The following is a 72,089-nucleotide window of genomic DNA, read 5'->3' on the forward strand; positions in this document are numbered from 1 at the left end:
ATTTTAAGATTTTATTAAAATGATATATTTTAATAGATGATCAATTGTAACTAGCCAAAAAGATTGGTGACGAATTCATTATTTTTTATTTTATTTTTAAATTCGTCGGACGGACATAAAATCGTTACGACAGCAACTCATGAACTACTCAAAGCTTATGGTTTAGTTTTATATCTTTTTTGGTATTATTCTGTTTCTTTGTTAAATTTTTTTGTTAATTAAATTAACGCCGAAGCTGTAGATCAAATCTTGTTGATTTAATGTACAGTTTTTGATTCTCATTTAATTTAAATTTTGTTTAAATATAATATGTTGATTTATTGGATGTTATTTTGATTTGTTTATTGAATATTTTCTTGATGTATATTAATATATATTAAAAACTGTTTGATTATGCTTATAAAATTTTTAATCACACTTTTTTTATTAAATTTTTAAAATATATTTTTTCAGTGTAAACTTTTTTTCAACCGAAATAACAATGTTAAATTAACTCTTAGTGTGGTAACTTGAAAAAGAAGGCTATAATTTGTTTCATAATTACCAATATTGCTTGTCATGCCTATATATCTCTACACTTATTATATAATTAATTAATTAATTAATTAAAATTTTATGTTACGAAGGTTCATAAAATATTATGTGAAGCCCGCAATTTAAGTGATGAACCTTTAAAAAAAATTTGTTTTGATTGATTAATTATAAAATTATAATAAAAATTTGTATGTGAATAGGGATAGATCTACATAGAAACATGTAGGGGTGATAATGATTCGGTTTGGTTTGATTTTTTAGTATATTATATAATATTATGAAAATTTAAAATTTGATTAGAATTTGAACAAAACTTTCATTCGATCTGAATCGAACTAAATCAAATCAAATTTTACAAGTTTAATTCGGTTTATCGGTTTTTTATTTGTAAATTTTTTTTATTTTTAAATATTATTTTAATATAAAATTTTAATATATTTAAATAAAATTTATTATAAATTTATTTTTTTTATTTTATAAAATTTTTAATATGTTTAAAAATAAAAATATATATAATTCGATTCGGATTATTTTTTTTATTTTTCATTTTTTGATCCAAAATTTAATCGAAATCTAATATATATATTTAATATCCAAATTTGATTTGAACGAAATAAGAAAAAAATTGATCCAAACTAAAATGAATACTACAATTTTGAATCGATTTTTAAAATTTTTTATTTTTTTATGGGGCAATTGCCCCCTATACTTCCTAAATTTCTTTTGGGTTTATGATAAAATATCTCAAAAGTTTTGAAAATTCAAAGCTTTGCCCAATTGAAAATTTTTTTATCACATTTGCCCACACTAAATTAAAGCTCATACAAGAAAATTTGTTATTACTTATCTAGTAATTGAAAATTAAAACTTGGAGTTTTAAGAAATTGCATTTTAATATATATACATATATCTATTTGTCAGTTTGTAAAAACTAAAGTAAATTACTTTTAGAGAGTTGAAATGGTTAAACTTCTAATTCCTCTTAATAATTTGTTTAGATTGATTTAAAGTGATATTGCAAAGATAGTGAAATTTAAGAACTTGTGCTACCTAAATGGTTTAACTACTTTTTAAAATAAAAAAAAATATATAATATAAAATATAAAGTAATAAAAATAAAAATAACTAATCATCTTTAACTAATAAATATTTTTGTCTCTTCATTCTTCGTTTCATTTTATGTAAAAAGAGATATTTTTATTCTTCAAATTATAATAAATAAGAAATGAAATATATTTGTTTATTAAAAATAAATGATAAAACCAAATATATTAAGAGCAAATAATAGAATTAGATATATTTATTTATTTCATTTTTTTACATATCATATCTATTTTTAAAAATTTTGTAAGTAAAATTTTATTAAATTTTTTTCTATACAAAAAAATGTTATATGTGTAAATTTTATTTGTAATTTTTAAAATTAAATTGTATTTTAATAAAAAAAATTAAATTAACTTAAATATAAATTCTGACTTAATCCCTGCACGTGAAATGCTTTTCCTTTTTAAAACATTTTTAATCAATAATAAATTAATTTTGAAAAATGATTTTTTTTTAGTCCAATTCAATCTTTTAGGTATCCGAGATTCTACTTTCAATTAGAAGTTAATTTTTTATTTAATTTAAAAAGAAAGGTAATTTAATTAATTATTAATTGCATATGTTTAACTTAAATATTGGTTTTGATTGTGAGGTAATGGATCTCGTTTGCAATTCTATATTTTAATACTAATAGTTTAAACTTTGGAAGATTGGAATTTATCGTATCTAAGTCACGTATTCCTCTATCAAAAATTTGAATTCGAATAAATATATATACTTGAATCTTTAATTATTAATAAAATCTTTCATTTCAAAATTTATTTATTTTTATTTATTTTATGTTAAATGCAATAATATTTTCAATATATAGATTTAAACGAAATTGAAGGAAGAAACTAGCGATAATTATGAATGGTATTAATATACATTGGCATACCTTAATCTCTCAAAGATTAAAATGCAATAACTTTTATCATCTATTTTTTTAATATGGATAAAAACAAAAAAAAAAGTTACATTCTAATTAAAAAAAAAAAAAACAAGATTAAATTGAATCCTGAAATGAAATTTTTGATACACGCATTGAACCAATCAAAAGTGCATATTAATTCATATCATTTTTCTTCTCTGAGATAGAAGAAGGTCTAGCGAAGACCACCACACTAGGCGCCCCAAAGGCAAAACCCTTATATTGAGGATTTATAATTTGATTTTAATTGATTTAATTGATCAAATTAATTTTATTAAATTAATTTTGATAGATTAATAAAGATAATTTTTAAAAAAATTATTTTTGATTAATTCGATTTAAAAATTAAATTAATTAAAATTTTAATTGAAATATAAAATTCAAATATAAAATAAAAATACATAAAATAGATTATTTAATTTAATAAGTTGTTAAAGTTTCTAATATAATATTTTAAATTTTAAATATTTTGTAAGATAATTTTATTTAATTTATTTAAAATATGAGAAATAAAAATTTTAAAATATTATTTAATTTAAATACATTTATTATTCGATTAATTAAAAAAAATTCAAATCCCTCGAATTTAATTCAATTAATTAATTTTTAAAATTTATAAATTCAATTCAATCAATAAAAATAAAATAAAATAATTTAATTAATTTAATTTTAAATAATTCAACTAAAAATTAATTGAAGCACCGAACATCTATACTTAATTCGGATACAACCAGTTAGATCTAGAGGCACGACCCCACAGGTCATCTCAGAGGTGCACTTAACAGTGATCATCATCATTATTATCATTATTATTATTATTATTATTATTATTATTATTATTAGATGACAGTAATAAACCCAGTGTCAGTCCAAACCGTCCATTGCTACACAATATTTTTCTACTATAATAGTACTAAATTTTTAAATTCTAGTACTCCAATCCAAACCTATATAGTTTCTAAATTGTTTCTAAATTTGGGGTGTGATTGCCTAGATTCCAAAAGGACGGAATTCAATTTCTTTTTTTTTTTTCTTTAATAATTCTTCTAGGCTATCTTAAAATTTTATTTGCATTTAATTTTTTAAATGATTTTAAAGATGTATCTTCTCACATTAAGATGATACATTTTAGATTTTATTTTTGAAATATTTTTCATAAAAATCAATAATTGATCATTTTTTTTTTACTAACTACGCTAAAGTCTTTAGATTCAATTTCCTCTCTCTTAACTAGAAGGCTAGAACTAATTTTATTGTTTTGTTCCCCCAATTAATGAGAGGGTCCAATGGAGGGCCTCAGAAGCCAAAACCCATTGAGTATTAAATTTTACACCTAACAAGTTAATGCTAACAATTTGCAAGGTTTACTGTCAATGTCAAACCCCGGTTGATTGTTTCTCCTCCATTTGCCTTGTTGTTTTCTGATTCCTACTTGTTTGGACACGACCCAACATTTTGGACAATAACTCCTTTCATTATGATCTTTCCCGTTTTAAAAGGGTTAGTTCAAGTTTTTCATCGACTCCCCACTTCACAGCCAAAGCCTGAATCAATGCAATCATTTTCATGATTTTGAAATGGTGCTTACCATTTTTGCAAATTTTATTTCCTTCTTGTAGCTGAAAGAAGTCCCCATCACGATGCAAAAGGGTTACTGATTTAAGAAAATGTTTGTTGCTGAGAGACTTAAGTAGAAGATGTTCATTGTTCAAGATTTAAAACCATAATGATTTTAATGAATGGGGAGGAATCTGCCTTAATAGAAAATTAAATAAAAAAAGATTTATATTTTCATATTTTACTTAAATCTAGTTTTTTCTAAATGATATTTGCTTTTTTAATATAAGATGCTTTTAAAATTTTATCACTAGAAATTTTCTCACAAAAATCAAGTCTTAATTGATAAAAAAGATGAATTTTTTCTTTATTAATTTTTTTAAATACACCAATTCAATATGGGTATATGTATCCTTAAAATCTCTTAAAGAAAAAAAAAAATTAAAGCGAAATAAAATTTGAGAATATCTTTAGCAGTATAGAAAAAAAAAAAAAGCTAAATTAAACAAAATGAATATTTCTGTACTTTTCTTTAATAGTTGGTTTCATGTGTCTTTCGTTATTTTCCTTTTTTGCTCTAAAAGGCTTTTCTTTGAATGAAAAGTCTCATTTAAGGGTGTAATCGAGTTGAGTCGAATTAATATAGTGAGAAGTTTAAATTTGAGTTCAGCTCATAACTCGCGGTTTGATACTAGGTTTGAACTCGATCGAGTTTTATTTTTCAAACTCAAGCTAAATTCGTGATCGAATTCTAACTATTCAAGCTCGTTCGATTAAGCTCGATTAATATGTAAAAATAAGCTCGATTCATAACTCGATAAAAGTTCGATTATTTATGCTCGAGTTTGAATTCGAATTCAAAATATTTTATTAATTAAAATAATAAAAATATATTTAAATATAAAAATTTGATTAAGCTCGTAAGCTACTCGAACTGGATATAAGAATACTCGAATTCGATTTGATTGATAAGTCGAGCTACTCGAGCTCGAACTCGACTCGATAATAATCGAATCGAATTCAAATTTTTATTTTTTTCGAATCGAACTCGAATAACTTACGAGTATTAATGTATCATTTATACTTTTAATCTCGTTAATTGACCACTAAAACGATTGAGCGGAGATTTTAATGGACACAGGCCGAACCTAATTGACATGGAAAACCACATTGATAAAATTGAACCTATAATTTCAGCTTAAATTTGGTCTCCAACCTTTTCAGGGTAGTTAGCCATTGTTGTTTAGAGGCAATTGGGCATGGTCACCCTCGTCTACAAGTTTCCAATAAACCTTAATAATTAACAGCTTTCGTTTAAAGAAAAGATTTTAATTTTAAGAGTCCTTATTTGTTAAAATCTTGGATACTATATTTGGTAAGAGAAAAAGAAAAATGGAAAAAAATGTGAAAAGAAAGTAATGATTTTTTTTTTTGTAAGAGAGAAATAAGAGAACGGAAATAAAATGGATGAATTTTTTTCTTTTCATATTGAATCTTTTTAAATTAAAAAAATAGCTTTTACTTGAATGAAATATTTTATTTACAAATTTATCTCTAATTTTTTTTCTCTATTTTATATCTTTCTGACCAATTACAAGAAAAGAATGGCAACTTTCTTTTATTTTATTTTTTCTCTTTTTACTATGCATATTGTTAATGTTAAGGATCAAGAATTATAAGGTTGCTTGGGAGGTGAAAAAAAATTATTGAAAAATTGTTAATGGTTCCTATAAAAACAATTATGTAAGTCCATAAAATGAGGCACCCACAGGTTGAGAAATGCCCACTCGTAAAATGTTTTTAAAACCAAAGCTTGGGATTTTTTTATTTATAGGCTATTGCCATACAAATCTGAGGTTCCCATGAATTGAGCCTCCCCTGCTTCCCCTTCAGCTTTAGGCCCTTTACCTAGCTACTACATCTATAAACCATGGCTAAAAAAACCTAATACTTGCATCAAAATGTTTCTCTTTGCTTTTCCTTCCATTTTGCAAGACACTTTTTCATGCTGTAGTCTATAAATGTAATTACATTTTCTACCACTTGGGAACCTTTTATATTTATGTTTTTCTTTATTTGAGTTTCTACCACTTGGGTTTGGCTCCTGTATAATCCTTCAAATTAGGAGCACCGATTAAATATTAAAACCTAAGTCCTTAAATAAAATTATTAATATTTGGATTATAATTTTTCCTTGTCACATTTGATCTTCATCTCTTGATTTTATTAGAAGGTAAATTGAAATTGTAAAAAGATTACGATGCTATCAACCAAAAATAAAATTTTTAAATTTTACAAGCAAAATTAAATGATCATTTATTCATTTGATAATTAATTTGTTAATTAATTTTCATCAATATATCCTGAAGATGACACGTGAATCCATTAATATCTTTGTAGAATATAAAATCTCAACCTGGATGTATAACATAAATTTTCAATTTAAAAGAAAGAAAGAAATTCTCGCCCAATCTCACAGCCCTTCTTTTGTTTAATCATCTCAACACTCTCTTTGTAGTTCTTGCATGAAGAGGGCCTAAACTTGGCGTTAAAATCTTTCTAAAGGCTGTAAGCCTGTATTCGATATATTCAGGCACAACCCAAATTATAAGCCCAAAATTAATATTAATTTGTTGGGCTTGTCCAGTTGAGCCAAGTCACGTTGGCCCAATTTCATTTGTTTCTTTTACTAAAATCGCAACATACTTTTAAAATAAAACAATTTGATTTGGGGATAATGATGAAAAAGAATCAACAAGATTATAAATAATCCAACCACCAGAGAGATACCAGGAACTTTAAAATTGAAAACTTATCTTCAAATCCTCTTTTAAAATTACTGAATTTTTTTTATCGGTTCACAGACTCTTCAAACTTCAATTGTTTGACTCATTAAGCTATTTTGTCAAATTAAAGAACATTTTGAGTATGAGAATTGCAATAGCCATTTGTATTTTCATGGTTTGCGTGATGGCAAAACCCCAAGTGTCACCTTCATTGGCCCCATCATTGAGTTGTTCAACTATCATATATGATATGGCTGATTGTCTGACCTTTTTCAGTAATGGCAGCACGGAAGAGAAGCCTACTCCTGCATGTTGCTCTGGCTTTAAAGTAGTGTTGAAATCTAATGCCGAATGTATTTGTGAAGCCCTAAAAAGTAGTGCTGAATTGGGTGTCGATGTGAATTTTACAAAGGCTGCCATTCTGCCTTCTGCTTGTGAGGTTTCTGTTCCTTCTATCAGCAAATGTGATGGTAAATACTAAATAATTCGTTGTTTATTTAAAAGTTTTCGTCGTGTTTCTTCTACTTATTTGACAAAACTGTTGTCAATGCAGTTTCTTCTTCGCCTGTTACAACTCCTGGTACATGCTTTCTCTTCTACATGCGAATATGCAATATATATAAATTGCTTTTAATAACTTAATCGATCAGTTTTACTTTTCATTTAGACTAAAAAATTGGTATTGTTGACAAGTTTATTTGAATAAAATATTTTTATCAAAGAAGGTGATCTAATACAATGAAAGCTACAGTAAAGTTAAACGTATGAACTTCTTATCTGTTGACCCTATATTAAAATAAATTACGTGAATATGAATTTATAAATTTATTTCTTTTTGGTACTTAAAATTAGTAGGATTAAATCTGCTCAATGAATTATGAATCTAGCATTTTATCAATATCTTGACGCATAATCAACTTTAATTAAGATTGATTGCATCAAAATATAGTATTAAGGTTTCAGACATTAAAAAAAATATATATTTTCTTTGCTATATTGCTGCAGTTAACCCTCCATCTACTTTAAAACCTATCATGCCAGGACCATCAAATTCCCCAGCACCATCAAGTGCTGTAGAAGAAGTTGCTAAACATGCTCCAGAGCCGACTCTATCAGGAACCAACTCTCTATCAGTTCATTTCTTTGTGCTAATTAATATGGTAGTGATTCATTCTCTTATATTTTATAAGCTAGCTAATTAGTTAGCTATATTTAGTATGATGATATCATTAGGCTCATTGTTAAGTATGATATTATTTTTTTGGCATAGAAAGTTTCCTTTGTTTTCATATATTTCATTTTGCTTTTAACATTAATTTAAGTTTTATTTGAGAATAACAGTAGTGATTCTTTATTTGTTGGGGTAGAAAATATTTTCAGTTTTCATTATTAGTTACACGAAAGTGAAAGTTTTACTTGCAAGATAAAAAAATCTTATCCTTCAAGCCTTTTTCACTTTGTGCTTTGACGATTGACCAATTAAGTGATAAACAGTTAAAATTTGGCCTTGATTTGAATTTCTAAATTATATATATATATATATATATATATATATATATACATAACTTATCATCCAACCAAAATATAAGCTATTAATTATATTTTTAATTTTAATTTTTAATTATTTATTTTTAATAAAAAAATTCACAAACTTCACTATAAAAATTTCATATAAATCTTTTCCATCACATTGTTGGTTTGGAAAGTATCCCTCCCACAATTCTTTCATTCCTCCTTTTAAAATTTATTCACAAACATTTGAATGACTAAAAATTGTCTATTATGAGTAAATTTCAAGTGTTTAATATCATGTTTTGTTTATATTTTTTTTAATGCATTTCAAACTTCAAAAGACTTAATCTACTAGCTTTGAAGCAAGTCCTATATTTCTATTTTGAAAGAATCCATGCCCCATGGCAACAAAACTTCAAACTCAATACACGCAAATTCAATAACGTGTTATATAAATAATATATATGATAATTGTGATGAACTTGCATTATGAGATCTATTATATTATTAAAAAAAATATGAACTATAAACTTTACTTATATAGTAAATTTATCTTGGTGGTTGGGGGCATGATACACAAAAAAAAAAAAAAAAAAAAAATCCCTAATAATAATACGAGGATCATTGACCATATCACAAATGATTTCCCAATAATATTTCTTTCTCTACTTTCCCAAATCTCACACCATCATTTTCAAGAAAATTTGAATGTAGAAGAAATATCAACAATCACCATTACCCTTTCCTTTCACATATATTAGTTCCATACTCTACATGAGGTTAATCAAGCCAGATTTGACCACTTTTTTCTTCACCTAGGCTTTCATGTCAACTATATTATATAACTATTTCTTCCACTGAATTATTTCAATTGTTCTTCCTAATTATTAAAGCATTAAAATCCTCCGTTTAAGTATCCTTTTTATTTCAATTGTTCATCCTGTTTACGCCATGATTAGTTGAGTCAAACTCAACCATTTTCTTCCATTTACAAAACTTTTTTGAAGCAATTTTCTTCCTTAACTTTGTGAACAAGGAGTGCATGGATATTGGATGGACATAGACCTAACCGCCAACCATAAGCTCCATGCAAAATTAATATCCCTCATCCTCCTTTAATTTTTTTCTCCAGTAATCAAATGCATAATTCTATCTATACAATATTTTATCACATTTGATTAATAATATATATTGACAACAAAAAAGTATTTCACATAATTCATGTATTTGTATCATATAAAATATTAAAATTTATATATTTATATTATATTTTACATAAAAATTATATATCATAATTCGCATCGATATGAAAATAAAAAATATATAATTTTGATTTTATTAAACTAATATATAATTATTATTAAATTTTTAAATCATATAATATTTGTATTTTTTTTTTCGTATCATATTATTATATGTATTTTAAATTGTCAAGTATAATTTCACCACACCTTCAAGATAAAAACAAAATGAAAAAAAAATTCAAAACTTTTCTTGGAATAATTTGTAAGATATGAGTTTGATTCAGGTCAATGGTAAAAAGCTGTTATTCCTCATTTTTTCTTCTTATGCTGTAAAAGTGAAATAGTTTGATAATAAACAATAAGTATTAGCTCATCTAAATCTAAACTCATAAAAAAAGATATAAGGGAAGGGTTGGTCGATAATATTGGGATATAATTCATATGTGAGTAAAAAAATTTATATTATTAAAAAATTTGAATGAGATGTTCTATATATGCATGAAGGACTCAAGAATCTAATAGCTTAAGTTTTTGGGCTCAAGTGGTATCCAACATATATGTATTGGTTTTTTGATGTGCTCTCATGGGTTTCAAGTGTGGTTTATCTTCCCAACAAGTGATATTAGAGCCAAAAGTCACAGGTTCAAAAAGTTACAGGTTCGAGTCCTAGTAGTGTTGCTGGGGGAGAGATTGTTGGCAGATCAAAGATTGGCTGCAAAAATAAAATATCCAAGTGGGCGATGTGTTGAGTCAACATGGAATGTAAGCTTGAGGGAGTATTGAGACAATCGAGGTGGTAAGGTTGAATGCTGTGGCTTTCCCCAAAAACGCACTAGAGATGTGAGATTGCCTTACCCAAAGAAGGTGTTGATAGAACTTACTCGCTCGGGAGAGCCAAGGTGAGACTTAATTATAAGCTAAGCTGAAACTTGATTAGAACTCACAAGTGAACGGAGGAAATTGTTGGGTAATGGTTCATATGTGAGTAAGAAATTTCACATCATTAGAAAATTCGAATGAGATATCTTATATATGCATAAAGGATTCAAGAATCTAATAGCTTAAGCTTTTGGGTTCAAGTGGTGTCCAACATATATGTATGGGCTTTTTGGTGTAGGCTTCCTAGTGTGCTTCCATAGACTTTAAGTGTGGTTTATCTCCCTAACAGACAACACCACCAAATTTTCAATGCACAGTTAAGGCACACAACCTCAAATCTATATATAATGAAAAGATAGGTAACGAAACCTTCAAACATATATATATATATTTTATCCAAAAATATGAGGAATATACAATAAATGTGTATAATGAAAATATAAGTAACGAAACCTTCAAACATATCTATATATAGTAAAGGAATACTTTTTTGTTAACCCCAAAAATATAGGAATAGGTAGCGGAACCTTCAAACATATCTATATATATTTTTATCTTATAGTAAAAAAAACTCTTTTGTTAACCCTAAAAAATGAGGAATATATCCAAAAACCAAAGTAATTGTTGTATTGGTAGGAGAATGGGGTACCAAAAATATGGAGAATATATCAAAAAATCAAATGAATTGTTGTATTGGTAGGAGAATGAGGAGAATGGGGTAGTTGGGAGGGGTAAAGAAAGAGTTTGAGATAAGGTGCATGTATATATTTTTGTCTTATAGTAAAGGAAGACTTTTTTGTTAACACAAAAATATGGGGAATATATCCAAAAATCAGAGGAATTGTTGTATTGGTAGAAGAATGGGGTAGTTGTGAGGGGTAAGTAAGGAGTTTGAGATGGGGTGTGTTGTATGGGTAGGTACCGCGTGTGTTTGTGCTTCAGTCTTAAGCCCAACAATCATGTAGCCTTAGATAGGAAATTGCTGTTTAAGTTTGCCTAAATCAGCCTCTTAACCTAATAGCTTAAGCTTTTGGGTTCAAGTAGTATCTAACATATATGTATGAGCTTTTTGATGTGGTTTTTTTGGTGTGCTCTATGGACTCTAAGTGTGGTTTCTCTCACCACCAGACAACGCCAAATTCCAATCGCACAGTCAAGACACATTACCTCCAATCTGTGTATAATGAAAATATAAGTAATGAAAATTTCAAATATATCTATATATATTTTTATCTTATAGTAAGGGAAGACTTTTTGTTTAACCTTAAAAATACGGGGAATATATCCAAAAACCAAATGTTGTATTGGTAGAAGAATGGAGTAGTAAGGAAGGAGTTTGAGATGGGGTGTGTGGCAAGGGCAGGTACCGCATGTGTTAGCTTTGGTCTTAAACTTAACAATCGTGCGGCTTTAGATAGAAAATTGTTGTTCGAGTATGCCTAAGTCAGTTTTTAACAAAGTTGAGTGAGTGTGCACACTAAAAAAAAACTTAGTGAAAGAATATAAAATCTTTTATTATTGAAAAAATGTGACTTTTATTCAATTTGTGCTTGAATAGCTTAGGTGACTTACAAAATTATTAACTTTTATGTAGTATTTTTATTTATACATGAACTCCCTTGAGCTATGTGATCACTAGGGAGCCACACATTGCATTCTAGAGGGTTCCAAAGCCTCTAGCCAGATACAAAATTGGTTGGATAGTTTCTAGAAGGAAGCAAGTTCTAGGCGCTTTGTGGTGCATTGGGTCTAAAAGGTTCTGGGTTTCCTTGTGCATTTCTAGAGGGTTTTATATCGGCACCATTAGCTTAAATCCTGCTTATCTAGAACTTTCTCAAGTTCAGTGCCCGCACTACCATTCTGGGGCTCTCTAAGCTTCTCCCGCAAGGTCCTTAAGCTCAGCATCAGGCAACTCTAACAGGAACTTGTTCTTGTGACATAGTGCTTGGGCTAGAGTCTGACCTTCTGATGTTGGTGCTCATTCTTTGGCCTTTGATAGTGCTCACGTGGGGTGTAACACGTGCAGGTTGTCATATAAAAGGCCGTTAAAACCTCTTTGAAAAGACCCACATTCCTCTACCCCATACCTTACTCTCTGCTAACGCATAACTGCTGCTATTAAGGATTTTCTAACATTGCTTTGCATGTAAACTCAAACACACATTCAACATTTCTTCTTTGCTTTGTCTTTTTGAACCTCTGTCTCTTCCTTTCTTATGTTCACACTCACCTAGGAGATTGAAGTATGTTTCATACCCATATAGAGACTTTGTTTTGATCCCAACCTTCCTGGATTGAAGTTCTTTTTGTCTGGCTTGTTATTATTTTTGGGTTGTTTACGGAATTGAGTATTGGTTTTCTCTCTCTTTTCTTTTTCTTTTTTTTTTTTGAAGGAAGAAGTGAAATTATAGTTGGGAATTGTGTTATTTTTTTTGGTATTGATTTTGTTATGGTTTGTTTGCGGGTGGGTTTGTAATTTTGTTGATTGAGGTTTCAGTTTAATAAGGATTTGAAAACAATAATTTTGAAAATTTGGAGTGTTTTTAATGAGTAATTTTTTGCTTTCTAAAGTTGTGCTTTCGTTGAAATCAAATGTTTATGTGATCCTGCATTTGGGACGTGTTTGGTTACTGGAACTGGAATTGGAATCGCCAATGAATAAGCTATTACTTTTAGTACTAAAGTCTGATTCTTTTGATACGATGTTCACTAAAATAAGCTAAGAGTGCAAGGAAAAAAATTTGAAGCATTAATCATAATTCATATCAAATTCTGGTGTTTGCAACCAAACAGAGCTTTAGCACAGATACGGTGCATTTTTGCTGCTAGTCCTATAATTATTTTCGGTTGGGGTTCAATTCGAAGGTGTTGCTTGATTAAGCTATTGATTCATTTACATGTTTAAGGAATGACAATTATTTTTAGAGTCTTAATTCAGAATTAGAGTATTAGTCTGCTATTATTCAAACCTTATTGGCTTGAATTTGTTAAAAACAAACCGAATGAGAATAACTTCATTTTATTATTGATTGGTATTAGATTCCTCATCCTGGTTGTTTGATTTCTGGATATGCAGCATGTCAGAGGCCCAAGGAAGGCCAGCTATGGCTGGTGTTGGGCGTGGAAACATTGGGTACATAAATGGGGTATTGCCTATCAGGAGCCCTGCTACCATATGTGAAGTAGATGAATTCTGTTTTGCACTTGGAGGGAAAAAGCCGATTCATAATATTTTAATTGCAAACAATGGAATGGCAGCTGTCAAATTTATACGTAGTATTAGGACGTGGGCTTATGAGACATTTGGCACAGAAAAGGCAATCTTGTTGGTGGCCATGGCTACTCCTGAGGACATGAGAATCAATGCTGAGCATATTAGAATTGCTGATCAGTTTGTGGAAGTTCCTGGGGGGACAAATAATAATAACTATGCCAATGTGCAGCTTATTGTAGAGGTGTGTATGGTAAACCCCTGTAACATTTACTTGCTTCCAAATTGTTCTTTTGTTGATGAATTGCCTTACAAAAAGCTCTTTTAAGTACAAAGGAATTTGACTACTCTTACTACGTCCTTGCTGTAAATAATTGACTTTAGTCCAGATGATTCTGAAACATAATAGCTCACAGAGGCTGATAGCTTAATAAAAGAAGTTTGCATGTAAAGTGGTCTAGAAGCTGTAAGTCACTGCATTTCTGTAGAGTCCCAGGTCATGGAAAGAAAATTTATAAGTAGAATGAGGGTGTTTTCTTATTCTTGCTACTTATGGCTCATTGGAGCTAATTCTGCACATGGCATGGTTAATTATATGAAACGTCCTGCAATTTTATCCTTTTTGACAAATTATATTATGTGTTACTCAGATGGCAGAAATAACACATGTTGATGCGGTTTGGCCTGGCTGGGGTCATGCATCAGAAAACCCTGAGCTCCCAGATGCACTGAATGCAAAGGGAATCATTTTTCTTGGGCCACCATCTGTATCAATGGCAGCATTGGGAGATAAGATTGGTTCATCATTGATTGCTCAAGCAGCAGAAGTGCCCAAGTGGTTCTAATGTAATTATTTTTCTTTTGAATATTAAAAATTGTCCTTTTCCATGACAGTTTCTCATGCACAATGCTGCCTTCCTGTTTTACAGGTGAAACTTCCTGCTGAAAGTTGCCTAGTTGCTATTCCAGATGAAATATACAGTAAAGCATGCGTTTGTACAACAGAGGAAGCAATTGCAAGTTGTCAAGTTGTTGGTTATCCTGCAATGATCAAGGCATCTTGGGGTGGCGGTGGTAAAGGCATAAGAAAGGTTTGATTCATTCATGAGAATATTTTGATTTTCTGACAATAGCAATTTTTACTTATCCAATGGTATAAGCTAATCCCCCTTTAAAGTCACTGTGAATATTTTGGTAAAAGTATGATTGATTTAATTACTTTTCATATTAACCGAATTGGTTTGAACGTTTTGCTTGCCTTGTGCTGTTTGATTTTCTAGGTTCATAGTGACGATGAGATTAGGGCACTATTCAAGCAAGTGCAAGGTGAAGTTCCAGGTTCACCTATATTTATAATGAAAGTTGCTTCACAGGTGAGATTTTCTGCAACAATTGATTTCAGTGAAGTGGAATTATTTTAGATCTCTTTTCTGACAAACCATTTGGCATATTCTTCCCCTAATTAGAGCCGCAATTTAGAGGTCCAGTTACTTTGTGATCAGTATGGAAATGTTGCATAGCCGTGACTGTGGTGTTCAGAGGCGGCACCAGAAGGTAAGTTCATTTCTTAAATGCTATGTTTGAATGTTAGTCTTCTGGAACAAATAGGACCCCAGGCAAAAAGAGATTAATGCTTCAGTTGCATCATATTTGAGAAAAGTTTCTTACAAGATCTGACATCATGGTCCTGTATGTGAAATAGATTATTGAGGAGGGTCCAATCACTGTAGCTCCGTTGGAGACAGTTAAAAAGCTGGAGCAGGCAGCTAGAAGGTTAGCTAAATGTGTCAATTATGTTGGAGCAGCAACTGTTGAATATCTGTACAGTATGGATACTGGCGAGTACTACTTTTTAGAGCTCAACCCTCGGTTACAGGTATGTCATAGTGATTCCATCCTCAGTTCTGGAACATGTCATATGGATTAAGGTGTCACATTATTGCAATCAAATTCATGCTTTCTTTTTCAATTTGTTTTATCCATTTAGTGTGATTGTACAATTTATTAATTGTATCTGCATTTGAAGTGGATGTAAAACACAAATGTTAGCTGGTAGTTCAGAAATAGTATTGGGCTGATATAACCATTTATAAAAGCATTCAGCTTTACAACAGGAAAGTGTCTGTAGATTTAACATTTCTATGACATGGTTGGTGGTTTTCACCTTGTTTCGGTGCAAACATGTTAAGGAGGAATCTTGTGATTTATGTGGCGGACATATTATTTTCCTCATCATATTCCTTTATAATCAATATTTAGAAATTTATTGCAACAGGTGGAGCACCCTGTCACTGAGTGGATTGCTGGAGTAAATCTACCAGCTGCCCAAGCTGCAGTCGGGATGGGTATACCTCTCTGGCAAATTCCTGGTGCGATTTCAACATCCAGTATTTCTCCAAAACCTTTTTTACTTAGTCATGTAATTCATATAAAGGATATGTGTGTTTGTGTGCTTGATTTGATTAGAAATACGGCGATTTTATGGAGTGGAACATGGTGGAGGTTATGATTCTTGGAGAAAAAGGTCTGTTGTTGCCACTTGTTTTGATTTTGACAAGGCAGAGTCAACAAGGCCTAAAGGTCACTGTGTGGCTGTGCGTGTGACAAGTGAGGATCCTGATGATGGTTTTAAACCTACCAGTGGAAAAGTACAGGTTAGACTGACTAGGTTCACAAAAAAATTGTACTTCAAATATTCCATTTCCTTTTTTACTTTGTTTTCTTTTCTTGTCATAAGCTTTTATTGAGTTCTATGACTTTGTACAGGAGTTAAGTTTTAAAAGCAAGCCAAATGTGTGGGCTTACTTCTCTGTTAAGGTAAACTTTTATTTTTGGGAAAAATTATTGGTTGATGGAACCTTAAACTTATAATATAATGATTGCAATAATACTTTTCAGTCAGGAGGAGGCATTCATGAATTTTCAGATTCTCAATTTGGTAAGTATTACAAATAAATTTCTATTCACTATGAATGTTTTTGGACAAGACAGCCTCTATGCATATAAATTGTTTGTTACAAAAATCATTATTTCTGATAAGAGTCAAATGTTACATCAGGACATGTCTTCGCTTTTGGGGAATCCAGAGCTCTAGCTATAGCAAATATGGTTCTTGGGTTGAAAGAAATTCAAATCCGTGGAGAAATTCGTACAAATGTTGATTACACAATTGACCTTTTACATGTAGGTTTATCAAATGAACCATATTCTCTTTTTTAATAGAATTTATGACTTTAGAAGTACCAACTACTAACAGCTAAAATGCTCTACAGGCTTCTGATTACAGAGAAAATAAAATCCACACAGGTTGGTTGGACAGTAGAATTGCTATGCGAGTTAGAGCAGAAAGGCCTCCTTGGTATCTCTCAGTTGTTGGAGGAGCTCTCTACGTAAGTGCTGTATGTATATTAGAATTCATGGTGCTTGTAATAGTTATGGGATATAAGGCTTTTTGTTGTTGTTGTTGTTTTATGGTGCTTGTAATAGAGTAAATGTTTCACACTGTTTGTTTATCTCAGAAAGCATCAGCCGGCAGTGCAGCAATGGTTTCAGATTATGTTGGTTATCTTGAAAAGGGTCAAATTCCTCCCAAGGTACGGTGATCATGTTGCTTCTGTTATGTGGGTCTTTGTTAAGATACTGATGTCTGTTGATCTTGATTTCAGCACATATCACTTGTGCATTCTCATGTGTCTTTGAACATTGAAGGAAGCAAATATTTGGTATGACTTTTTGATAATGTCCCTTTACCACCATTTTAAGGGTTTTGTTTCTAATTCACAAGAACTTCTAGAGATTTTGGGTATCATGTTGATGAATTCTGCATATTAACATTTTGAAAAAAAAAATGTTTCTAGATTGACATGGTTAGGGGGGGAACAGGAAGTTATAGGTTGAGAATGAATGAGTCTGAGATTGAGGCAGAGATACATACATTACGCAATGGTGGTTTATTGATGCAGGCAAGCATTTTCCCCTAAACAATTCAGAAATATCATTTTACTACTTTTGCTTATGTTGCTTATTTATCTTTCAGTTATAGAGCCTCTTATTGCTGGCCTTGTGATTACAACTGTTTTTTTCTGGCTCTTTCTAATGCTAGTTTCAATTATTACAGTTGGATGGAAACAGTCATGTCATTTATGCAGAGGAAGAAGCTGCTGGTACTTGCCTACTAATTGATGGAAGGACTTGCCTTCTACAGGTGCCACCTTTTCCTTTCTTTCATATGCTTTGAATGCTTCCCTCCCCAACTCAAAGGAAAAAATGATCCTGCCATTTTCCTTTGATCAAACTAAATTAAGGTGTAAGGTTATTTATGTGTTTTTTTTTCCTTTATCCAGAATGATCATGACCCCTCAAAATTAGTGGCAGAAACACCATGCAAACTGCTGAGATTTTTGGTTTCTGATGGTAGTCATGTAGATGCTGACACACCATATGCAGACGTTGAGGTTATGAAAATGTGTATGCCTCTTCTTTCACCTGCTTCAGGAATTATTCAAATCAAAATGTCTGAAGGTCAAGCAATGCAGGTAAACCATATCTATATAAGAAATATAAAAGTTAAATTTTTTGTGGAAACTTAGGATGTCATTGTTCTTGCAGGCTGGTGAGCTTATTGCTAGGCTTGATCTGGACGATCCTTTGGCTGTTAGGAAAGCTGAACCATTCGATGGGAACTTCCCTGTACTGGGGCCTCCCACTGCAATTTCTGGCAAAGTTCATCAGAGATGTGCTGCAAGTTTAAATGCAGCCCACATGATTCTTGCTGGTTATGAGCATAATATTGACGAAGTAAGTATTCTCTATCCCTTCGTAATCTCGTGACGGGGATAAAATATGCTGGGAATCAGCAAATCTCTTCTACAGTAGCCTTTGCCTTTGTGAACTTTAAGTGTCTTTAGTTAACTAGCTTTGAAACCGTGGGTTTCAACTTTTAACTCTTTATAGTTTTTTTCAAGCGTTATATATTATATGGCTAATCAAATAAAACCATAGAATTCAAAATTAAAATTTAGATCTCAATAATTGGTATGCTATAATATCTATCAATACATTTTACTCTATAGTTGTACGTAGAGATAATTTTTATACTTTAAAGAATGTATGCAGAAAAGAATAACAAATTTCAATTTAGACTCTAGTTATTTGCTTTCAAAATTTTTTACTAAACATAATAACTATTAAATATTAAAAAAAAATAGCAAAGATTATAAACTGTTGAAGAGTCTTACTGATGTCTTTAGATAGAGAACAAAGAATGAGTTAAACATTCAAGGAAGAGGTAAATACTTGTCCTGGAGAGCATTCTTTTTTCCACATAAAACACATGGGAAAGGCTCAGCTTCTAGGTCTGAGCCCTTCTTAGATATTCTTGAATTTGATTCAAGATATCAATTTGTTTGACATGTGCTACAGGTAGTTCAAAGCCTGCTAAATTGTCTTGACAGTCCTGAGCTGCCTTTCCTTCAATGGCAAGAATGTGTATCTGTTCTGGCAACCAGGCTTCCCAAAAATCTTAAAAATGAGGTAAATATTTATTATCTGGATGTTATCTCTGCTTTGGTTCTCTGGTTAGTGGCTTTAGACTTGTATCTTTTGATCTGATTTACTTTTATTATTGCCATTATATCAGCTGGAATCAAAGTATAAGGGGTTTGAAGTGATTTCAAGCTCCCAGAATATTGACTTTCCTGCCAAGTTATTGAAGGGAGTGTTAGAAGTGAGTTTCCTTATCACACAATACTCATTTTGAAGTTCACTTTTTGTTTCTATTTTTGTTCCTCTGGAAAGTTAAACACTTGATGCATCTACTGGTTGCAGTCCCATCTATCCTCCTGTCCAGAAAAAGAAAGAGGATCCCTAGAAAGGCTTATCGAACCATTGATGAGCCTCGTGGAGTCGTATGAGGGTGGAAGAGAAAGTCATGCCCGTGTTATTGTGCGGTCCCTTTTTGAATGGTATCTAACTGTTGAAGAGTTATTTAGTGACAACATCCAGGTAACTTTTTCGCTAAGGTACACATATTCTTCATAGTTCATAACGATAATATACTAGTGCATATTTCTTTGTCATGATTATTTGTATTAACAAGAGCAATCTGATTTGCCCTTTTTTTAAGTTTTAAGACTTCAATTTGAGATGCATAAATCTTGAACATCATATTTGCAATTCCAAGTCCAGTTACAGTCTTCAAATTTTCGAATGTTTGTTATTTTGTTTGCATGTTTAAATGAGTCTCTTCAATGCAATATCACAGGCTGATGTGATCGAACGTCTTCGGCTTCAGTATAAGAAAGATCTACTGAAGGTTGTGGACATTGTGCTTTCTCATCAGGTATCAAACATGAAACACTGCATTGTTTTTTGTTATTTGTTTTCCTATTGTAAAATATTCCACACTCATACTGTACGAGTCTTTTGGCTTGCAGGGTGTCAAGAGTAAAAATAAACTAATACTCAGACTCTTGGAACAACTGGTTTATCCCAACCCTGCTGCATATAGAGATCAACTAATCCGATTCTCTGCACTAAACCATACTAGTTATTCCGAGGTTCGCTGTTGCACTAAGTTACTCATTTGAGCATCTACTAATGTAATAAGCTTGCATAACAAGTTTTTAATATTGTGTTCTTTGTATTCATCAATTTGGCTCTCCAAACTCAATTCTGCCTTGGAGGAGGATATTTGATGTTTTCTCTTTAAGGCTTATTTTTGAATTTGTGTGTATAGTTGGCACTCAAGGCAAGTCAATTACTGGAACAAACCAAATTGAGTGAACTTCGCTCCACCATTGCTAGAAGCCTTTCCGAATTAGAAATGTTTACTGAGGATGGTGAAAGTATGGACACCCCCAAGAGGAAAAGTGCCATTAATAAAAGAATGGAGGATCTCGTTGGTGCTCCTTTAGCTGTTGAAGATGCTCTTATAGGTCTATTTGATCATAGTGATCACACCCTTCAGAGGCGGGTTGTAGAGACTTATGTTCGGAGGCTATACCAGGTATTAGGGCTTAACTCTCACAACCTTCGGCTTATGTTATCTTGGGACTGTCACATCCTCGTTAAACTGTTTGTATTTGTCATCAGCCCTATCTTGTAAAGGGAAGTATTCGGATGCAGTGGCATATATGGTCTTATTGCTTCCTGGGAGTTCTTGGAAGAGCATATTGAGAGAAAGAATGGGTCTGAAGAACAAATGTCTGATAAAACATTTGTTGAGAAACACAGTGAGAGGAAATGGGGAGCCATGGTTATAATTAAATCTCTCCAATTTTTCCCTGCAATTATCAGTGCTGCATTAAGGGAAACAACTGATAACCTTCATGAAGCAACTCCAAATGGATCTCCAACTACCTTTGGTAATATGATGCATATTGCACTAGTGGGCAGCAACAATCAGATGAGTTTACTTCAAGATAGGTATATGGGGTGGTCTTCTGAATTTTTGCTTGTGTTGAAATCTGTAGCTAAACTGACAATTCTTCTTGTGTTAGTTTGAGATTGCAATGTCAGTTAAAGGATATAAAATTATACAACCTATTAAAATCCGAAGGCAAGTGTATATATGTTTAATTAAATCTGATATTACTTGGATGGGTTGAATTTTGGTTTTATATAAATTAAACAATTGATAATCGTACTTTGGATTATTCCTGTTTTTTTTTTTTCATAAAAGATGCGAAAGACACTAAGCTTCTAACTAAATATTGGGACAAAACCATAGATTTTCTTAATCAGCATTCTACTTTTACTCTTTGCAGTGGTGATGAGGATCAAGCTCAAGAGAGAATTAATAAGTTAGCTAAAATACTTAAAGATAAAGAGGTAGGGTCAAGTCTACGCTCTGCAGGTGTTGGTGTAATTGGCTGTATCATACAGAGAGATGAAGGGCGAACACCTATGAGGCACTCATTTCATTGGTCAGCCGAAAAGCTCTTTTACGAGGAAGAACCCCTTTTGCATCATCTAGAACCTCCTCTGTCCATATACCTTAAATTGGTCTGTTATTTTAACTGCTACTCCTTTGTTTTCCTTCTAAGAAAAAAGATATTACTATGCACCTTTGATCTGATATTTATTAACTCTAAATCCAGGATAAGCTTAAAGGTTATGAGAATATGCAGTATACCCCTTCACGTGACCGTCAATGGCACTTATATACTGTTGTGGACAAGCCAATCCCAATCCAAAGGATGTTCCTGAGAACACTTGTCAGGCAGCCTACATCAGATGATGGGCTTACAGCATATCAGGGACTTGATGTTGACATGATGCGTAGTCAATGGGCTATGTCTTTTACTTCAAGGAGCATTTTGAGGTCCTTAATGGCTGCAATGGAGGAGTTGGAACTTAATGTTCACAATACTACTCTAAAATCTGACCATGCTCATATGTACTTTTGTGTCTTACGAGAGCAACAGATAAATGATTTTGTGCCTTATCCCAAGTAATTAAGCCTATATTCTTATTTTTGTTGTTCTTTTTTTCCTCCTCCCCTTCTGCATGGTCGGTAAACTTTTTCTATATCTTCTTAAATTTGAGATATTTCACCAGGAGAGTTGACCTAGATGCTGGACAAGAAGGAGCTGCAGTAGAGTCAATCTTAGAAGAACTGGCTCAGGAAATTCATGCATTTGCTGGTGTAAGAATGCATAAGTTAAGTGTTTTTCAGTGGGAAGTGAAGCTCTGGATGGCATCTTCTGGACAAACAAATGGTGCTTGGAGAGTTGTGGTGACAAATGTGACTGGTCAGACCTGCACTGTACATGTAAGTTTCAATCCATTAAATAGTAGTGCTTCAAAAATTCTCCACCATGATCCAGCTGTAATGCTTTACTTCGGAAGTGAGAAAAGGGAATTTTTTTTCTCCAACCAGCCATATTTTTGGTTTCTAGAGACATCATACACCATACTGTGCAAATCTTAATGACCACCAAAAATGGTTAAATTGGGAGGAACAGTAGACCACAAGTGTTGCATGTTTATTTATGTAGCACTCTTGCTGATTTAGTTACATATAGAGATATGTAGTTTCTGAAAAATCCATACATCATTTTTTCCATAATTGAATAGCAGAATGCATGGATGTTGCCAAAAGATGCCTAGCTGAATGGTGTGAGAACAATATCTAACTATTGAATTAGAACCAGTCTAAACCTTGAGATCATTGAAAATAGAGTTTTGATGAATATAGGTAAAATAAAATAATGTCTGTGTTATACTTTCAGATATACCGAGAACTAGAAGATACCAGCAAACACAGAGTTGTATACCATTCCCTTTCTGTAAGGGGTCCTCTGCAATGTGTACCAGTTAATGCTCACTATCAGCCTTTGGGTGTTCTTGACCGAAAACGCCTACTAGCAAGGAAAAACCATACCACATATTGCTATGACTTTCAATTGGTAAGACCGTCCATCTTGGCTACGTTGCTTGTTCTTTTCCTTTTTTATGCTCAACAATCCATAACAGTAAAGCTATATCACTGAGAATGATGCTACTTGCAGGCATTTGAGACAGCCTTGGAACAGTTAAGGACATCCCAGTTCCCAGGTATTAAAAAACCCAAAGATAAACTTCTTCATAAGGTCACAGAGGTTATATTTGCTGACCAAAAAGGTAACTGGGGCACTCCTCTTGTTCCTGTCGAGCGCCAGCCTGGACTCAATGATGTTGGCATGGTAGCCTGGTGCATGGAAATGTCTACTTCTGAGTTCACTTCTGGAAGAACAATTTTGATAGTTGCGAATGATGTGACCTTCAAAGCTGGTTCTTTTGGCCCAAGAGAGGATGCTTTCTTTCTTGCTGTAACTGATCTTGCATGCACTAAGAAACTGCCTTTAATTTATTTGGCCGCTAATTCTGGTGCCCGTATTGGAGTAGCCGAGGAAGTCAAAGCCTGCTTTAAAGTTGGTTGGTCTGATGAAACCAGCCCTGAGCGTGGTTTTCAATATGTTTACTTAACTCCTGAGGATTATGCTAGGATTGGATCATCTGTCATTGCACATGAGATGAAACTGGCAAGTGGAGAGAGCAGATGGGTGATAGATTCTATTGTGGGGAAGGAGGATGGTTTGGGGGTTGAGAACTTAACTGGTAGTGGGGCCATTGCTGGTGCATACTCTAGGGCATACAAGGAAACCTTTACCTTAACATATGTGACTGGTAGAACTGTGGGAATTGGTGCTTATCTTGCTCGTCTTGGCATGCGGTGCATACAGAGACTTGATCAACCCATTATTTTGACTGGTTTCTCTGCATTGAACAAACTTCTTGGTCGTGAGGTGTACAGCTCCCACATGCAACTTGGTGGACCTAAAATCATGGCTACAAATGGGGTTGTCCATCTCACTGTCTCAGATGATCTTGAAGGGGTGTCAGCTATTTTGAGCTGGCTAACTTGCATTCCCCCTCATATTGGTGGTCCACTTCCCATTTTAAAGCCATCAGATCCTCCAGAAAGACCTGTAGAGTACTTCCCAGAAAATTCATGTGATCCTCGTGCCGCTATTTGTGGTGCTTTAGGTAGTAGAGGGAATTGGAAGGGAGGTATTTTTGACAGGGATAGCTTTGTGGAGACACTGGAAGGTTGGGCAAGAACAGTTGTGACAGGAAGGGCAAAGCTTGGAGGAATCGCTGTGGGAATAGTTGCTGTTGAGACACAGACGGGGATGCAGGTTATCCCTGCTGATCCAGGACGACTTGATTCCCATGAAAGGGTTGTCCCTCCAGCTGGACAGGTATGGTTTCCAGATTCTGCTACAAAGACGTCTCAAGCAATAATGGATTTCAATAGGGAAGAGCTTCCAATTTTCATCCTTGCCAATTGGAGAGGCTTTTCAGGTGGGCAAAGGGATCTTTTTGAGGGTATCCTTCAGGCTGGATCAACCATCGTTGAGAATCTTAGAACCTACAAACAACCTGTTTTTGTGTACATTCCCATGATGGGTGAGCTTCGTGGTGGGGCATGGGTTGTTGTGGATAGCCGGATCAATTCAGACCATATTGAAATGTATGCTGAGCGCACTGCAAAGGGTAATGTACTTGAGCCTGAAGGAATGATCGAAATCAAGTTTAGGACAAAGGAGCTATTGGAGTGCATGGGCAGGCTCGACCAACATCTTATAAGTTTGAAGGAAAAACTTCAGGAAGCCAAGAGCAGTGGTGCCCATGCAAAGGTGGATAATCTTCAGGAGCAAATAAGATCACGTGAGAAGCAACTGTTGCCAGTATACACCCAGATAGCCACTAAATTTGCTGAACTTCATGATACTTCTTTGAGGATGGCTGCGAAAGGGGTGATAAAAGAAGTTGTTGACTGGAACCGTTCACGCTCTTTCTTCTACAGAAGACTGCACCGGAGAATTGCTGAGTGTTCTCTGGTCAAAATTGTAACAGATGCTGCTGGTGACCAACTGTCACATAAATCTGCAATGGACTTGATCAAGAAATGGTTTTTGGATTCCAATGTTGCAAATGGAAGAGAGGATGCTTGGGTTAATGATGAAGCTTTCTTTTCATGGAAGGATGATCTGAGAAATTATAGTGAGAAGCTACAAGAGCTGCGTGTCCAAAAGGTATTGCTTCAGCTTACAAATATTAGCAATTCAGCTTCAGATATGCAAGCTCTACCTCTAGGTCTTGCTGCCCTTCTAAGCAAGGTAAACCATCCAACTACCTTTTCTTGCTTTTACGGCATTCTTGTCTGTATCTATTGGAACCCTGGATGATTGTTTTAATCCAATGCAGATGGAGCCATCAAGCAGGAAACAACTAGTTAATGAACTTCGTAAGGTTCTCAGTTGATTAGAAGTCCGTACTTCATGCTAATAAGGTCCTACAATTTTCTCACTCTTGTGCTACTTGCGTTAAAATTTTGGTAACTTGATGCATGTTGATCATTGAACCATACCTGACGTGGAACTTCTGCAACAATTCACCTACTAATTACAGTGGTGATTCTGTCAGCTACATGAGTAAGTGGAGGTGGTGGCAGACTCCTCGGCCTAGTCTGTAGCTTTCTTAAGTGTAAATCTGGTCCAAGTCGAAAGAGTATTAGATTTTTGGTGTCCCTAGGAAATCATTAGGCATTTGCAGGTCCAGTTCGATGAGTTTGCTGCAGATCTGATGAAACTTTGCTCATGCTATTAATTTTTGTAATAACCTCTAGGGAAGTATAAATTATTCTAGTTGTAAACGCAAATTCATTATGCTTCCGAAGGCAGTAGGCTGATGGTTGTTCTATATATCATTGCTGATTTGGCTGTGATATTTTGTATCATAGACAATAAGTTTTGCAAGTAAATGTTCCTATTGTTGCCTATGCCACATTCATCCTTCACCATATGATACTGATATATTTTGTTAGTGTAAGGTGGCACGTTAGTAATTCAACTATTTTGCTATTCTTACAGATTCAATGGCAAGTCTGAAACTCAAGCTTCCCAAATGGTTGGCAGACTACATAAATACTTCTGGTGGAAAAGAAAAAGAGAGTGAGAGGAACTATAGTTCCATGGGAAGTTAGAAGGTGATTTGATATGATTTCATAAAATTAGTTTCTTCCATCAACTGCCCTTCTTTTTCTCTTCTTCTTTGTTTCTTTTCCTCTTGCATTTGTTCAAATTTCAATAGCTATGAGCCATTCTTCCATATTCGAATTATCTATAATCTCTTCGCTCATATTCAAATTTATTAAAAAAAAAAGTACTTAACTTGAATAAGAATCATTATCAAATGAGAGATAACCATAATAGTGGAAGATTAACAAGACATTTTTTCCCATTTTGATTTTTTTTTTCTTATAAGACTAAATCAGCTTCATTTTCAAAATGAATATATAAAATGCTCCATATTTATCTAAAAAAAAAATATTGTTGTATGCTAGTAAAGTAAAGAAAAAAAGTTCTAGAAAAAACTGCAGGACTCATGATCATTTTTTTCATCTTGTGACTAGGTTTTTCTTTCTTCTCTCTTTCTTTCCTCTTCAATTCTTGTTTCTTCTTCTCTTTTTCTTCTTTCGTCTTCGTTTCCTCCTTTCCTTCTCTTTTTCTTCCTTTTCTTTTCTCTTCCTTCTTTCCTTCTCATTGGTCCTCTTCTCCTCCTCTTTTCTCTTTCTCCTTCTCCTTCTCCTTCTCCCTTGCTTTCTTTCTCTTTCCTATCTCTTTCAATTCTTCTCTCGTGAGTTCCCTTTTGACGCTGAAGCACATTTCTGGTTGCAAGTTTGTTGCTACTCTTTTCTCGAAGATGATTGAATAAATATAAAAAGTTGCTTAGTGCAGATTTTTGGTTTTTAAAGAGTGGCAAAGCCGTCTAGTTTGTTCGTTTCTAACATTATTGTTCCTATCATAATAATATTAATCACCCATTGCCGTAAAAAGGCCAGCCGTGGCATTGTCTCACCTTTCGACTCCATGCAATTCCTTCGGCTCATGAACAAACATGAATCCAGAAGATGAAAAAAGTGGATTAGCAGAAGTTGGATTAACAAAATCAATGTTTTTCTGATATTGGAAGAAATGAAAAGAATTAATCAGAGAGCCATTGTATAGTTTGAGAAAGTTTTGGCAAAGTGTAAACGATCAATATCCATTCACTGAATATAGATCATAATTCCAACATTTGACTTATCCCTTGGAGGGATAGTTACAACAATCATTTATAGCGTCCTACAACCTTGACTTTGCGAGTTGTAGAGTCTTAGGAATATTGACTGTTTAAGTTATAACTCAATTCGCTTATTGTGTTGTGTGGTGGGCTTTGTCTCAAGTCCAAAACCAAATGGGAATAGTGGATCATAATTGGGATCCCCATGGTTCATTGGAAGCTGATCTGGTCTCTTAAACCATGTACGAGCCAGCTTGCCAGTGAATCCATAGTCACCGAAAAGAACATCAGACACACCTTGGCCTTCACTTCCAGGGAGCCATGCGGCCACCAGGGCGTCCATTGTGTCAAGATATGGTTCAATTACGACGGGACGCCCTGAAATGAGGACAACAACGCATTTGATAGCCTTACAAGCGTTTTGGATTATATTTGGACCTGGATCAGGGATAGTCAAGTTTTGGCTGTCACCCCTTGTCTCTGCATAAGGAACCTCACCAACCACCACAATGGCATAGTCGAAGTTGTTCTTCTTAAAAAAGTTTTTTCCAGGATTCTTCCTGTAGGTCACTTGGGTGCTTTTGTCGACAGTGGCCTTGATTGCGTTGAGGATGGTGGTGCCTGCTCATCAAACAATTGATAAATTTTGTTCAAACGAAGATGCCAAGAACTCAAAAACACTGGAAACAAAAGCATATAATATGCCTATAGTTGTGATCTGGAGTGTTGTCTCCTAATTTCAATGACGAAATCAATCTTTAACTGTATCAAATAAAAAAAAGCATATATAACATAATTAATAGAATTTGGTTAAGAATTACCGGCAGTCCAGTTGTTTCCACTGACTCCTTGCCATTCAATAGTCCATCCACCACACTGATAGCCCAAGTTGTGAGAATGGGTTCCTGCAACAAGAATCTTGTTGGCATTCTTGGGGAGAGGCAAAACAGGTGGCCTTCCAGGCTTGCCATTTTTCAATAATACAAGTGATTTCCTTACAGCTTCCCTTGCCAGTGTTCTATGCTTCTGTTTTGTCAAAAAAATCCAGCAACTTTGTAATCAACAGATGTATCGTTTTACTTCATGGGTCATTTCCAGGCTGGCTTTAAAATAGCAAGAGAAAATGAAAACCAATTTTAATTTTTGCAAGAACTCACCATGCACCCAACCTTATTAATTAGACTATAATCAACAAGGGGATTTTCGAAGAGGCCCGTGGCAAACTTGACACGCAAGATTCTTGTCACGGCGTCATCAATTCGGCTCATTGGAATGACATTCTTCTTAACCAAATCAATCAAACCATTGATGAATTCAGTGTAGTTGTAAGGAATCATAACCTGGAACATGAACAAGCATTATTCCATATCTCAACTTAAACAATGATTCTAACCATATTTCTAGTTTGCTAGGATGACAAATGGAAGAAAAAGGTCAAGTTGTTCCTGAAATACTTCAGGTTTAAGGATCACATTTTAAAGAAACCTGTAAGAAGAAGCTAACACCAAGAAGGCTAGAACTGACCATGTCAACACCGGCCAATATTGAAGCTTGAATTGAGTAAGTGTAGTTTGAATGAGGAGGATAGGTGATCCTGTCTATTCCTTCCCAATCAGAGATGATGAAACCCTGTAAAATAAAATCTGTACTTAGTTCTTATTCAGTAAATTTTCTACCAAATTGTCTTTCTCTTTTTCTGAAAAGCAACTTGCTAACAATTTTCTAGGCAATCTGAAAATATTTACCTTGAAACCAAGTTTTTCCTTAAGGAAGCCGGTAAGCAAGTCGCGATTAGCATGCATCTTAACTCCATTAATACTTGAATAAGATGCCATGATGGTGGCAACACCCTTTGCCAGAGAATTGAGGTAAGCAGGCATGTGGGTGCCAAACAAGCCCGCCTGGTCAACTATGGTGTTGTTTTCATTAATGCCCTTGACAGTACCTCCATCACCAACGTAGTGTTTGGCACAAGCTGCCACCTTTTTTCTATGTCAAAAAACAAGGGATAATCAAATTGTCGATATGAAGGAACAATATGCCATCCAAATGTTACTGAATTCTTAAAATTAGAATGACAAAAGAAAGGACCGAGTTCTTACTTTCCAAGAACATATGGCATGCCCTTCATGTCGGTTTTAACTTCTCCTTGCAGTCCTTCGATGATCTGAGTCATCTCTTGTACAATTACATGGTCCTCACTGTAGCTCTCGTAACATCGGCCCCATCTAGGATCTCTGCATATCTGCAAAGAGGAATGATGACAAATCTGTAAAAAAAAAAAAAAGAAATGTTAATTAACCATATGTTCCATTTGCAAGAATACTTACTGCAATGCATGGTGCAAAAGCGTATGGAATACCGGTTGCTCGAACTTCAAGTGCAGTTGCAGCCCCAATCTTCTTAACGAGTAAAGGATCCCTGGTGGTCATTGAAGAAAATAAGATACATCATATTGATCACGAAATCAAAGCATCAGGTTGATTTAAAATTAGATAAGTTGGAAACTTAGGAAGCTCACCTAGTTACGCCGAGGCCAACGTTATGTGGGAAAATGGTGGCATTGACGACATTGTTATGGCCATGAACAGCATCAATTCCATAAATCATTGGAATCCCAAGACGAGTCAAAAGAGCAGCGTTTTGAAAATTATTCACCATATCCACCCAGTCTTCTACATTAGCATTTTTCTTAGGTGAACTACCTCCACCACTCAAAATGCTGCCAATGAAGTAATTCTTTATGATATCTGCAGTCAGGTTTTGACGTTCAAGCTGCGCCATCTGTCCGACCTTTTCTTCCAGGGTCATTTTCCCCAACAGGTCCTGAATCCTGACATCAATCGGCTGCTTTGGATCTCTATATTTAGCATGGAGCTTAGCACCTTTGGCTTCCACCGTTACTCCTTTCTTTGCTCCTGTGATTGATGCATGGCAGCTTAGAAACAGAAGTCCCACAAGGGACAACAACGTTCTACCCATCTTTGTTTTGGATCACAAACACCAGAGTTGATTCTATGTAAAAACAAAACAAAAAGTTTAGAAAAGTGGGAAACTTTCATTTAATTAGTGTGACAACAGCATCAAACGTTCAAGAAAGTCGTTAAATAGATTATGATCAAGAAATAGTTTTGAAATGAAGCGAGAACCCAGAAATGAAACTCACCAGAAAATCAATATAAGCTTTTTTTTTTAATTAACAAGGTGGTGCACTATGGAAATAGTATAAAACAAGAAAAAAATCAAAAGAAAAAAAAAGAAACGACTCTAAAAGGCTAAAGCCTTGTATGAGGAAAAAAGGGTGAGGTAGGTATGTAGCGAATTTTACTGCTAAATATAGGCTGAAATTGATTTTGATCAATTGAACTATTATTAAGGAGTAAGTACACTCGTGATTACTAAAATTAATAAAATTCAATTCAGAACATAGTCATATTTCAGCTGAAAACTAGTATTTGGACCAAATATTCTCCAAAATCTACGTAATCTATTACCCCATTTATCTTCCAAGAAGTAAGAGAATGACTTATAAGGCTTTAATTATTATTATTATTATTATTCTCTTTGTCTTAATTTATTTGAACGGTATTGATTTTCACAAAATTCAAAAAATATATAATTTTAATATATTTAATTTTAAAATTAAATTTTTTTATAAAATTAAAGTTTTATAATTTTTAATCTCAGAAAGTAAAAAAAAAAATATAAAAATAAAAATTATAGATATTTTAAAAAATAATTTTAAAATATCTATAAAAATAAAAAATAAAACAGAAAAATTATTATTATTATTATTATTATTATTATTATTATTATTATGAAAAAGACTTTTAAATTGGAAATACTACAATTTTTGTTTTTATCTTTTTTGCAGGATAAAACAGATAATCTGTCTACATATCTTTCCAACAAAACTAACATTTCCCTTTTGTGTTGATTAATTGTTTTTTATTTTTTAATATAACTTTAAAAAAGTATATTATGCTGCTAATCTTATGAAGTGAAAAAACTGCAAGGACAATAAATGAGATAATTTCCCATAATCGAGTGACCCTCTCTTAATAAATTTTTAGTTTGTAAAATCATATTGTAGGGAAATGACTTTCACCATGTGTTAAAAAATATCGTAAATTCAACTGTCTGGATGCAGTAAGATATCGTTATACAATTATTACATGTTTAGCCACAATTTTAACAAATTTCGTTGACAGCAGTAAAAGGAATAAACTGGCAGCAAAATTTTGTGCTTTACATGATCTTCTTCACAAAGAACTATTTACCAATACAGAATTTGCCAAAGATGTTGGATAAAATCTCCTCGGAAATGTCTTCTCCGCTTATCTGGCCCACGGCCAAGGCAGCATCCTTTAAATCAATTGTCCAAAAATCAAGAGGTAGTTCCTCCTTTATTGATGATTTCAATCTCACCAGAGCCTCCTTGGCACGCATGAGCTGTTCACATTGTCTCTGAGAAATCAAAAGAAAATATACCACAAGGAGAAATCCGAATCAACATCAGATTATGCTGGTGGAGCAGCTATGGATCACCGACTCTGATAAACGAATATGGACCTACGGTTGCCAAAAGCAAAAAGCTGAATAGTCAGTTTTGAAATGCTAACCTGGTTCACAGTCCATTTGCGTCCCCCAGAGGGAATCTGGTTTAGGCCAACAATCTCTAAGATTGTTTTCTCCAAATCTTGTATCCCTTGACCAGTTATGGCACATGTAAACACATGCTTACTGAAAGACTTGGCTTCCCTATCCACCCAATCAGAGCAAGTAGATGACGCACAGTCTACTTTATTGATAACTAGAATCATTGGGACAGATGATCTCTGAAACCCCAAAACAACAACCAATTACAGTGTATACTTAAAGAAGTTTAATTCATTGGATGAAGTATACTTACAATATGGAAAAAGCAGTAAGATTGGTACATATTAACCACAATACTAATAGCTTACCTTATTGGATTGAATCCTCTCAAGAAGTTTAGCATCTTCCATAGTCCATCCATCAAGAGCACTCACTGTCATGATAATGACATCAGCACCCGTAGCAACAGCTTCAGATCTCTCCACACCTAGAATAAAACAAGAACCATAAAGCATAAAATTAATTTCCAATTGTGAATAAAACTATTAAAATAAAACTTAATCAACTGCTCTGAAGAGACGAAGACTAAATGTTCAAACATTCCCTACTTGCTATCAGAGTGTAAAATTAAATACCCCAAATTTCTTCACGCAATGGAAGGAAAAGGATTAAGGAAACCAAATTGTACTTGCATGGGATTACCAGCAACATTATAATATCATGCTTCATAATCCCCAAGCATAATTGATAAGCCAAAAGGAGCCACCAAGTTTAAATGATACTCTTTATGCAGCACAAAGAAGACATAGAAGAATCAAATCCCATATTTGCTAGTTATTTGGAGGTTTCGTGATAGGAAATGACAAACTACAGAGTATGGCTCAGTCTTTGACACCAAAAGAGAGGCTCATTCATTGAATTTCCAATGTGAAACAGAATAAAATTTCGTCATCTATGGGTTCAAGAGACTGGCAATTGAATAAAAGATATATTTACAGGAGACTAACTTTCTTATGCAAAAAGCATAATCTAGCATAATAATACTTGGCACCGCCCTACTCGAGGCTTGTAAACTAACACTAGCCATTTTTGGAATTACAGTCAGGTAAGGAGAAAAATCTTACCAATCTTCTCCACAACATCATCAGTTTCCCTGATGCCTGCAGTATCAAGAAGTGTTATGGGGACACCAGAAACAGTTATACTGGCTTCCACCACATCCCTAGTGGTTCCTGCAATCTCTGTAACTATTGCCTTCTCACTCTGCACGCTAAAAGTAAAACACGGTGTTGAACAAGATACCATGCCATGCCATTTCTATGTGAAAGAACTCATGAACAAATGAAAGGACTAGGAGTTTATACGTCAAAGAAAAGTTTTTAGATGATGTGAAACAGACATGACCATACCAAAACTCAGTAATGGCCATATAATAAATGATGCAATAGGAAGAAAGGGGAGATAACAACATACTTTGCTCCATGCATTAAGAAGGCTTGACTTCCCAACATTTGGACGGCCAACAATTGCTATCTGCAAGATTTTGAAAATGGAGGTGACTGCATTATTGATAATTAACCTTAAAGATAAGATGCATATACTATCTCCAAACATGAAAAGACCAAAAGGTCCATGTATCTTACTATCAAAGAACAATATATGACTGTTAACTTAGAAACATAAATTTTCCACTCCATACAAATTTAAAGATCTCTGAATCCTTGGAGATTTTACCTGCAATCCTGATTGCAGAAGCTTATCATAATTGGCGGTCTCCAGCGCATGCTCTACATCTTGTGACATAGCATGTATTCTATCCATAATAAGGTTGAAATCTAGTGGTGGCATCTCATCCTCAAAATCTAAACGAGCCTCTATCTCAGTAAGCAACTCAATGCACTGTCCTCGCAATGATCTGACTAAAGAAGAGAAGCCGCCCTATAAAACAGCCAAGCTAATCAGTTTGTTAATCATACTGCCTACCATCGAAGTTAAAAAACAACAGAATTCTAAAAGCCAAACATGCCTGAATTCCTGCCAAAGCTGCATCAGCAGCAGCGACGGACTTGGCTGAAATTAATTTTCCAACATTTTCAGCTTGGGAAAGATCTAAGCGACCATTTAGAAATGCACGAAGGGTAAACTCGCCTAAAATACAGAAGTAAAAAAAAAAAAAAGGGTGAGGAAACGTTTTGACCTCTTAACAGAGGGATCGAAGAAGCCACCTAGAAAAGCATGTTTTCAAGGAAATAGCACTCTAACCATGATAAACTAAACAAGAAATCCATGATGGATATACTTGGTTTTCAATCAAACTAGAATTGACATGTGTCAATTGATTAGTTAAAAAGCCATAAAGAATTTTACACAACAAGCCAAATCCAACCTGGTTCAGCAAGCCTTGCTCCAGCTTCTAAACAAGCCTTCAACACACGACGCAGACACACTTCACTCCCATGGCACTGAAGCTCAACCACATCTTCACGAGTATATGATTTGGGAGCCAGCATTGGCACAGCTAAAACCTAAAAAAAGCACTAATTAAAAACATTAAAATAATAAAAATGACAACTTTACCTTCCATATCCCAAGTTCCAACTGCAATAACAAATACACAAGCAACCAAGTACAGGTTTAACAAAAATAAAGTCATTTTTTATGAAACTACACCTCATCAACTACATTCCCCTGAGAATCCAAGACAACGCCATACTCAACAACATGACTGGTAGGCCCCCAAGTACCCGAACCTGAATGAAACCTCCTCTTCTTCTTTGCCGGAAAAAAGACACGGCCGGCAATGTCGATAGCGGTGGGACCAGACAAACGAACAATGCCAACGGCAGCAGGAGGGCCTCCTAAAGAAGTGACAATGGCTGCAATGGTGCTGGTCGAGCTCTGGGTCTGAATTGGATCGCCCTGGTTCACTGAACCCAAACCCACCACGCGCTCATCGTTGTTGGAGACGAAAGTGGTCTCTGCAAAGGAAAAAAAAAAAAGGCGAATCGATAGTTGTATATAGAAGTCAAAACGAGAAAAAATTGATTCTTGAGGGGGGTTTGAGTGAGATGAAGAACCTTGGCGAGTGACGGCAAGGGGCTTATGGGGTTGGGGTTTAGAAGAGAGAGGGAGGAGAAAAGATAGTTTTTGGGGGAAGAAAAGAGAGGATAAGGATAAAAGTGGAGGCGGTTTTGTTGGCCTGTAAAAGTGAGTGATAATAGCGCGGAGATATGGGAGTAGAGCCATTGTTTTTCAGTCTATTTTTTGTGCCTAAACTTTGACTGGTGACCACCGCATTATCAGGGGAAGCTAGAGCAAGCAAGAGGATGGTGGAGTTTTTCCTCTTTTTCTTTTACTCTGAAACTGTCCATGGGCTAAGATTAAGTGGGCTGGCTCTGGGCCTTACCTATATCCAATCTTGGAAAGCCAGGTTTTAAATCAGAGTCATAAACCTTTTTTTTATTATTAAAATCAAATATTTTTACATTAATTTTTATATTTGAAATAGATTATTACAATTAAAATAATCTCTAAATAAATCCTAAAACTTTAAAAAATAGAAAAGATGGAGGTTAGTTCCATTATGGGTTTTGGAAGGCAACTTGACCCAATAGACAAATCAACTCTCCTCTCTTTCATTTTTATTTACTCTTTTCCATATTTTCCCTCTTTTTATATAAGTATTATTTTTAAAAAATCTGCATGAATTTGCATATTCTGATACTCTTATAAGATGATGCAATCATGAAAGGTTTATTTATAGAGAATTTGTCTCTAATTAAGGGAAAGAAGCTATTTATGCTTGAACCATTTTCACAGAATGACGACTATGTTAAGTACTAGGAAGCAAGAGTATTGAAGGAACGGAGAGGGTGGCATATTTGGTCAGTGTATCTCCTTGGGCTGGGTTGATTCTGAAATTATGGTAATCTCTGGCCTTGATAGTTGATACTTCTCAAACTTTGAATTGGTTCATGCATATGCCCGCAGGATCTTTGGATATCCACCTTTTGGCAGCATTTTTTGAAGAGTAATTGGGATAATGTATAAAATCTAGTTGGATATATAAAAGTATTGACTTTTTTTTCTTAGTCGATTCTGTTTGTACAAAACTTGTTAAAATTATTTTTTTCAAGAGATAATTGGTTCACAAAATCTTAAATTTAAAAAAAAAAAATTTTTAAATGTGAATTTTTTATAGAATGATTCTATATGATATAAGAATATTAATTTTTTATATTTTATTAAGAGAAAGTCAAATTAATTAAAAAAGTCTTTCATAATAATATCTTTTATTATATGTTAAATATATAATTTTTATTAAATATAACGTAATGTTTGATCAATAAAATTTGAATTTAAATATAATTTTTTTATTAAATAAAATAAAAAATATAATGAAATGGTACGTTAATCTAATATAAATGCCGTGATTGTTTAAGAAAAAAACAAATATTACGACGTTTCTAATAATATCCTTCGTTATATGTTAAATACAAATTTTGAAAAAGTACGTTCCCCTCTGAAGGCCATTTATTTTTTCTGATCAACAAACATCTATGGTTCGAGAAAGATTGGTAGCCCTTGATGAAACCGTCCCAAACTTCTAGTTCTAATTCATCAGGTTGAAGTCCTTTTACTATCTTTTGATTTCATTTAGAAATTTCCCTTTTTGGTCCTTTAATCCTATGTCTTTTTTTTTCTTCAATTTGATTTTTCCATTTTAGGTTTCTTCTTGTGGTGTTTTCGATGTTCTTTGCTTCACTTTCACAATTGATCATACTGTTGCTAAGAATAGATTCCAAGTTACTTTGATTTCATCTTCCGATACGGAACCCTACTGTGTGCTAATGGAAGAACCTTATCGGCAGATGTGCCCCAGTGGCGTTTAAAAAACAATACCATGGCGTGCTAGAATCTTTCATCTTTAGTAGGGACAGGACAAGCCATTTATATAAAAATCTTACCGTGGGTTGGGTTCTTAACGAATCTAGCTGCTCTTATGTCTATGTTCATGCCATTGCCAACGATCAGAAGAATGAGTTTTCATATAAAAGTGGGTTTCCGTCAAAAGTCAAAAGTAGTTTTGGTTAATTATTTTAATGAAATGCCACAACCCCCCTATCCAAATAATAAAAAACATTAATTCATGGCCAATGTAGAAACAAGAAAATTGAAGTGAATTAAACACCTTTTTCATTCTTTTTCTTTTCTCGTGGGAAAGTGATAAAAGTGTATAGTAAGATGAGGATAAAATTTATCAAAAGCACAAAACAGGAATTGGATTTCGATGAGTGATTCCCTACCGTTAAGAAACTAACGGAAACATAAACAAAAACAATAAGAAACCGTTGGATCTAGGGACATATCAGCAAATTTAAAACCTAACCTTATCGATAAGCACATTGTACACTTTTGTTTTGTCCTTTTAGAGAATGATCTCAGCCATTCCCACTTACACCACCTTTATAATTGACCCCTTCATCATTAAGCTGCAATTGAGATCCCTGCCTGCCTCTCTTCTCACACTGGACATGTACATTTTTGCTCTCATTTCAGTCATAAACGACACACATTTTTCATTGTTCATACTTCTTCCACCAGTTCTGGGGAACATGATGACACTGCATCAGCAACAGTGAGGAAGATCTTGTCGTTGCCGATTAAATTTGCAAAATTCGACGCGTGAAGCTTGTCAATCACCACTGGTCCAGGATTTGCCAGAATAAGCTGTGCATCAATGCAGGAAACCTCAGGTAACTGGTAAAAGCTATTAGACTGCATTGCTTTTAAGATAGATTATATTTGTCTATTAGTTATAGTCTATAGTTAAAGGTAGATTTTGTCGCATCATATAATTATTTTGAGCCATCATTTATTTAATTACCTGAACATTTTTTTTCTGAAGACTCCTGTATAATTCTTGAAAGGCATGGATGCCACTGGTATCAATGTCAGTTACAGCTGCACATAGAAAAACACAGGATATTAGGAAAAGTGAGCTTGAACTGCAAATAATGGATCCTTAAAACCAGTCTAGAATTCTTACGTGACATCTCAACTATCAAAAACTGGATTGTTGGCTGGCATGCAGCTTTTACTTGCTCTTCTTCATCCCTCAACCATCTCAAAATCCTGCAAAGATATCGCTGACTTTTAGCACCCTGAAATCTAATTGAAACCTGGCTGATTCAGCCAAATCCTAAAACATTGAAACCTATCATAACTCTAATATACTAGTATACTTTAAGGGTCTTGATTTGAAACATTTCACTACACATATTTTGAAACAAGCTCAAATAAATCAAGGAGTACTTAAAAAAATGAATTTGTACCATCCAACACTTTTAGCCTTGTACCTAGTGAATATTGTTAAATTTTACCAAGTGAAAGAAAATCCACTTCCCCTGCTGTCTCTAATAATTATAAGTTTGATTGTTCTCTTGCATGCAACTGCCATTGCTAACTATCTCCCCGCAGGATTTACTGAAAAGTTCTATTCTTTTAGTGAAACTCAGGAATTTATATAACTTTACTAGTTTCATCCAAAACCAGACCTTGAAATCTGGTTCTTGGGAGATTAGGAATTTCCAGGAATTGCCCTAGATATCTATTATGAGTTATAGAATACCTTCCTTTAAATGAAACCTACAGACCATAAAAAGACTAAGAAGGATGTATACCTCTCCTTGACATAATTAGAGTTGGAAAAGTAAATAGCTGAATCAACTCTGACGATCAGAACCCCTGGAACTTTAGCTGCTTCTGGATATTGTAGGATATTTCGGTACACAGTAGTCCTAGGGAGCTTCCCGAGCATAGCAGTTCGAGGCCTAGTAACTTGTAAGAGGATTTTAGCAAAGGATATTGAGACCTGCAATGAAGTCAGTGACAACAGATTTAAATCAAACATATGAAGAGTGTATAGTTCATCTTCAGGAATTTTAGACAGTAGACAACAAAGTTCTTACAGCAATTAAGAGACCTTTCTCAACTGATGAAAAGACTACTCCAAGAAAGGCTCCCAGGCATGCAACAAAATCAAATTTATCAATCTTCCATATCAAAATTGCTGCTGGAACATCGAAAAGCCCAACCACAGCTGATATAATGATGGCAGCGAGAATAGCATTTGGGGTGTACTTGAAAAGAGGTGTTATGAATTCTAAGGTTAGAAATACAACACAGGACATAATGATGTTAGAGACTGCGGTTTGGCAGCCAGCCATGTAATTAACGGCTGATCGAGAAAATGAACCTGCAAGTAATGAAGGAATAACATCATCAGTTATATACCAATAGAATTACGTGACTTCGTGTGTGCATGTCTATGTTTTCAATATGTCTGATTCATATTGACATATAAAAAAAGATCTAATAAGCAAGCTGCAAATGAAACATGTCAGTCAGTTTTTTATATTTTCAATGCATGATTTAACATATAGCTCAAGAAAATGAATTACTGATATTTTTAGTAGATACATATGATTTTTTTATGAATTTTTTTAGTTTCAGTAGTTTGAACTTTGAGTGCAAAAGTGAGTAGGTTGCCATAATAAACATGTTCTAGCTTCTCACCTGTTGCCACATAGCAGGAAGTCATTGACCCAACAACATTCATTGCTCCTAGTGCCACCATTTCTCTGTTTCCATCTAATTGATAGTCTTTCATTGAAGCAAAAGTTCTTCCAATGGCTACAGCTTCCTGTTAAATCGACCCACCATAGAAGAAAAAAATTGTAGCATGAAAGGTCTATTTAGATGCAATGTCATAATTAATTTTCTTGGTCAGTGATGATGGATAGAAGAAACAACAAATTGGCTTACCGTCAATGCTATCATACCAGCAACAACACCAATCTTCAAACCTTTAAGAAGATATTCACCATGGAAATAAATTTTATTCACAGATGTGGGATTGATTCCTTTCTCAATGTTTTTCACCTGCATAGATGAAAGAAAAGTGGTGCTGCTATAATTACTCATTACCAAAACTACTACAATATCTGCCGTCATGGAACTATTAAATTACAATATTTTACTAAAAGATTATTATAGGTTAAAGAAAAGGAGCTTACAATCTGAACTCCTTTCTTTTCAGCATGTGTTATATAAACGAAGAAGGTGGAGAGAACAACAGATATCAAAGGAGCTATTGCAGGAACCCAGAAAAATTTCTTGTTCTTTTTTCCCTATTTACCAAAGCATGTAAAAGTTAGCAAATGCTCACAAGCCTGTTATAGTTCTTAAACACAAATAAGACTTAGAGGTTCTTACAATGTACTTGGAAAACAGAAGGAAGGACAGAAAGCTAGATCCAATGACTATAGTCTGCCAGTTCCACTGCAAAGTAGTATTATATAAATTTAGTAGATGGAATGTAATGAATGATAACATTGATATTGGTTGGAATTCTTCCAACTGTAGGTTGTGACTCCTCTTTAAAAGGAGAGAATCAAAATGCAGATTTCTTGGAAAAGGAAAGAGATGGAGGACTGCTTACTCCATGATGGGCGTTGCCCCATACAGAGTGCATTACAGAAATAATATCTGTTTTCTTTGTAAATTTGCTTATACCAAGAAGACCCTTAAGCTGTTGGAGGGCAATTGTAACAGCAGCTCCAGCCATAAAACCGACAATGGCAGCATGGGACAGGAAGTCTATCAAGAAGCCCAACCTAATTATTTGTTTTCAGAAGATACTTTAGTGAATGCTAAGAGCAGTAATGGATCCCTAAAAATAAAAGTAGGATCCCTAAAGTATAAGTAGCACAATGTTAGCAGAAAGAAATATTATGGGCAGCTATTATCAGACTTCCATGAGTAAAATACACAATAATTACCTGAGAAAACCAAGAGTTGCTTGAGTGATCCCAGCAAAAAAGGTAGCTGTAAATGCAAGCCGCCGATACTCAGCTGCATTTTTGATAGGGTCAATCTCATTAGAAAGCATAGTCCCCAGTAAAAGAGAAACCACAGCAACTGGTCCAATGGCGATATCTCTTGAACTTCCCATTAAGGCATAAATCAATGGTGGAACAAAGCTGGAGTCTGTAATGGTTAAAATAACAATAATAAATACCTTAAGACGAATCCAACAAAAAGGCTACTTTAACAATCTAAGGCAATGATAAATAACATGGAAACTTACAAAGTCCATACTGTGGATCCAAGTTAGCTAGCTTTGCATAAGCAATGTCCTGTTTTCCAAGAAATTAAACGGATTAGTTAATTTGATTGCATGTATGTTAATTTGATTCCAAGAAATTAAACTGATTATTGGAGGTTCTCTAGCCTCACGTATGCTTTTGGGGTACAGCGAATCTACCTGAGGAATGCAGAGACTTGCAATAGTCAGTCCAGCAATGAGATCACCTATAAATTTTCTCCAGCTGTAACTCCTTCCCCATTCAAGAATGGGGAAGACGGCCTGGATGCCCAGAATGAGCTTTCGAGACCTTGATTGATCCTTGAAATGACGCAGAGGATCATCAGCAAAGAATGTTTCTTTCACAGTGGCTGTGAATTCCCTGAAGAGGTTTTGCTTAGGGGGAACTCCCACCTTGTGAAGATACTGTGTGTTGTGCACATGACGGCCAGAGGATGACAGGCTTCTAATGTCCATCTCTTTAGTTTCAACCTCCTCGTCATTTGAATGAGACTTCGAAGCCATATCACATATCTGTAGCACAGGAAAAGTAAGCTTGATCAGAAAGGGCAATTCCGATTCTTGCTGGGCATTAATACAGAGTGATATAGCAAAAGCTTGAACCCATGCAAACCATGAGAAACGTAATACTAATATTTCTTAGTTTTTTCATATGTTATTGCATGTAAATGTTTCCCTAAAACAAACTAACAGATCTTTGACATTTAAGAACAGAACATCACATCAAGCTCATAGTTCATGAATCATGACATGCCAAAGCCATCCGTAGAAAATGAATATAATTCAGGAATGAAGATGCTTACACTAACTAATTAGAAAGTAGATGGAGGTAATGGGCAGGTGAGGTTTAGAGACCGCAAAGACTTGTTGAACATCGAAAAAAATCTTGGGAAAATCTTGCTTACATAAGTACTGAAAGGATTCCAGGTCAAACATCACAAGCTTAAAGAGAGAATTAACAATCAATATATGATGTATGAATATGGGTCTCTTACATGTCCTATGCGTCAGAGACAACCAAGCGGCAGCAAATTTTAATATTACAGGCAACCAACACCGAAAGATTATTCAATACCATGCAAGCAAATGATCATCTCTTCCATAATTGTGGAGTTTATTGAGTAAAATATGCGGTTGGGGACGCTGTTGACTTATATGCACAGGTGGCAGCAGGCAGAAAGCCAGAGACTTTGGCCACCTCTTTCTATGAGCCTTTTAAAGCATATTTTCTTGGTATAATTATCATGAAAAGTTTATGAGAAGCAAATACAAGCAGAAAGAACAACTTATAGATGGAACTTCTGCTAATATTTCATCAGAAAAGTTGAAAAGGGGAAAAATATGTAGCTTCTGTCAATAACAACCAGACATTAGGAAGATAATTTTTTGGTTTTATTTGAATAAAGTCTTCTTCTGGTGTATTGTAAAGGGTCCCATTTTGAAGAAAAGCCCTCCCTCAACAGTTAATAAATCCTTGACCATTGATTATTTACTCTAGCTCTACACTTGGACTGTAAAATTGGAACCAAAAACAAACAAAAATTTCTCACCAATTTCATGAAACTATGTCTCAAAATCATGGCTGCAAGTTACTATCACAACTCACAAGTACTGTTCCAATTAATAGACTATAAGATCCAAATTTTTTCCTTTTAAAAATGGGTCACTGGAAAAAATATGCTATACCCAGAAAAGGAGGTAATTAAAAGAGAGTAAGATACTAAAGTACTTATAAAAGTTCAAAAAATCCAATGATGCCCCTTTGGAAAATCAAAAAGCCAACTTGACCAGATCAAAGAATGCGATTCAGGATTAATTATTTGAATAGTCAACTGACCAATTGCATTAATAAGCAGTTCCCTTATCCTCAAAAACTTGATTTTTAATCAATATTCTTATTTTTAACCCCAAAAAAAAACCCAGATAGCTCAAATAATCTAAGAGCCTACATATTTTCCAAATTGCATGTCCTTTTAAGGAGGGAGAATAAAGGCTATCTCACCTCCATTCATATACCTCACATTGAAGCCACTGATAGTGGAAGACCCCACCACTCCCCCACCCCAGACACCTTCTTAAAGATAATCTTCAAAGGCCAAAGCTTTACTTCAAAGAGAATCTGCAGCAGGCTTTAAGAAACATACCAAAAAAGGGTACCCAAAAAAAAAAACAATAAATAACAAAAAGAAAAGGCAAAAAAATGAGGAATTTCTATGTTCATGCAAAAAGTTAGTGTTCAAAATCAGTTCAAAAGCTCACCTTTTCGTTTCCCACACTGGATGGTCCTCACGTTTCTCCGCATTTTTTAATATTTTTATAAATAAACAAGTAAACCCATTGCAAGAAGAAGATCACCAGGAAAGAACCCAAACCTCGTCCAAGTTCAATGAACCCAACATTGCCTTTTTTATTTCTTGCCATTTTCTCCGTTTTTTTTCCAAAAAAATAGGAACAGAATAAATAAACTACTACTACAAAATATAGTTTTTGTAACCAAACAGAAAAGAAAATTAACTTGTGTTCGACAAAATCTTTGTTATATGATCGGATGAGGTAAAGGAAACTCTTATGTCTTAACTCTAATGAGTTGAGTTGTTTTTAATTAAACTCAGTTTTGAAAGTTCCAAAGTTAGAAAGAAAGGCAAGTGTTGGGATACTTACGGAACTGCTATCTGATTTCCACGTATGTTTGTGAACCAAAAAAGTCAGAGATGAAGGCGTGGCCTCTACTTTTGTACTAGATTTTCTGTCTTTGTCAAACGTCTCACAGTACCCTAAAAAAACAAAGACATTGTGATTCTCCCTTTGAGGTTGACATAGCTGCAAAGTTAGACCAAAATATTGAACATGGACAAATTAAAGGGTAGATTCACTTTAGGGTTTGGTTCACTTTTTTTTATACTCGGAGTTTGGTGTTTGGACTTTGATGGTTTGAATTTAGTGGCTTGGGGACCGCTATATTCTATCCTCCTAATCTTTCTTTTTATCGTCCCCACCAAGGCCTTTTTGGCTTTTTAGTGGGCATCGACTGCCCCAAACTACCGTCAAATTACGCAGGTGAAATTCTTGAAAGGACGTGTCATACTCGTATATCAATCTTTTTTTTTTTTTTTAATTCTGGTACAAAAAATTAGTTATAAAATTAAAAAACCCAGACAAATTGAATTAATGGATGAAGTGAGACGATTAAGTTCTTAAAAATAGTGTCAAAGAAGAAAAGTACGAGCATGTTTAAAGCAATTTGAGTATTAATTAATACGAAGGGACCCAATATTCTGTTTTCATGACGATTTGCCTTTTAAGTCTGCTAGGATTAGAATATATTCAAGATTAACGTATATCATGTCAAAACAAAATCTAGCAAAGTAAACTATGAAAAAAAAAAAATTTCTTAAATTCCTTCTTTTATATGTGGAATGAAAACACATGGTGTTGAGTGTTAATGGAAACGATTCACAATTTGTTATGTGAATAAGAGTAAAAATCATCAGGCGTAATATAATTTTTTTATTCGATATTATATTTTTAAAAAATATGATAATTCATATATATATAAACATAGAGAGGGAAAAGAGTTATATACCTATTTTGTTAGAGGCCTACACATATAAGACCGATATTTATATATAAATTCTATATTTATGACTCATTCAAACTTAATTGTGATTTTTGAATATCCATACATCTTAAAGACATAAATGATGATCTTCAATTATGGAGAGCATGAGAGTTCTAATTGATAATCTAAAGCATGCATGAGGTTTCTAATTGTCGAGACGTCAGATTCTTAATCAAACAAGATATGATAAGGGAGTCTGAGACACAAAATTCTTTTTTCCCTCAAAATTACTAGTGATTAATATAGCCAAATCCCAATCTAAGGATATAAATTATTTTGCATGCCTATGAAAGAAAATGCTTGATATCACTTTCTTGATAATCCAAAGTAATTATCTCTATTTCACTTTTATAAAGGATGGTGCAATCTGAAGATATGGAAAGTGATTGATTGTGCTCTTAGGTAAAAAATTATTATTTTGATGAAAAAATTGATAATAATGAGAGAATGAGGTTTTCTAACTTTAGGTTTCGAATTCAATATCTTATCTCTTAATTAATTATAACAGCATAATCAATTATCTCAAAAGTTTAATAAGTTGAAATTATTAAAATGTTTAACTATTTTATTTACATTCTAATGACAAAATAAAATTAACAATTTTGTAACTTTCATGTGCTACCCTCGTCTCTTCTTCATCCTCTTGTATAATTATATATATTTTACAAATTTTATTATTCTTATATTTTGGTTATTATCTCACCTACTTATACAAGTGGTTGGCATATTTGAATCATGCTAATTAAAAAAAAAGGTGATGATGACGAGATAAGCTTAAGCAGGAGTGGTGTGATTAATTAAAAAAAAAAAATTCAAGGGGACCGAGGAGAATACTCTAATTGCGTTGATATTTATAAGTTGTAAGTTATGTAGCAATGGCAAGCTATAATGTAGCAATTAGCTTCAAATATTTTAATGGATTATTTAAATAAGAAATCAGCAAAAATCGGAGTGCTATTTTGTTTAAAAAACTAATGAAATCTTATCCATTAAAGGAGATTGTTACTTTAAAATGCAAGAGGAACCAATAATAAGAGTGGCAAATTTCTTGGGTTAGCTTGTGAAATCATCCCACTCCACTAGCACCAGAGGTGAGCTATCTGCATTTTCATTTTTTTTATTTGAGATCTAGCATGTGGCTTATCTTTTATTATAAAGATTTTTAAAACGAAATGGGAAATCTTATTTTAATATTTGACGTTAATCTATAGCAAAGACTTATATAAAAATTTTGATGGGTGATGACAAACGCAAAATTAAATTTGATAATTTAAAAAATGATAAAATAATATAATACAAAATAATATGATAAATATCAAAGCATTGCTGATTGTTTTAAAATCATATATAATTAAATACAATACGAATAGATAAATTATTAATATTTAATACGATATAAATATATAAATTGTTATGTGTACTCAAAACTCCAATAAATTTAAATAGAGTTTATATATACATAAGATCACATAAATATTAAAATTGGTGGAATATTTCCCATATGTGTGGATAATTACTTGTTTATTGTTGATCAGTGGTACCTTAAAATGGTTAAAAAGCCAAAGAGTACATTTCTTTCTTGCAACATTTGGGGGTATTAAGTTCGCTTTGTCTATTAATTTTTTTTTTAATTGTTTTGGTTTTAACCAATATAGTTTTTTTAAAGGTGTAAATCATTGATGCAGTCTTCTGATGATACAAAATAATGTCCATAATAGGCAAGTAGGTTTCCCTCTAATTGGAAATTCTAAAAATAGGGCAATGGAAGAAAATATTGACAGATTGCACCAATGGAATAATAATTTTTTTTTATAATGGATCAAGGATATCTCTTAGGTTTTACCTTAGTCTGATATATATCTAACTGATTTTAAGAGTACATTTTTTTTATATTAATTTGATGCATTTAAAATTTTATTCTTTTTAAAGTGATTTTTACAAATATGAATCCTTAATTAATAAAAAAAGAGTGCTCATGATCTTTTCCGATTAGATAACCCTTCGGGTCAAATGGACTAATAATCCTATCAGTAAATAATTCGTGCTTATCTCTAATCAGCATGGCAACGATTGATAATATGAAATGAAAAGGAATTTCAAATTAAGAAATAAAACTTGCAAAAGGAAATGGCTCCTGGTCAGCTCATCCACTCTAGCAATTTCTTTTAATTCATATAATAGTACTTAATTAATTAGTAGTGTGTGACAGCAAGGATGAGATATGATTATTATCAATTTGTCAGTTTAACTATATGGTAGAATATAGCTAATGTGGCCGGTGTTGTTATCAGTGATGAATATAAAAGCAGGATTAATTTTCTGTTTTTGTAATATATAGCCCTATCTATCTGATCTAGTTTATATTATATATATTATAGGATTATTATCAAGTATAATTGCATTGTCTTTTTTTGAATTTTACAAATCGTTTAAATACATGCATGCTAGGAATTCATATGTGATTATAAGGAAGGAAATTATTTATTTATTTTTATAAAAGATAACGTAACTTGAAAATAAATAAAAAAAATTATAAATATTGAGATTTAAATTTTAGATTTATTGAATATTATGTTTTAAAATAATTATATAAATTAATCAAATTAAAATTTTAGATTCAAAATTTATTAATTTTGACGTATGTAATTACTTAGATATATGTACTTGAATATTGTCCCAAATGGGATAATTCAGTGATTAGATTTTTTTGATTCTATCTTAGAGGGCCACTCGTTCCAATTTTGAAATGAATTTAACCGATATAATAAGTTATCTGCCATTGTATAATCTAATATCACATGTAAAAATAAATATTTATTTGATGTATTTAGAATGTTAACATTGAAAAATATAAAAAATTTCATTTATATATAATTTGTACTATATATTTAACATGTTCTTTTTCATAGCTCAACAAGGTCAACCTGGTGAATTACATGTAATTAAATGAATTAATAAGCTATCAAAGCAATTAAAATATTGAGATGTTTAACTCTTTGAATAAGAATTACAGTAGTTGGGTTTGGTAGGGCTACATAAATTTTTTTTGAATTGGATCAATACTTCTAATTGAATGAGGAAAGGATCCATGGATAAAGATAGAAAAATGTATTTTTAATTGTAACTAAATTTTCTTTATTTTTTTATAAGATAAATTGAAGTAAAATAGTTATTAAACGATAACTTGGTTTACTGGACATATTTACATCTTGTTTTAGATCGGTGAAAACAAAATGTTTTTTTTTTTTAAAGATTTTTTCAAATAAAAATAAAGAACAAAAAACTAAAAAAATGATTTTAATCCCACTTTTCTAAAAAGATCATCGAATTATTTTAAATATATTTAAAATAAAAGCTAACATAGATGCTATGGTATGAATTCTTATTTCATTTAATTCCAATCTTATATATATATATTTTTTCTGCAAACATCATCATCATCATTATTAAAGTAAAATTAACTGATCAAATAATATTCCCTGTAGCCTATCTTTCTATACGATCCATGTTGATAATTAAAGGTTATGTCATTTTCCTCTCCAAACATCCTTAGATTAATATATAGTTAATTAATAATGATATATCATCTATTATTTATATATAAAAGTGTCAATTCTAAATATGTTAATAGTGATTGATCTAAATACTCTTATTAAAATTTAAATTAATAAATTTATCTTTAAATATATAATTTTTATTAATTAATTTTAATTTAATTTAAATCAATTAAAACTAAAAATAAAATTTATGTGAAATTAAACCACTTAAAATTTTAATTTCAAAAGTTTTAAAAGTGATTGACTAAAATATTCTTAGTAATTTTTTTATATAAATTTTAATTTAAATGAATTTTTCATTATTAGACCTTTTTTATAATTAGACTAAAAAAGTGTTGAAAAGAATTGACTAAAATATTCTTAATAAAATTTTAATTCAAACATATTAAAAGTGATTGATTAAATATCATTACTAATTTCTTATAAATTTTAATTTAAATGACTTTATTTTTATTATTAGACTCTTTTTTATAAGTAGAATGCTTTTTCATATCGAATGAAAATACAAATAGATCGAATGACATTAAAACTTAATGTGCATAAGAATAAAACAATTATATGAAATTTGTTTATTTAGTTGTTGTAACAACAATCATATATGTAATTCATGTTAAATAAATAAATTAAAAATAATCATAATTAAGTCATTTGAGTGTAATTATTTTTTTAATTTTTTGTTTTAATATATTAACTATATATGTATGTTAATGATTTTATCATTTATATGTTTTATGGATTAATCATTTGATCATTGATAACTAATTAAATCTTTTTAGTCCCCTAAAATAATTTTTTAATATATTATTCTTACAATTGAGTATGATATTTATAATTAATTTTTCTTTTGTATTTTTTCCCTAAAATTTTATAATAGTTATTCCTATAAACAAAAAGTAATATCAAATCAAATGAAAATAAATTGCAGCTCCTCCACCAACAATTAGCATTATTTGATTCATTGAACACTTTAATTGAACTTTTCACCTATAGAATTAAATAATTCATAAGGTGATGGAGCTACCAGTAGTTTAGGATTTGGTCTCATCAAATTGCCATAAGAATTGTTCATCTTGATTGAAACAATAATTGATTAAATTTTCTCTTAACCTTTATCTTAATATGCATATATATGATTAATTTATATCTTAAGATTATTTAATCTTTTTCAATTGTATTAAAGTTTTTGCTTTTTTTAGGTAATCCAAGTGGTTGAATGACCTAACATAAATAATTCCAAATAAAAAACTATCAAGTGAAGTAAAATTAATTATTTTTGGTAAATTCTTTTAAGGCGTAACAAAACTCATTGTAACTATATTTTGAATGTGCTTATGCCATAATTACATTTATTTATGAAAATTTATGTTTTAAAGTTGTAAATAAAATCGTTATAAATTGTATAGGTATTACATAATAAATTTGCTATTCTTAGAATTTGAATTTCTTAAGAGAAAATGAAAAGTAGCAAGGTTAGAAATTTATTTTATTTTATTTTTTAAAATTATATATTTTAATATTTTTATGTAATAAAAATTTATGTATAATAAAATCTTTTAAATAAAAAAAATTAAGCTTTCAATTGATAATTACATTCAATTGATGGAAGCACCAATGGAAGATTATTCTAAGTAAAAAAATGAGATGAAAGATTGATTAATGTTGCATAACTTTATTTTCTCTATATGACAAAAGAGTTAATGTTATTTATGTTTAAATGAAAAATATACAAATTTATTGATTTCAAGTATTAATATGAAACTCTTATATTTGGAAATATATTATATACTCCTTCATTTTCTCCTTTATGATAGTTGAAAAATAGTTACTATTGTATCAAAATTTTTAAGAATACCATATTACATAATTTTGTTTAAAAGAATTGGAATTCATCCAATTAATTATGTATTACATTTAATATAAAATATTATTATAAATTATAATTTAACTAAACTTAAAAGTGATTAAAAGTCATTCATTAGCAAAATTCATTTAATAAATTTTTATTTAATTGTGTATTTAGTATTTCAATCATTTTGAATTTTTATTTTTCATAATTTCAAGTTGGATTTTAGACTTTGAATCATCGACTAATTAAATTGTGTCATAACATATACATCCACAAATCTATAGCGAGACTTAACAAATGAAGTAGCCACCAATTTTTTACACTAGGTGTGATTGGCCACTCAAGGAATCTATCTTCTTAAAGAACTCCTAAGCTTGACTAAAGATCCTTAAAAGAATAGGTTCGAATCTACAAACCAGAACAAGGTTCAGGAGTTTAGTTATATGTGGGAAAGGTTAGAGCACCCCCACATGCCTATTCAAATGATGGTACCATTTTATTTTAAATTTATCATAGGGTATTAAGTCTAATGGTTTCAAATTTTTATGTTAAATATTAGAAATAATTTATAAGATTCTTTCATCAATCTGATAGAATTCTTAAAAATATTTTTTCACCTCAAGAGTATTCAAGGATCTCATTTATTTCCTTAAAGAAGCTCTATCGTCAGAAAAAAAAGGTTTAATTATTTTTATTTAATTATTTTTTGTTGAAAATATATCTAATTATTCCACAATTTGAGTCAAATTATAAATATATTTTTTTAATTTTTAAAATTTTCACCATTTTGGTTTATTTAGAAATTCTTTTTATTTCTCTTTTTCTTTTGAAAGAAAATAATATGACAATTATTTTTCTTGAAATTTCATTTAAATTCTTTTACTATTTAGGATAAATTTAAAGAAATTTCTCACCTAGAGATTTCTTAAGAATTTACCATTTGATTCTAAGAATCTCATCCTTGGATAATTATCAAATATTTTCAACCTAAATTTTTATTTTTTATTTTTTCATTATTTTTTTTGAAAATAAGTATTAATTATTGTTATTGAAACTTTATCTAAATTATTCCACTATTTGGAATAAATTTAGATAAATTTTTCACTTAAGAATTTTATAGAAATTTACCATTGAAATTTCTATAAATTCTATCATTGGATAATTAATACTTATTCTCAAAAATATTTATTTTTTAGTTTTTATTATTTTTTCAAATTTAATAAAAAAACTAAAGAAACAAAACCATAAAATTAAATATTAAATAAAATAAAAAAATACTAAAAAAAGAAGCGGCTCGGTTAGAGTGATTCGGATCGGCTTGGTTTCAAATTCAGAAGACAGCTTGGAAGCTTAGCTTGGTGGTTGGGTTTATGGCTCGGCTCGACTGTAGCCACAGGCAGGGATGCAGGTTGAAGCGGGTCAAGTGCTTGAGTTGGGTTGCCCAACAGTAAAACGCGCAGATCCTGAGTTGAATTAAAATGCCAAAACAATGTTGTTTTGGAACTACTATAAAAGGTAACTCCTAGCCTTTTTCCTCAAATTCCCCTTTTCTTTTCTCTTTTTCTCTCTCTAAAATCGGATGAACTCCGATTGAATCTTCGTTGGATTCTAAAAAATATCATCGAAATATGGGTTGGTTCGTCGAAAGTTCATAACAAAATTCAACCGGTGCTGGAATCTATGCTGAATTTTGGGAAACCTATTGGAAAGTTCAACTGATGCCAAAAAACTTGCCAAAAAATTCAATCGGTGTCAAAAAATTTTGTCAAAAATGTTTTTTCCCCCAAAAAAACTTCAAAACTTTTTTCTTTCTCTCTACTTGCAGTGTTTCTACGTGTCTATATTTTTGTATGATATTTTCTGTGTCTTATCTCTGATCAATGTGGATATTTATAAGCTATAATCAGAAGAGTTTCTAATCAATTCTAAGTCCTCCCTTAATCAGAATTTTATATTATCATAAAACCATTAGACTTATCTTATAAGAATTAAATCCAGCTATGATTCTATCTAGCCTCATTCACGGTAAGATTCCTTGCTTTTTTCTTTTCTTTTTTTTCACCATCATTATCTCCCAAAATAATAATAATAAATAAATAAATAATCAATATAAAATTCAAAATGATAATAAAATAAAATAAAAATAAATAATATGAATAAATAAATTAATAAATTATTGACCCCGTCGGACTAAGCCCAATTGATCCGAGCCTGGACCAAATTAAGTGTCTATAAATTGAATCAATTTTTATCATCTATTTTTATTTATAGTGCACTAAATTATTCACTTATACTACTGAGCAAATTTGACTCAATAATTGGTGCATACTTCTCTTTGTTTAAAAAGTTAGATTTAAATAATCCTAAATCCAAATAAAAAAATATATTTAATTATTTATAATTGCAATTCTACTTTTAAAATGCTCTTAAAATTAATTAATTAATTCAATCACAATGATAATAAAAATAAGAAATTGAAGATGAACGGAAAAAACTTAAATAAGTAACTTTTAAATTGTTACGAAAGATGAATAAGAAATATTGTATTTTGACTAAGTTATTATTTCAATTCGAATTTTAATTATATTCAATCATTTTGGGTTTTAAATAACTACTAAATAGTTGGCTTTTAAAATCAATTAAAATCAAGTCAAGTTAGTTCATTTTTATAGTAAAAAATTTATAGTAAAAAATTTATTTATACTCAATTTGAGTTTTAAATTATTTCAAGTTTGAGTTGATTAGTCCATGTTATTTTAGCTATACTTTTATATCACCACTAGTAACTTTCAAAATAGAATAAGAAGACAACAAAATAAAATTTTAATTGTAAAAGTGATAGAAATACTAATAATAATTCTAAAAGAACATTTTTATATCCAAAATTTGCAACGATTAAAGGATATATTTCCTTTTGAAAATTTTGAAATTTATATTGCAAAAATGTTAATATAAATTAACGAGCTTATAATCATTCATTTGTTGATCAAGTTGATGTTATATGGGTTAAGAAAAACAATTCAAACATGTTCCGTAGAAGAGATATCATAGTTCATACTTATTCATAAAGATAACATAGAATTAAATATTATTTGGGTCATTATGATCCCTTACAATATTCTTTACTCTGTTTAAATGAAAAAGCTTATTGGTATTAAAATATAAAAAAATAATTTTAAATGATAGTAATAAAAATGAATCAACAATTAAAAATATACCATCTTTTTATTTAGTAGAAGAAATTTTTATAGAGAATGTGAAGTTAATTATTGTGAATTTAATAATTTTTAAAATTATTGTCTATTTAATTTTAATCAATTTCATTTAGTAAATTTGTTCTCATTACTTTTATCATATATATATAACAAAATTTTTACCCAAAATTATACATTTAAATATATAAATATAAGACAAAATTTATTACTTCCATTGGTGATAGAAAACTTCAAAATTTTTATTATTTTATATGCTGTCGTAATGGTTTTGAAGATCGCTAGACGAATTTGAAAACAAAAAGGAATTGTCACCAATAGTTTTTTACTGACTACATATTAAAACATATCATTTTAATAAAAATTTTAAAATTAATTAAAATTTATTAAAAAATTAATTTTTGAGTATGCGAAAATAGTTTGGGTTTAAGAGTTGATTACGTGTGGAAAAAGATTAGCGCCTTCACAGTGCCTATAAAAAAATTGGTACTAATTAATTATGTGTTACCTTTTAATTTTGATAAAAGATCTTAATTTTAGTATTTAAAATTAATTTTCTTAAATATTTTATTGTAGTAAAATATATTTTTATTTTTAGAGATTTACTTGAAAAATAAATAAAAACTTTGCATATTGAAAAATCTTTAAAATATTCCAATACTCTGGTAATATTAAAATGAACTTTCTCATCTAAGGCATTCTTAAAAATCACTATTAGGAATTCTTAAAAATCTTGCATTCTTAAAAATCACTATTAGGAATTCTAAAAAATCTTATATTCGGTAGTTCATATTTATCTTCATGTTTACATTTAATAGGCATATTCTAAAATAAGATGTCTATATTTTAATTCAAATAATATTTTTAAAAAATCATTTCTTATTCTATTTATTAAAAAAGATGAAAAATCTTTATTGAAAATTATTCTAAATGCTCCAATACATTGGCTGCATTTTAGATAAATTTTTTTTATCTAGAGATTCCTAAAAAATCACTACTATGACTTTTTTGAGATCTCATCCTCGGAATTTCATTTATATTTATTATTATTTTTTAATATCTTTTTTAGTATGATGCCATGGATTAATTTATGATGCTTTTGCATTATATAAAAAGTTCATTTTTAGAAAAGAAGAATAAATAAGAATTGTTCGTATTGAGGATCATTCTAAATATTCAATTTCTTTAGCAATATTTTTAGAAAATTCTCTCATCTAAGAAATTTTCGGGAATCACTACATAGATTTTTTGAAGTCCTATCATCGAAAACTCTCATTTCTTTTAAAATTATGCAATGCCAATGATAAGGTGCAATATGCATACAAAAGTTTTTTTATTTAATATTTATATCTTTTTTTTAAACTTCATTTTATTATATTTTTATTACATATAATATATATTTTAAAAAACATACTACTTATATTATATTTCTTTATTACTCATTTTAATTTTATCTTAATCAGTTAATTATTTAACAATTAATATCATTAAAAAAATTTTAGGGAATAAAACAAATAAAATCTTTTTATTAAAATTTTTTTTAGATACCCTAATACTTTGGTGGTATTGTAGGAAGAACTTTCTCACCAATGGGTTTCCTAGGAATTCTATTCGAATTTCTTTAAAATCTTATTATCAGATATTTCGTTTACTTTTCTCCCTTTTTGTTTTTATTGAATTTTTATTCTAATTTTTAATCTTAAACTTTTTAAGAAATATTTAATCATAATTTTCATATATCATTATACTAATTTCATTACCAAAAGAGTCATTATATTATTTTATCATCATCTAATATAATTTAGGAAAATAGATGAATGAAAATCTTTTATATTGAATATATTCCTAAATACTCTATTATTTTGGTAGCATTTTTTTAAAAAAATATTCTCACTTACAAATTTTGAGGAATCACTACTTGAATTTTTTTTAAATCTCATCTTTGAAGATTATTATTATTGTTATTATTATTATTATTATTATTATTATTATTATTATTATTATTATTATTATTATTATTATGTACATGAAACTAGAGTGCAAATAAATGGTAAATCACATAAAAAAATAATTTGTAGCATGAAATTAAATTAAGCATAAAAGTTTAAATACCAAAAAGATTATAAAGCATAAGATTCAAACTTTAATTAAGTAAAAAAAGATGAGTATGGACATGTATTATATGAAATATGCATGAAACCTATAAGGAACAAACACATTTTTTACCCCATGCTTTAAAGTTTTCTTATATCAATGAATAAAAAGGACGAAAACAAATAAACCTTTTTAGATTTCTGCTCTACCTATGCTACTTTTTCATAACACTTTGGATTAGACAATACAAGGAGGAAAGCATGCTGACAGTCCAATAGCCCCCTAAAGCATAGACCATATTGTTGCTTTGTAGGATTCCTAAAATTCCTAAGGTCTTAGACCTCGACATTCATGGGTTTCTTGTTTTAAAACAAAAAAAAAAAGCCATTCTTCTATCCTAGTAAAGCACAAAAACATGGGTGATAAACCTTATGGTGTGAAGCCTTTGTAGAGAAAATGACATACATGAGCAAGGGCCAAGACTTTAAACCTCCATGGATTAACATAGCTTGCATACAGAGGTAGGGATTATTAGACAAGAAATGAGTGAACTTAAAGCTTTCATAATAGAACCATGTAAGGAAGGGAAAAAGAAAAAACAAAGTATACCAAACTAAGGCAAAATCTAAAGTTTGAATAACAGCCTTATGCGTGCTAAACTCCAAGAACATAAAAATTATAAATAAGGATGGCAGCTTAACCTATCCCGATAACTTTTGACCCGACTCGACCATTTACAATTGATTTTTTTTTTTTAAATTAGGTTTCCAGTCAGGTTAGGTAATAGATGAAAAAAGTTGGAGTTGAGTTTTAAGCAAACCCGCCTCAATTCGACTTGGTATATATATAAAAATTATTTTTAATTAATTATTTAATTATATGTTTATATACATTTAATTTTATATTTACATTAAAAATGATAGTTTATATTTAAAAAATAATATTTTATTAATTTCTCATTAGCTTGGATCAAGTACGATTTTTATACTATCAGATCAGATTGGATAGGATTCATGTATAAAAAAAATCACCAAGTTGAGTTGGGTTCGAGTATTATGAGTATAAAGTTGAGTTAGGTTCTGGGCAAGCAAAAACCTATCCTGACTCAACTTGTTGCCATCCTTAAGTATGAAGCTTTAAGTTTTTATCAACAAGTTATGCAAAAAATAGAATAATAGAAGTATAAAAGATAAAGCCTTAAGCTTTCCTAAACATGCAAGGCAGTAGGCACGAGAATGAAGAATTTTAAGCTTTTTTCTTCTCTAGTTCTCCATTATTTCTATTTTTTTTTGCAAAACAGGTTACTTTTTTTTTTTTTGCTTGGTCCATCTTTTACGTGAAACAAGTTTATAAAAAGGGGGAAGAGCTGTTAATACAGAGAATGAGACTTCATCCATGTCCCAACCTTTTCTTTTTATTTTTTCTTTTGTAACAAAACTAGAATTTCAAACTTGCCTAAAACTTTTTTCCTTTTATTTTAAGCTTTCTCTTACTCAAGGTTTCATAAGGGTAACAACATTTTAAGAAAGGTACTCTTTTTTGTCATTTTTAACTTATAACATGCAATCTAATCATGAAAACTCAATTCCTATAAATGGTAGCAGGAAGATAAAGACAATATTCATAAAAAGGGATCTATGGACTTTAAATCTCTTTAACTTTTACCTTTTTTTGTTTTTATTTTTTTTAAAAGACCTTTTTTACTAACATAAGTTTGGAACCTAACAAGTTCCAACTTTTCATGAAAAAAATAAATAGTTATGGCAAATAAACAAGCAATATCAATTCAGATGGGATCCAAATTTCCCTTTTGCAATAAAAATAAAATTCTAAAGCCTTCACCTTATTAGAAAATAGATTATGTTGTTTAATGATATCTAGCTTCTTTTGAAGCTTGTATTTTTTTTTACACTTTTTCCTACATGATAACCTATTTTTGTGCATACCAATTTCAACAAACTTACGACAATGAATGGGAGTCATTCAACATATATAAGACACCTAAAAAAGAAGAAAAATGATTACATTTTTTTTTAATTCTAGCTTTTTCTCTGTCTTTCTTTTTACGTTCCTATTGGTGAATCCCTAAAACTTTTCTCTTTGTTTTTTTTTCCTTTTTTCTGCCCTGGAATTCCCTTATTGGTTTTTTTTTTTCCAAAAAGCTCATTTTTTTCCTTGTGGCTTTCCTTCGTTTTTAGCCTCGTTCTCTTTTTTCTGTTTTTGCTCTTTTTTTCTTGGCTTTTTTTATAACTCATTTTTTTTTTTTGCAATAGTTCCTCTTTTATTTTTTTATGGCTTTTTCTTTTTTTGTTTTCACCTCCCATTTCTTTTCATTGCCTTTTTTTTTTATATTGTACCATAACCTCCCCGAAGATTATCTAATGCCTTATTCATCAAGCCTTATTTTTTGTCTTTTTCTTCTATTTTCCACTACCATGCTACTGATCTGATCGACCATTAACTTTATTACTTTTGTCTGCTACAAGCACTATTAGCCCCTATCTCACTTGGTTGTCCCTTACGTGCATGAGTTACATGAAGAATGACAAGGTTGAGTTGGACTTCTTTTGGTTTAACCTTGGGTTTGGGTTGACTTGCTTCATTTGTTTTTTGTTACTTTCATTTTAGGGTTAGGATAAACCTACCATAAATCTATTTAATAAAAAATTAGTGAAAAAAATTTTAAACTTGACAAAAATAATAATATTATTATATCAGACAAATTATCTCACATATTATTAGTGAACTTTTAAATTTCATATTTCATAATCATAAATGCATTACAACATATTAATAAATCAATTATAGATTAATAAAAAATAAGTGATAATTTAATAATTAGTAATTGATAACTTAAAAATAAGTCAATCATAACTCAATAGTAAATTAGTGATAGCCTAGAAGTAAATTAGTTTTAGTTTAATCATAATTAATTGATAAACTTAGTAGTAAATGAAAAATAAACTAGTAATAAATAGTTGAAAACTTAAAAGTAAATAAATATAACTTAGCAATAGATAATTATGAATAACTTAATAGTTAATCAATGATAATTTAACAATAAATTATGGATACTTTAATATAAATCAGTGACAACTTGATAATAAATCATGGTTAATTTAATAATAAGTTTGTGATAATTTTATAGTAAATAATAGAAAATTAAGTAGTAAATCAATATAACATAATAGTAAATACATAATAACATAATAGTAAATCATTGATAATTTAAATGTAAATTATTGATAACTAATAGTAAATCATTAATAATTTAGTTGTAAATAAGTGATAATTTAGTAGTAAAATTAATTAATCATTAATAATTTTGTAGTAAATTATCGATAAATTAATAATAAATCAATATTAATTTAGTAGAAATCATTATTAATTTAGTAGTATATCGTTAATAGTTTAGTAATAAATTACTGATAACATAATAATAAATTAATAATAACTTGATTGTCAAATCATTGATAAATTTGTTTATACTTTATGTTGTTAAGAATTGAATCTTGGTTATTAACAGAAACAAAATTAGAAATTTCATCTTGGAAGATTGAGATAAACTTATCATTAACCTATTTAATAAAAAAAATTAGTGAAAAAATGCTAAATTTGAATGAAATAATAATGGTATTATATAAAAAGAAAATGATCTTATATTAAATATATTATGAGACAAAATTTATCAATAATTACCATATGTACATCATAAGTTACCAAAAAGTTGCTAAAACTACATTAAGAGTTTACTAAAATTTAATAAAAAATTACCATAATTGTATCAATAGTTATCAAAATTATATTATAAGTTACTAAAATTGTATTGAAGGTTACTTAAGTTTCATTAAAACTTATCAAAATCAAAATTTTATCAAAAGTTATTAAATTTTATGTATATTATACAAAAATTAAAATTAAATTATTAGTATTTATCATTATTATCATAATATAAAAAATTATTTATTGAAATAAAGTTTTAGAGATAAAAATTATACGTATGTCATGCACGTGTCAAAAACTAGTAAAAGATAAAAATTCGGATACCACTTCTCTTGGTAAAAACTAAAAAGTAAGCTTGTACAATTTGGTAGTTATTCTCACATTTTTCTCACCTATAATAACCTTTGAATATTTTTCTTTATTTTTAGAATTAGAAGTTAAATGTCATCTTATCTGAAAAAATGTTCAATAAAAGAGTTAAAAGTAAAAAAGATTTTGCATTCTGCAATATAGTTTAAATTCTCAAAGGAGAATAACTTTTATCAAAGCCTTTATAAAGGTGTAGTGGTACTATTCCATCTAATGATTTATACATATTAGAAAAATAACTCAAACTTGCAAAAAGTAGATTATCCACCATCATCTCATGATCATTATCATTCACAAATATATTTTGCAGAAATTTTCATGTCGTTGGGTGTGAAATACATTCCTCATAATCCTTAATGTCATAATGATTTTTTATCCGTGGGGATTGATCATTAAATTTGGAGAAAATTTTCAGAGTCGTTATCAATTTTTTATATATATATAAAGTGTGATTGGCAACCCAAAATATTATTTTTAATAAAAAATTTAAAATTAATTAAGATTTACTAAAAAAAGTTTAGGTTTACGAAATCAGAATTGGGTTTTGGAGTAAGGTTACGAGTGAGGAAAGTATTAGTACTCTCATGTCGCTAGTTCAAAGAACGGTACTAATTAAACATATGTAATCCTTTAATTTTGATGATGTGATCTTTTTATATTTAAATTTTATTTCCCAAAATTTATTCATGAAAGACATTTTTTTTGAAGTTATTATTATTATTATTATTATTATTATTATTATTCCATATTCTATAAATTCTCTAACACTTTGGTAGAATTTATAAAAAATCTTGTTTTAAAAAATATTTCAGAAAAGTTGACCATTTACAAAAATCTCAAAATCTCGTTATAAGATATTTTATTTATTTATTTTTAAAAAAAATTTAGGAACATTTTGACTCTTTGGTGAGTTCTCAAAATTTATTGAATAGATTTTAGGATTATTCTGACCTTTTAGCGAAATCTGAATAAACTTTAGGATCATCTCAACTTTCTAAGGAGATCCTAAATAAAATGATTTTTTATTAATAATAATTAAGGGATTTAATTAATTAATTAATTCTTATTACGATTATTTTAAATTATTTATTATTTATTTTTTAAAATTATTTTTATTATATAAAAAAATAAATTATCCTGACTCATCGGTGAAATCTAAATATTAATCTTTTATTTTTATTAAAGAAATCAAACTTTTTCAATTTTCTACATTTTAAAAAATATTTATTCAAAATATCAATTATTATTATTATTATTTTATTTTTTTATATTGTTTACATAAACCTTTATTCTAGTAAAAATAATTTTGGAGTATTCCAATTTTATGGTAAAATTCAAAAAATTATTTCTACTTGCAATAATTAAAGAAAACTAAACTCCTTTAATTTTCTCTAAAAATTAAATTTAAAAGATTCATTTAAACAATTTATCATTCCTTTTTATTTTATTTATCTTTTATTTATTTTTTTAACAAAAATTATTTTTTAAATTATCCTAATACTTTGGTGAAATTTAAATAACTTTTTTTGCTTGCAAAAAAATTTTATTTTTCTTAAAAAGTTATTATTATTATTAGTTTTTTTAAAAGATTTATGCATATATTTTTTTAGATCCATATTTTATTTTAGTTCTATCTTTCATTTTATTTATTTATTTCTAAAAGAACTATTATTATTAATAACCTAAAATAACAATAATATCAATAAAATAAATAAAAAATAATAAATAACGAGCATAAAATAACATAAAAATCAAACACAAAATAAATAAAATTAAAATTAAAATGAAAAAGAAAAAGAAAAAGAAAAAGAAAAGGGAAAATCTACTAAATAGGTCGAGTTGGCATGCGTTGGCACACGAACCTTGCGCATGTTGGATGCATGTTAGATATCTAAAACGACGTGTTTTTGGAGCGCCTATAAAAATCCTATTTCTATTTTTTTTTAATTTTTCTTTCCTTTCTCTCTACCCCAAAGCCTTTTTCTCTAGGAAAAGAAAACCTTCCATGCCAGCTGCCGTGTTACCCAATTTTTGGCTTGTCATTGCCGTTCATCGATGGCCAAAAAATTCAACCGATATTAAAAAATTAAAAAATCCTAGGTTTTGACCAACTTTCTAGTTTTCAGTGGCCGAAAAATTCAACTGTTATTGAAAAATTCAAAGTTTTTTAATTTTTGGCTACCCAAAAAAATCCAGAAAAATTTCAAAAAATACTCAAAACAATTCTTTTGATTTTCCAAATATCTTTTTGAAGAGAGTTTTTAAAAAGAAAATCTATAAATGCTCAGATCGAAAACTAAAAAAATTATGTTTCTAGAAATTTTTTTTGCTTGCCCTTATGTTAAAGAGGACCGTGATATTTCTTTTTTTTATATGTGTTGCTTTTTTTTTTTTTTACATTGGTAACCTAGCAACCCTAAAAATACTCTGTTTTCTTTCTAGCAGTGTTCTCCCTTCTCTTGGTTCATTGTGTTTTTTTTTTTTCTTAGGCTTTGCATTGTGTTGTTCTTTCGTCCCTTCATTTTGCAAAAAACCTGGCTCTATTTATAGAGCTAAGCAAGATATCAAAATCCTAAAAAATCTAAGATTTTCGTAGACTTTATGGGATTTGTGGAAAAACTTGTTTGGTCAACGAATTTCATGCTACAACATTAGGTAGTGTCAAGGGAGAGAAAATTACTATGGTAGGTTGATTTCAGTTGCCATAATTGAAACCAAATTTTTTTTGTTTTGACTTTTTTTCTTTTTTTGTTAAATAATAATAATAATAATAATAATAATTTTTTATAGTAGTAGTAGTACAAAATTATATTTAAGTTAAAATAAAATCAAACAAAATTGGTGCTTATAACTGCCTCTCTTTACTTATTTTTTAGAATCAAGAATAAAGTAAAGACAAAAAGACACTAATTTTGTTTAGGCAAACACATACAAAAGGTGAAACAGTGAACATAAAGTTTTTTTTTTTGAAAGAAAATTTGAAAACCTTTTCTAAATAGAGGCTTGACAACTTTTAAAAATTAAAAAAAGCTCATCTGACTAGAGACTACGAAACTTAAATTCAAAAGGCTTTTCTAACCAGAGGCAATGAAACTTTAAATGTTAAAAGGCTCTTCTATAAACTTTAAATTCAAAAAGCTCTTATAACTAGAAGTAATGAAACTTTAAATTTAAAAGACTCATTTAACCAAAGGCAACAAAATTTTAAATTAAGAATCTAAAAAGACTTATAGATTATGCCCTTTGGTCTTACAAATCATGTCTAATTTTGATAGAGTCCTCTGACCAGAGGCTTTTGAAATAAAACGCTCCTCTAACCAAAGGCTATGAAACTTTAAATAGCTCATTTGACAAAAGTCAATGAAACTTTAAATTTAAGAGGCTTCTTTGACCAAAGGTAATGAAACTTTAAATGACTCTTTTGACCAAAGCCAATGAAACTTTAAATAAAAAAGGCTCTTCTGACTAGAGGCAACGAAATTTTAAATTCAAAAGGCTTATCTTACTAGAGTCAACAAAACTTTAAATGGTTCTTTTGACCAAAGGTAGTGAAACTTTAAATTTAAAAATCTGAGAGGCAATGGTATTTGAAAGATTCCTCTAAATAGAGGATTCATATTTTTTTTTTTTTTGCTTTTGACTTTTTCTTTTGTTGGTTTTAGATTGTCCTAGACCTATATATCTATTATATCACATGGGTACATGAATGACATTTTCATGTTTTTGCAATGTCATGCAATGAATGATGATCATGATGCAAATGAATAGACCATCTTTTTTCTTTATTTTTTATCATTTTTTTAATCGTTAAAATTTTTCAATGTTTGTTTCCTTTCTTCTTCTCTTGATTCCCATGCATTCTAGTAATTAATTAAGTTTAGATAAAAAGATTTCTCTTCATATTTCTCATATTCAATGTCTACCACTTTTATGACTTATAAGCCTCTATTCTTATTGACCTTTGTTCCTTACTATTTTGCTTATCATTTTAAATCTTCTTCAAAATAATTTTTGTGTCTTTCATGATCATTGTCACTCACTTATCATCTTTTGAATTTCATGACAATTATAACACATTGTATATTTCTCTTTTTAATGAGAGGGACAAAGGAAAGATAAACAAAAAGGTATTTTATTTCAATAAAAGTGAGAAGTGTTTCATATATTATTCAAAATGATTTAACAAGGAAAACAAATAATCACATAACGAACATTCAGATCATTATGAGCTAACTCATTTTGGATTTTTTTTTGAAAACTCTTGATTGGTGCCCCTTTGATTTTTCAAAAATGCAGTAGACCAAGCTAGCCCAAAATCAATGAGATTTTTTAAGACATATTGAGAATTGGCCCATTCCATTCAATACTTTTTTTTTTTTTTAGGTTTTTAACTTAGATATCTTTTCAATTTATTTTGTTTTTTTATCTTTTTTTAAAGTATAATACTTTTTTACTGCATCGATATTGACTGGATTTGGCAGATCATTCATATCCATTCTTGCTAAGATTGGTGCCTTACTAGAAAAGGCTTTTTTCACCACATATAAGCCTTTTTAATTAGGAATCCATTTTCCCTAAAGATTCTGTTGGTTAAGAAAAATCTTCTTTAATACTAATTCTCCTTCTCGAAATTGTTATGGGTGAACTTTCTTATCATAAGCTTGCATCATTCTTCTTTAATATAGTTGACCATAGCAAAGTGTAGCTAGTCTCTTTTCTTCAATGAGATTCAACTGTTTGTATCGAGTGTGAACCCACTCAGCTTCTTCCAACTCAACTTCTATGAGAACATGCAATGAAGGAATTTCAACTTTAATAGGCAACATTGCCTCCATCTCATATACCAATGAAAATGATGTAGCTACTGTAGATGTACGAAATGAAATTCAATAAACATGTAATGCAAATAGTAGCTTTTCATACCAATCTTTATACACATCTATCATCTTTTCAACAATTCTTTTTATGTTCTTATTGATCGCTTCAATTGTCTCATTCATCTTCGAACGATAAAGCGCTAATTTATGGTGTTTGATTTTGAATTGAGCACAGATCTCGATCATCATTTTATTATTCAAATTAAGAGTATTATCCAAAATGATCACTTTTGGAAAGCCATATCAACATATGATCTATTTCTTGATGAACTTCCAAACCACCATTCTTGTCACATTAGTGTATGAAGTTGTCTCTACTCATTTTGTGAAGTAATCAATTACCACTAAGGTGAATCGATGTCAATTTGAAGCTTGTGGTGTAATGGGCCTTATTGCGTCTATTCCCACATAGAGAAAGGCCAAAATGTTGACATAACTTGTAAAGACGTTGGAGTAATTTGCATCTTGTCTACATAAATTTGACATTTGTGGTATTTTCTAACACAATCGATGCAATCTTTTCCTATTGTCAACAATAGTATCTTACTTTTATGATTTGCTTAGTCATCATGTGACCATTTGCATGAGTTTTACAAACACCTCTATTGATTTCTTCTAGCAATATTTTGGCTTCAACAGCATTCACACATCTCAATAGTGTTTGGTCCTAACTTTTTTTATATAAAATTTTTCCATCCAAAAAGAAACCCATTGCCAATCTTTCCAAAATTCTCTTATCATTCTCTGATATGTGCTTTAGGAATTGCTGGTACTTAACATATTGGAATATGTCAAAAAACCATGGTTTTTCATTAACTTTTTCCTCAACATTTGAACAGTAAGCTGGTTTCTTTCGCAAGCTCAACTTAATGGGTTGGATTTCAACATTTTCATTTAACTTGAACATTGCTGCCAATGTACCCAAAGCATCAACCATCTGATTCTCTTATTGGGGTAAATGATGAAACCAAATATTCTCAAATTTTTTCATTAATTTTGATATGTACTTTCGGTATAAAACCAACTTTGAATCTTTTGTTTCTTATTCTCCTCGCAATTGGTATATGACCAAGGTAGAGTTTTCATAAACTTTTAATGTATAGACCTTCCTTTCAAGAGCAACTTAAAGACCCATAGCACATGTTTCATATTCTACCACATTATGGTGCAATCAAAACTTAGTTTTGTAGTGATTGGATAGTAATCTCCTTTTAAAGATATCAAATCTACTCTTATACTATGCCCTAAAGCATTCAATGCACTATCAAAATATATTTTCCATACATCTTCATTAGGCTCTTCTTTATCTATGTGTAATATAGACATTAAGTCTTCATCTGAAAAAATGAATGTCACGGGTACATAATCTTCAAAAGCACATTTTAGAAGAAATTCAATAATAACACTTTTTTTTATTACCTTTTAGGACACATATATAATGTTATATTCGAAAGGTAGCACTTGTTATCTTGCCATTCTTTTTGACAATGAAGCCTTTTCAAAGATGTACTTGATTGGATCCAATTTTGTAGTGAGCTAAGTGGTATGATACAATATGTACTGTTTGAGCTTACGAGTTGTCCAAGCTAGTGCACAACACATCTTTCCTAATAATGAATACTTGGACTCATAATCAATAAACTTTTTACTTAGGTAGTAAATGGCTTATTCTTTCTTTCCTATTTCATCATGTTACACCAAAACACATTCTATTGATTTTTCATGACCTTCAAATACAAGATGAGAGGCCCTCCAAGGATAGATAGCATTAATACTGGTAGGTTTGATAAGTATTTTTTAAGTTTTTCAAATGCCATTTGACAATTTTTATCCCATTCTCCTAACCTATTTTCTCAAAGAATCTTGAATATAAGGTCACATTTGGCTATAAGTTGAGAAATAAAATGAGCAATATAATTCAATCTCTCTAAAAATCCCTTTATTTCTTTTTGCATGCACGGAGGTGGTAGCTTTTGAATGGCTTGTATCTTATCTGAATCCACCTTGATTTTTTTTTACTGATGATAAATCCTAATAATTTTTTTGAGATTACACAAAAAGTGCATTTAGCTAGATTGAGCTTGAGCTAAAATTTTTTTAATCTCTTAAATAACTTTATGATATTAGCCACATGATTTTTTTCTTCATAGGATTTAGCAATCATGTTATCCACATACACCTCTATTTTTTTGTGCATCATATCATGGAATAAAGTCACCATGACTCTTTGATAAGTTGGCTTAACATTTTTCAAACTGAAGGGCATGACTTTATAGCAAAATGTTCTCTATAATGTCATAAAAGTAGTCTTTTTCATATCTTTTTATGCCATTTTAATTCTATTATAGCCTGAAAACCCATTCATGAATGAAAACAGAGAGTGCCTAGCGGTATTGTCCACTAAAGTATCAATATGAAGCAATGAAAAATTATCTTTTAAACTTGCTCTATCTAGATCCTGATAATCAACACACATATTCGCTTTGCCATCTTTCTTAGGTAGCGAGACTATATTTTTCACCTTTTTAGGATATTTGATCACTTCTAAGTATCCTGCATTAAATTACTTTTTCACTTTTTCTTTTATTTTCAATAACATTTTAGGTTTCATCATTTTCAACTTTTGTTTAATTGGTTTGCACTTAGGCTTCAGAGGTAGCTTATGCACTACAATTTCAGTATCCAGTCCTGGCATATCTTGATATGACTAAGCACATACATTTACATATTCATGTAGTAACTTTATTAGCTTTTGCTTTATTGGTGATGACATCAAAGTACTAATCTTAACCTTTTTTTTAGTTTTTTTATCCCCAAATTGACAACTTTAGTGGCTTTCTGATGAGGCATGATTTGCTTCTCTTCTTGTTTCATTAGTTTCAATAATTATGAGGATATTGCATGGTTTTTCATATTCTCTTCATCATCGAGTTCTCCAATATAAACAAAAATTTCAAAATCAAATCCCAAAATATTGTTATGATGATCTTTACAATCATTATTCGGATACTTAAAAATAAGTGAAATGGATGAAATGTAGAGAAATGTATATTAATGTGAGTAATTAAAATGAAAGAGGTAAAAGAAATGGACAAATGTGCTATGTTTGTCATTTATTCAATTGAAAATAAGGAAACAAATACACATAAGACATTTAATGCTTTTAACAAAAGCATTTAGATTAGGTTCAACACATTACTTTGAAAAAAAATTAAAAACAACAAATAGCTCTTCAATATGCCAATTCGTTAGTTCTATACCATGAAAAGTAATATACACCCATGGACAACCTAGATCTTTATTCCCCTTTTTTTCACCCACCATTTGTATTGAAAATTTAAAGAAAATATCTTTTGATGATGGTGTAAGCCTTTTTTCTACATTTCTTGCTACAACTGGATAGATATAACTAGTTGAGATAAAAATCTTGTAAAGGGGAGAAAAAGATAGGCATTTAGTTTCTGCCTATTACCTTAAAAAATAGGCTAACCTTTTTTTCTCTTTTCTCTTCTATGAATATCATTTTTTTTTTTGAGTTGGCTTGCACCCCAGACCAAACTGATCATATTTCTTAGGCATCATCCATAATTATTGTATCCCCTACAAGTCAGCCCACACTTGTTATCTTTTTCTTATTACTTCTTTAAGGGCCATATTGGAAGCTTTGGATAGACATGGAATAGGCACTTTTGATCCTTCACTTACATAGGTTGCCTTAATGAATTCAAAGGATTTGAAAGAACATTCTGAGGCTTCTTTAGTTGTTTCAACATATAATGTAATAAAAAATTTAGTCACCAATAGATCTTCTTCACTAGTAACAATGACCACATTTTCATTAATTATGAATTTCACCTTTTGATACAGAGTGGAAGGAATAGCTCTTGTCTTGTGAATCCATGGCTTTCCTTAAAGATAGCTATAGGAAGGAGTGATATCCATAACCTGAAATACTATATCAAAAGTACTTAGTTCGATTTGAATTAGTAGCTTGATATCACCTATAATTTCACTGCGAGTCTCATTAAAAGCCTTTATTATCATGTGACTCATCTTCATGTAAGATATGTCAACTGACAATCTAGATAGTGAGTCATAACATGACATTCAAAGAAGATCCATTATCAATAAGCACTTTGGCCAGTATGTGATCTTTGTATCTTATAAAGATATGTAAGGCCTTAGTATTACCTCTATAACCGAGTGAAATCTCATCATTGTTAAATGATATAAAATTTCCCATTATGATATTTCCCACTATATAATCAAGTTTCTCCACATATATATTGTGAGCTATATAAGCCTCATTGAGTACTTTGAGCAAAACATTTATGTAAGGCTCAGAATTTAGCAACAAAAAAAGCATAGAAATCTAGGCTGGTAAGTGATTTAATTGTTCCATCACACTATATTCACTATCTTTAATAAGTTTCAAAAATTCACAAGCCTCTTTTTTTGTAATTGGATTCTTACATTCTTAGTCTAGGATCGAGGTTAGGTGAGTCTCTTGATTGTTGGATGGTTTATCTTCTTTTTCTAAGCTAATCTCCTCTTCATTTACTTTTTTTTTTCATGCTCTCTCAAGTGCTTTTGGGATATAACATTGTCCATTTCAAGTTATGCCCCTTACATCAGTTATGTTTGTTATGCTTGTACAACATGAGCCACAATGAAGGGAATCATTATCCAAACCTTATGATATGATATTACAAACATATTTTCAAGGGATTGTCTTATTAATTTTGTACAAAAATGAGCTAGGAACCTCAATTGTCACATTTAGCATAGTTATGCAAATTGGTTTATCAATTTTAGCAAATAATTTTTCATCATAAAAGATGGTGATAGCCTCAAAATTTATATGAACTGGCTTATCAACCTTAATACTCAATTTATCTTTATAAAAGATGGTAACAGGCTTAAAATTTATTTGGCAAAGCCTACTTTTGAATGAATCTTTTATCACAATATTCACTGAACTTTCTTCGTGTTCCTTATAAAATTCAACCAGGAAAGAATCTATTAACCTTTGTAATTCCTGTCTAAATGCTTCACAATTTTGAAGTGAATAACCAACCATCCCTTTGCTGAATTTACAAGTGTGATTAGAATTATGTAAAATTCCCATTATCTGAGTTTTCAAATATTGGACGAATCATATGAGCTTTCACTAGGGCAATGTAGACATCGATTTTGTCTGGGTCTACTGTTTTAATTTTAATAATAATAATTTTTTTAAATAATTATTAATTATAATAAATAAAAACAAAAAAAATAAAAAGAGGAACAAAAAAACAGAATGTAGGGTGGCTGGCGCTGCTGCCGCCCCCGACCAGTCACCCTACAGCCCCCTGACGCCCCCTGAGCAGCTCCCTTTCAGCCCACCTACAGCCACCCTACAGCCACCTAAATCCCCCTAATTGAAGCCCTTTAAAATTTCCAGCCATAATCCCCTTCAATCTCTCACCGACCTACTCTCTAAAAAAAAAGCCTTCGAACATACTACCCTCAACACCTTCTCGTTTCGAGCTCAAACACCAAGCCAAACTCTTCCTTCAACAACCCTAAACACCCCCTAAAATACCCAAAAAAGAAACGCAAAAACAGAAACAAAAACCAAAGACAAACAGTCCTCTCCGTAGGGAGGAACATCAGCGTCAAGCTCCCTGCAAAAGTAAAAAAATTATCAGTTTCTTTAAAAAAAAAAGAAAAGAAACTGAAAGCTTCAAGCCCCGATCTACGCCGATCGGGACTGTTTCTGGTAAACGAACTTCAGATCTGGGAAGATCTCGTTGAAAGGAGCTTCTAAAAAGGTTTTGGTGTTTTTAACCGCTGGCGAGGACTGACGACGGTGGACCAGGCAGCGGTCGACCCAAGGTTCCGACGAGACCATACCCCTTCCCCCAAGAGCTTTTTTTTCTGTGAAACCAAACAAACTGAGGAAAGAAAATTTTTTTTTGACTTTTATAGAAAACATAAGACCAAAACGATGTCGTTTCAAGCATAGAGGATCCGCGTGTGGATCGAACCCAACCCGAGATTCGTGCAACCCAACCCGACAACCGTCAGTGAACCGGTTCAGATTAACCGACCTTGAACTGGTTTAGATTAACTGTCAGTGAATCGGTCTGAACCGTTGGTCGCCCGAATCATCGATCTAGTCGCCGAACCGTTCAGATTGCCCGAACCGCAGATCCAAGCGCCAAACCGGTTAGACTGCCAAGATCAGCGTTGACCGCACCGTTGATCGGTCTGGTTCAGGTAAAAAAATTTTTTTTTTCTTTCTTTTTTTCTTTTTTTCTTTTTTTTTTTTTAAATTTTTTATTATTTTTCTTAGTTTATATTTATGCATGATAAATGTTTTAATTTATTAGGATAAATATCTAATTGTTATTAATAATAATAAAAATAAAAACAATATAAAATAATAACTAAATAATATATTTTAAAAATGTTTATATAGTAATAATAATGAAATAAGTTTTTTATTTTCCCTGCCTCGATGTTGGAGGGAATAAAAAATATTTTTTTCAAACAAATAATTTCACCTAGATGTTGGGGAATTATTATTAATAAATTTTCATAAAAAAATTTATATATATAAGAAATTTTTAATTAGTTTTCAAAATTTATAAAAAAAAAAATTGAACTTGCTCCGAAAGTCCGCCTAGATGATGTGGATTTTTAGAGATGTTCGCGTTTACTTAAACTTCAAACACTAATTTTTAATTTTCAAAATCCTAAGTTTTTAAAACCCCTAAAAATCCAAAATCCCTAAAATCCAAAATCCGTAAAATCCAAACCCCCTAAAAATCCAAAATACCTTAAATCCAAACCCCCTCTAAAATCCGAAACCATTAAAATCCAAAACCTCCCAAAATCCAAAATCCCAAACTTTTAAACTCTTAAACCTAAACCCCCTAAATCCAAAATCCCTAAAATCCAAACCCTTAAATCAAAACCCCAAACCTCAAAATCCAAACCATAAAATCTCCAAACTCTAAAACCAAAACCCTAAACCTTCCATATCCTAAAATTCAAGCTTTAAAACCCTATAAACCTTATAACCAAACTTTCAAAACCTCTACTCAAACCCTTTAAAAATCCAAAATCCTAAAAATCCTAAGGATACATGTGAAAATTCTATTTGAAGCAATTTATTCCCAAATGCCGCCTAGATGATGGGGTATTTAGGAAATTTTACTTCGTTAAGTCTTTTCACACAATTTCTTAATTCGCTTTAATAATAAGATTAATAAATAAAAAGTATAATAAAAAATTAGGATCTTAAATATAAACAGTTGCACCTAAGCTCTGCCTAGATGTTGGAGAGTCAGGGTTGTCTCATTATACTTAAGAATCCAACTCTTAAATTGTATTTCATTTTATATGACATTCATTAGCATACATACGTTAGCATGTTATTATCGATAATTGACTGCATTATTCTCTCTTTAATTTACTGTTCAATGATAAAATATTTTATAATAAAAAAAGAATAATATTTAAAATTTTTTTTTGTGATATTATAAAATAAAATAAAATAACATTCCGAAAGAAATAATTCTTGGTACTCTGCCTAGATGTTGAAGAGTCACTAACAGTTATTTTCTATAAGGATTGTTATTTTATTTTAAGGATTATTGTGTTAAATCTAAGCGAAAAGAGTTGTTTTA

The 72,089-nt window shown here is 30.8% G+C and overlaps 2 protein-coding genes and 3 pseudogenes across 9 annotated transcripts; 2 read left to right on the forward strand and 3 right to left on the reverse strand.

Annotated features, from left to right (window-relative positions):
• Positions 1-7,075: 7,075 nt before the first annotated feature.
• On the forward strand, positions 7,076-8,093 carry LOC149519581 (non-specific lipid transfer protein GPI-anchored 31 pseudogene; annotated as a pseudogene).
• Positions 8,094-12,683: 4,590 nt separating this feature from the next.
• On the forward strand, positions 12,684-26,106 carry LOC111294274 (acetyl-CoA carboxylase 1-like; annotated as a pseudogene). The gene is made up of 32 exons (XR_016340884.1): positions 12,684-12,769; positions 13,603-13,981; positions 14,388-14,583; positions 14,667-14,828; positions 15,018-15,110; positions 15,204-15,291; positions 15,440-15,613; positions 16,013-16,106; positions 16,204-16,391; positions 16,504-16,554; positions 16,636-16,675; positions 16,796-16,920; positions 17,010-17,126; positions 17,256-17,330; positions 17,403-17,459; positions 17,595-17,699; positions 17,855-17,941; positions 18,081-18,272; positions 18,346-18,534; positions 19,159-19,269; positions 19,376-19,462; positions 19,564-19,740; positions 20,000-20,077; positions 20,172-20,294; positions 20,474-20,743; positions 20,830-21,162; positions 21,504-21,741; positions 21,837-22,189; positions 22,297-22,510; positions 22,971-23,147; positions 23,250-25,403; positions 25,492-26,106. The product of XR_016340884.1 is annotated as an acetyl-CoA carboxylase 1-like (transcript).
• Positions 26,107-27,390: 1,284 nt separating this feature from the next.
• Positions 27,391-30,459, reverse strand: LOC111294094 (uncharacterized; annotated as a pseudogene). The gene is made up of 8 exons (XR_016340885.1): positions 29,866-30,459; positions 29,679-29,750; positions 29,451-29,593; positions 29,094-29,337; positions 28,873-28,977; positions 28,506-28,688; positions 28,170-28,374; positions 27,391-27,969 (listed from the first exon to the last, which is right to left on the reverse strand). The product of XR_016340885.1 is annotated as an uncharacterized LOC111294094 (transcript).
• Positions 30,460-31,435: 976 nt separating this feature from the next.
• On the reverse strand, positions 31,436-35,270 carry LOC111294771 (tRNA modification GTPase). Its single transcript, XM_022888164.2, has 10 exons — positions 35,025-35,270; positions 34,618-34,925; positions 34,334-34,472; positions 33,974-34,095; positions 33,682-33,885; positions 33,421-33,480; positions 33,072-33,210; positions 32,316-32,434; positions 31,971-32,186; positions 31,436-31,815 (listed from the first exon to the last, which is right to left on the reverse strand). The coding sequence occupies exons 1-10, from the start codon at positions 35,191-35,193 to the stop codon at positions 31,621-31,623; spliced, it is 1,671 nt and encodes a 556-aa protein (XP_022743899.1). The 5' UTR covers positions 35,194-35,270; the 3' UTR covers positions 31,436-31,620.
• Positions 35,271-37,203: 1,933 nt separating this feature from the next.
• LOC111294357 (sulfate transporter 1.3-like) lies at positions 37,204-43,823 on the reverse strand. Of its 6 annotated transcripts, none has more exons than XM_089758305.1 (15): positions 43,376-43,823; positions 43,119-43,245; positions 41,276-41,629; positions 41,099-41,147; positions 40,791-40,998; positions 40,451-40,625; positions 40,225-40,290; positions 40,026-40,139; positions 39,775-39,891; positions 39,526-39,652; positions 38,919-39,205; positions 38,631-38,821; positions 37,997-38,082; positions 37,835-37,911; positions 37,204-37,677 (listed from the first exon to the last, which is right to left on the reverse strand). In XM_089758305.1, exons 2-15 carry the CDS (start codon positions 43,122-43,124, stop codon positions 37,534-37,536), a joined length of 2,001 nt encoding a protein of 666 aa, XP_089614431.1. In that variant the 5' UTR covers positions 43,125-43,245; positions 43,376-43,823; the 3' UTR covers positions 37,204-37,533. The 6 variants fall into 6 exon arrangements, with proteins under 6 accessions (XP_089614431.1, XP_089614432.1, XP_022743635.2 ...); XM_089758306.1 differs by having other exon boundaries at positions 43,133-43,245; positions 43,376-43,569; XM_022887900.2 differs by lacking the exons at positions 43,119-43,245; positions 43,376-43,823 and adding exons at positions 41,920-42,028; positions 42,112-42,481.
• Positions 43,824-72,089: the final 28,266 nt, after the last annotated feature.

This window comes from Durio zibethinus, chromosome 3 (genome assembly GCF_047325235.1).
Source record: "Durio zibethinus cultivar Kanyao isolate XHJ-2024 chromosome 3, ASM4732523v1, whole genome shotgun sequence".
Taxonomy (NCBI): Eukaryota; Viridiplantae; Streptophyta; class Magnoliopsida; order Malvales; family Malvaceae; genus Durio; species Durio zibethinus.

Coding starts and splice junctions, on each gene's coding strand:
- LOC111294357 (XM_089758305.1), bottom strand. Junction 39,653..39,774: donor CTGGTATGATAGCATTGACG/GTAAGCCAATTT, acceptor TCGATTTAACAG/GAAGCTGTAGCCATTGGAAG. Junction 37,912..37,996: donor TTTGATAGTTGAGATGTCAC/GTAAGAATTCTA, acceptor TTCTATGTGCAG/CTGTAACTGACATTGATACC.
- LOC111294771 (XM_022888164.2), bottom strand. CDS start 35,193: ATGGCTCTACTCCCATATCTCCGCGCTATTATCACTCACTTTTACAGG. Junction 33,211..33,420: donor TTCTTAATGCATGGAGCAAA/GTATGTTGTTAT, acceptor TTTAGCGTGCAG/AGTGAGAAGGCAATAGTTAC. Junction 32,435..33,071: donor TGATGTTGTGGAGAAGATTG/GTAAGATTTTTC, acceptor GTTTTATTCTAG/GTGTGGAGAGATCTGAAGCT.